We start from the raw sequence: 72,089 nt of genomic DNA on the forward strand, positions 1-72,089 counted from the left end.
ACTATACATGCTACAGTGTGGACCGTAGCACATTGTTTTTTATGGCCATATCACCACATTGTTTTCTACTGCTGGTTCATGGGCTACCGTGGTTCGCACTCTTGGTTCACTGGGCTGTCGTGGTTCGCACTCCTCCGACCTGAGTAGTACTCCCTCCGTTCCTAAATATAAGTCTTCGCAGATATTTCACTCTGGACCACATACGGATGTATATAGATGCATTTTATGTGTAGATTCACTCATTTTTCTCCGTATGTGGTCCATAGTGAAATCTCTTCAAAGACTTATATTTAGGAGTATTATAGTACTAGTATATACCGCATCATTCTTTGCTCCTTCTTACTACTCCGACATGTGGGAGAGCCAGCATCTGGGTCGACGTGTCATGCACCAGATTAGAGCGTGGAACGGAAAGGGGGCATCACCCCGGTCGGAGCGCCAGTAATTCATGACTATAGTGAGTGGTCATATCACAAGTCTTTCCAGCAGTAATGCGCCGACAAATCGTACAGCCCCACTCGCTCACCCTCCTCGCCTCTCTGTCAAACCGCCTACCCGAAAACTGCCGCGCGTACTGCCCGGGAAAAGCCTCGCCCTCAACTTTTAACTATGCGAAAATAGTTCGAGCTTGTTCGTTCTATATAAATATAGTACTTATTGTATGTTTATTCACCCGTGGGGTTGTTCAATGAATGGAGGGGCAGGGAGCACAAGTGAACAATACTGCAGTACTACTAGTAGTAAGTAGGAGTCGTACAGTAGTCACCTTAAATAGAGAGTTTCTTTTCTTTAATGCCACGTACACAAATTGAAATGCTTGTTGTGGAGAGAAAAAAGATAATCACTCCACTATATATGGACGCAGGGGCCTGAGCGCCTGCTTTACTAGGGTTGCTACCTTTTTTATTTGACTCCAACTTGATATGATGTTGTAGGCCGCCTGGTGTCCCTACCCTTCCTAATCCCAGAACCTTTAAAAGAAAAGCGGCATGGCAGTTACATGTGGTTCCTGGCTCGATCAGACGACGGCGAAAGATTGATGATCGTTCGCACGTACTGGACGTGTTGTTTCGTGGAACACAATCACAGTCAATGCAAGGTCTTTGAGCAGGATCCCAGCTTCTCTGGGCCTTCAGGAATTTTTGACTAGAGGCTGGTAAGTAGCCTTGGTACCCGCTCTCTCTTTGTCGGACTGAATTATCCGATTAACCAGGAGATAACCGATGACAAGGATCATGATGGCAGCGCGGTTTCGGTTATCAGGCAAAACTGTGTGTATACAGCGTACCATGCGTCTCTGCATGCACCATACCCTGATATGTGCCGCCACGCTCTGCAGCCCAAAGTAGGAGAGAGGGTCGCAAGTATCAGACTTCGACCTGCTGGCTGGAGTTTCCCCCGTCAGGCACCCATCTGGTTCAAGCCGTCAGCCAATCTCCACAGCTTAATAAATAGTAACGTCTAACTGAGCCAGTTAGTTAGATGCCTACACTTGGTGTAGTAGGATCTTTATTTAGTTTGATGCATACACTTGTTCTTTTTTGGTAGCCCTTTTGTAATGATGGCTGATGTTTGGTTTGAAAGAGAGAGCTGCGTCTTCACTCTTCTGGCTTGCTTACTGCTTCTGTTGCACCCCCAGCCCTTGTTGTTGCTGCTGCTATTTTCAATGTACAATCAGTATTATATTTCGTCTGTTAGTTGAATAAATGTGTTGTTATAACGACAAACACAATTTTTTGGAAGTCATTGCACGGTTCGATCCTTTAGTGCCCCGTACCGAAGGTAGCGCATACTATTTTTTGTACGGAACACATTTTCCACTTGTTGATAACATGCAGCCCACTAATGAAAGCCCAATAGAGAAGCTCATAATTAACTGGAAGGGAGGCTCTCACATGAATCCGGCCCAGGTACATGCTCATGGTCCCCTAAACATAAATAAGTAAATAAATAAAGCTAAATGCTCATGCACCAGTTCTTTGGGAAAATAGCTAGCCCAGTATTTCTTTTTGAAGAATACCCAAGCTAGGCCTATTTGTTTTCTCCGAATTACTAGGCTGCAAATCTTTCAAGACGAGGAGGGATGCATTCTGGCTTGGCTTAAGAGCATGGTCAATATCTGTTAAAAGTAATATCAAAAGGGGTTGAAAATTCCAAAAAATTTATAGCAAATGGGATATATGTTTTTTTTTTGTTTTTGTTCTTCACTGATATCTTATACGTATTTCATTGGATTTAACATGACATAGTACTAATTTATTTTTAAATTAGTTTTAGTATGGCTATTAATTTTTGGATTAAGAATATTCGTTCTCCAGCAAAAATTTGCAAATTTTTAAAATTTCCCACATATTTAGTTAATTTTTTGACCCTGGTACTGACCAGAAAATGGCCAGCAATTCTAAAAAGGGAAAACGGGCTGAAATAAATTCCATATGAATTAGAAAATGAGTAAAAATTATAAAGATAATACCAAATGGGTTGTACACGCCACAGATTACGAGGCTGACTTGTTTACGCAAGGCTTTGTCAGTGAACACACGATTCTAGCAGCAGTTACTGTTGGATGTCCATCCAACGGCCGACGTGCTTCTTCAATATCTGATCTTCCTGCTCCAGCCGCCTAAACTAGTGCCGGCGGGACTGCCTGCTCCCTCCTCTTGTGGACCGATGTGATGCCGCGTAGGCTTTTTCGGCCCACCCTACTCCCTCCGCTGGCCTGGCCGCACGCAATCAAATGCCTCCTTATTACGCGAAAAAAAATGATTCCTCCCACTGACATCTGGGGCGCACCGGTTGGGAGGCTGACCTGTGGGCCTACTAAGTTGACGCTTACGCAGGCTTTGTCAACTTAGTCAACAAACGATTCTAGCAGCAATAACCGTTGGATTTGAATCGAACGGTCCTGCTGCTTCTTCAATCGCTGCTCTTCTTACACCGGCCGCCCAAACCAGCGCAGGGGAGACCGCCTACTCCTGCCTCCAGTGGCCGGCTATGCTGACGTTGAGGCCTCATCGCCCCCTACTACTCCCACCGCTAGCCAGGCCCTGCGGCGACGGCAGCCTCACACCGCAGGCAAACCAGTGAGCCCTCGTACTCCTCTCCGCGTGGGCATCCACTGCCACGTCTTCCCCGGCTCCGCGTCGTCCCCTTCCTAGGCCTCGCCGTCGTCCACCGCCTTGGTGCTCTGGGCGCGGCGTGGTCAACGACATTCCATCGGAGGAGTACTGTACGTGGAGAGGCTGACAGCTGGGTCCACGGCCATAGCCCAAGTTTCTGGTGATTTGCCAAGTAAGTCGCTTTGTCAGGCCTGTTGGGCTACAAATCTTTCAAGATGAGGAGAGCTTTCATTCGGCTGGCCGAGAAAATGGCCCATCAGTAATGAGAAATGGATTGTACATTTTTAAAACACATCAAACCGGCAATTAGTTTAGAATATCCTTTTTTTCATTTCGAGATTTTAAATTATATTAATTTTTATGCGTGGAGAATTTGTTGGATTTTATATTGATATACATTTATTTTGAAAATCAGTTTGAATGTGAGTCGAAATTTCGGGATTAAACACGGTTCGGACCACACCGAAATATGCAAAATTTCGTGTAATTTTTTAACCGTGACCACAATATGGGCTGTAATGCTAACAAAAAGAATATGGGCTCCAAAAAACCTTAATAAATAGCAAATGGGCTGTAAATTATTAGAAATAATGGTAGATGGGTTGTATGCTGTTTTCCACAGATTTGAGGCTTTCCTAAAAAAAGGTTGACACACAAAAAGTGACTGTTGGATGGCCATCCAACGACCGTCTTGCTTCTTCAATCTCTGCTCTTCCTGCTCCAGCCGCTCAAACAAGCGCCGGCGGGACTGGCTGCTCCCTCCTCCCCGCGGCCGGCTCTGCTGCCGCGCAGGCCTCACCGCCCCACCGTACTCCCATCGCTGGCCTAGACATCCCTCTACTCACCCACACCTGTTGTTATTCTCTGGCGACGGCAGACGAACCAGTAAACCCTCGTATAGTCGTACTTCCCTCCACGTGGGAGACAACTGATGAGTCTTCCCTGCCTCCGTGTCGTTCCCTTCCTAGGCCTCGCCGTCGTCCACCGCCCTGGTGCTCTTGGCGCGGCCTGGTCAACATGGTCAATGACCGACATGCATCTGAAGTGGACTGTACGTGGAGAGGCCGACAGCTGGGTCCACGGCCGCACGCAAGGAAATGCCTCCTTATTAAGCGCAAAATAATGATTCCTCCACCTGACATCAGGGACCCACTTAAAGGGCCTCTGTATTTCACAAAAAAAACATTACCGCCGCTGACAGCTCGGACCCACCAGCTATATCTTCGCATGAAAGGAAGTGCCTCCTTATTACGCACAAAAAAAGACTACTCCCCCTGTTAGCTGGGACCCAGTATAGTGGCAGGCTGCCTTGTGGGCGTACTAAGTTGACGGGGACGGAGGGCTTTGTCAACTTAGTCAATATGCACGATTCTAGCTCTAGTGACCGTACGATGTCCATCCAACGGCCGTAGTGCTTCTTCAACCTTTGGTCTTCTTGCTCCAGCCGCCCAAACCAGCGCCGGTCGTGTCTCGTGCTCCTGCCTCCCGTGGCCGGCTGCGATGTGGCGGAGGCCTCACCGCCCGCTACTACTCCCACCGCTGGCCAGGCCATCCCTCTACTCACCCACACCCCCTGTTATTATGCGGCGACGGCAGCCGCACACCGCAGCGAACCAGTGAACCCTCGTACTCCTCTACGCGTCGGCATCCACTGCCGCGTCTTCCGCGACTCCGCGTCGTCCCCATCCTAGGCCTCACCGTCGTCCACCGCCCTGGTGCTCTCGCGGCGGCGTGGTCAACGTGGTCAAGGAACGGCTTCCATTGGATGTGGACTGTACGTGGAGAGGCTGACAGCTGGGTCCACGGCCGCAGCAAGGAAGTGTCTCCTTATTACGTGCAAAATAATTATTCCTCCACCTGACAGCGGGGACCCACCGGACGGGCCACCGTATTTCGTGACAAAAACGTTTCCCCTGACTGCTGGGACCCACCAGCTACATCTTTGCAAGTAAGGAATTGCATGACAGTCGGGACCCACCGGGTCGAAGCGTACGTAGCGTTGTCATTCTGGTCGCGAACATGTACGTACATATATACTGGTGGATGTAGAGGCATGCACGTGTCGTAGTAGAGGCGCACACGTAGCATGTACACGTACGTACAACGGCCAGGATGCAAGAAAGAAAATACGGCTACATATGTGTACATACAGGCGGGGTCTTGAACTCCTCCTCGTGCATACGTACGGCCAGGGCTCGTGTACATGGCTGGGTCGGAACAGAGAAACAACATCGTCGTCGTGTTCATGGGGAGGCAACGGAATGCGTCGTGTTCATGGGGAGGCAACGGAATGTGTCGTGTTCATCGGGAGGCAACGGAATGCGTCGTGTTCATTGGGAGGCAACGGAATGCGTGGGAGCCAACCGGCTGGGTCGGAACGGAATGCGTGGCCGTGTATATCGGGAGGGCTTGGACGGAACAGGCGATGGAAACAAGGCCTGGCGTACCGCAAAATGGAGAAAATGGACCTCCTACGTTCGGAGCGGGGTCCTGTTGATCAGGAGGGGTGTGGTGTACCGCAAAACGGAGGAAATTGACCTCCTACGGTCGAAACGGGGGTCCTGTTGATCGGGAGGGGTGTGGCGTACCGCAAAACAGACGAAACGGACCTCCTACGGTCGAAACGGTGGTCATGTTGATCGGGAGGGGTGTGGCGTACCGCAAAACGGACGAAACAGACCTCCTACGGTCGAAACGGGGGTCCTGTTCACCGGGAGGGGTGTGGCGTACCGCAAAACAGGACTCCACGGGATACTGTTCATCTCCACCGTCGACCTCCTCCAGCCTTCATGGGCTACCGTCGACCTCCTCCAGCCTCCACGGGCTCCTGTTCATCCAGCCTCCACCGCGCGCTACTCCATCGGCTACTGTTCAACCACCCCTCCACCGTCTACTGTTCATCCAGCCCCCCACTCCACGGGGTCCTGTTCAACCACCCCTCCACGGGCACCCCTCCACCGTCTACTATTCATCCAGCCCTGCACACCACGGGGTCCTCTTCATCTAGAGGCAACGTCACCGCTCACTGTTCATCCAACCCAACCCCCCCGCCTCCCCCGCGCAACGCTTACTGTTCATCCAATCGATCAGCTTCAGTTAGCAGCAGTAGCGAAGGAATCGCTCGATCGGGTTCAGTTAACAGCCATCGATCGATCGCTCGGGTTCAGTAACGCGTAGCCTGCAGTGCAATGGCTCGGGTTCAGTTAGAGCCCAACGCCTCGCTTGGGTTCAGTTAGAGCCAACGCCTCGCACACACGCGCGTACGTGTACGAGAGAAACGCGCATCGCTCGGCCCCCAACCTCCCACCGTAACCGGGAACTCTCCGAAATTTTCCTCCCCCTCGCTTCTACCATGGCTTTTTTCGCTATGGACGGCCCAAAGAATGTCATGCAGCTGCGTCTCCGGCCCGCCCAGGACGAAAAGCCAATTTTCTATCATTATTTTTGTCATAGAAGTAGGAGCCCACCACATCTATGATGATACCGGGTTTTGTCACAATTATCGTCATAGAAGTGTCATACGTATGACAGAAAAAAAATTCGTTCAGTCCAAAATGTCACAGATGTGTCTTTTTTGTAGTGTTTATATATCACTTGGCTTGGTATTTGTAACTCGAGATGCATTGCATTATATCATATTTCTGAGGCATTGTATGAGCCATCCATAAACATTGTTCAACTATACAATGGATGTTCAGTAGAATTTAATCTACATGTTACAGGTACACTGCATATCAGTGGTGGGCAGAATGCCTCACCCGCAAGATAATCTCCTCCCCGTGCCTTGTGACAAGGTTAACAGTGGTGGGTGCTACAATTCACCCGCTGTTGCATACTATACCAGTGGCGAGCGTCCTGCCTCCCACTAATACTGGTCTTGGTCCGCCACTGCTAGCCAACCTTGCAATAGTGCTTCATCATCCCACGAATAAGAAACACAATGAAACTCCCTAGTTGTAGCAAGTGACACACATGTATTGTGCCAGGTATCACCACAAGAGGAGATTGAGAATAACCATTTCAAGGGTACCCTTTAACTAGTAATTTTGGTCACATAGGGATTTACCAATTCTCTGTATCTGTCGTTTTCTGTGCAATTTTTTCTTATTTTTATTTTGAGTCGTATTGTACAATTTATTTGTCGTGAGCGTATGGGCTGGCTATAATTCTTTAATAAAACTATGGGCCGTCTGTAGACTTCGATTGGAGCTTAGGCATGGAGAGCGTGGGCTTCCTCTTTGATACCTGCAGCGATGCAAAAATGGGTCGGCTAAAATTGGCATTAGCATTTCATGTACGGTTTTCAGTGTTTTCTGTTTATTTCCCATCCTCCTAAACGTACAAGGGAACAGACCGAAAAAATCTTAAGGATGATCACTGTATAGCTATCAGGACTCTGGAGATCAAGAGCAACACGTTGGAGGTCAGGAGCACGAAACCCTAGCCACCGAGGAGCAAGCCCACGAGACAGTAAAGCATGACACAGTAAAGCACGAGCTGCGACCAGGCGACCAAACACCACGGATCGCTGCGGCTTCGGCAAGGACCGCGGCTGTTGAGCGCCTTGTATGGCCGGAAGGGCAGCCTCACCACCGATCGCCGCCATCACCTGTGGCGGCAGGCAAGCCAGTGGGGGGATTCTCTTTTAGATCGTCTAATGTGAAAAATTTCCTTTCGATCTTTCGGTCCAAGAACTAGTGTAGTTAACTATTGCTTGAGTTGATTGTACGTACAGTGAGCAAGGGAGGCACAACCACAGATCTGCAGGCGTGCACGACCACGACTCCTATGGATTCTGCTGTCCTCTAGTTCAGGGTAGACTACGAGCAAGTCAAGCAGCTTAGCATGGACGAGGTCGTCTCCTCTGACGTCGTCTCCGAAGGTCAACACGTGTGGAGGACCAACTGTTACCTGCGGGGACCAGAAAAGTACTCCGAGAAGGACAATGGAAATTACGTTTCCCTGTACTATAGGCACCTGAGCATACGCCATCTTGGATCCCTTCTTGATGGATAGAAAGGACGACCCATCAGAAGCCCAAAAGACGACGGAACTTCACAAGTTCAAAATCAAGGGCGACCCTTTTGTAGAAGACTAGGTTTAGGCCATGCAACATAATTGCATTGATCGGTGCACTGAGCACGTATATATGATGTACATGATAGGGGCCACAACCTCAACTATACAAGAAAATTAGGAGGTGGGCCCTAGACAGTGACACAGAGACTGAAACGAAACTTCTCAAAGGTGGAAGTAGGCAGTCCATTAGTCATCACATTGGCGAACTGTTGTGTAGTCGGAACATGGAGAACCCGGATGCGTCCACGGGCTACCTGTCTGCGCACAAAGTGAATGTCCAGCTCGATATGCTTTGCCCGGCAATGATGAACGGGATTGGCGGAAAGATACACCGCAGAGACGTTGTCATAGTAGACAAACCGTGCCCTGGGAGACGTTGTGATGCAACTCCTGGAGTAGCTATCATAGCCAGGTGCACTCGGCAATTGTGTTAGCCACTGCTGGGTACTCGGCCTCTACGCTGGAGCGCGAAACTGTGGGTTGTCGCTTGGACGATCACGAGACAAGGGAGGGACCGAGGTAGACGCAGTAGCCAGAAGTGGAACGACGTTTGTCAGGGCAGTCAGCCCAATCAGCATCAGAATAGGCCACCATATCCAGAGAGGTGGACGCCGTGAGAGTGAGTCCAAGAGACATCGTGCCACGGATGTATCGGAGATTCCATTTCACCAGTGTCCAATGGGAGTCACAAGGGGTGTGCATATGGAGACACACCTACTGAATAGCATATTACGGATCTGGTCGGGTGAGCGTCAGATACTGGAGAGCACCAACGATGGACCGGTAGAATGGATCATCCGACGCAGGCAAGACCTCGAGAGCCAAAACCTTGGCCTTCGTGTCAACATGAGTAGCGAAAGGATGATAGTTGAGCATGCCGGCACGCTCAAGTAGCTTATGTGCATACTTCTCCTAATGAAGAAAGAAGCCGTTGGGTTGCCGAACGATCTCAATGCCAAGGAAATAATGGAGAGCTCCCAAATCCTTGATGAAAAACTCGTCACGCAGCCGAAGAGTGATCTGCTGAATGAGGGCTACGGAGAAGGCCGTCAGGATGATGACGTCGATGTAGAGCAGCAAATAAGCAGTCGTGTCGCCGCGGTGATAGACCAACAAAGAAGCATCCGGGTGGGTGACGCAGAATCCCGTGTTTGAGGAAAACCGTCGATATGCTAGTACCAGGCACGAGGTGCTTGCTTGAGGCCCTAGAGAGACCGGGGCAGCAAGCATGTTGGGGAAAGCAGTAATTTCAAAAATATCCTACGCACACGCAATATCATGGTGATGCATAGCAACGAGAGGGGAGAGTATCGTCTACCTACCCTCGTAGACCGTAAGCGGAAGCGTTATGACAACGCGGTTGATGTAGTCGTACGTCTTCACAATCGATCGATCTAGTACCGAAGATATGGCACCTCCGCGATCTGCACACGTTCAACTCGGTGACGTCCCGCGAACTCACGATCCTGTGGAGCTTCGAGGGAGTGCTTCGTCAGCACGACGACGTGATGACAGTGATAATGTTGCTACCGGAATAGGGCTTCGCCTAAGCACCACTACGATATTACCGAGGAGGATTATGGTGGAGGGGGCACCGCACAACGCTAAAGATCAATGATCAACTTGTGTGTCTATGTGGTGCCCCCTGATACGTCTCCATCGTATCTACTTTTCCAAACACTTTTGCCCTTGTTTTGGACTCTACCTTGCATGATTTTAATGGAACTAACCCGGACTAACGCTGTTTTTAGCATAATTGCCATGGTGTTATTTACATGCAGAAACAAAAGTTCTCGGATGACCTAAAACTTCACGGATACTATTTTTGGAAATAATAAAAAATATTGTTAAAAGATCAAGACCAGGGGGCCCACACCCTAGCTACGAGGGTGGGGGCATGCCTGCCCCCCTGGGCGCGCCCCCTACCTCGTGGGCCCCCTGGGGCTCCTCCGACCTCAACTCCAACTCTATATATTCGTGTCCGGAGAGAAAAAAATCAAGGAGAAAGATTCATCGCGTTTTATTATACGGATCCGCCGCCAAGCCCTAAACACTCTCGGGAGGGATGATCTAGAGTCCGTTCGGGGCTCCAGAGAGGGGAATCCGTCGCCATCGTCATCATCTACCATCCTCCATCACCAATTTCATGATGCTCACCGTCGTGCGTGAGTAATTCCATCGTAGGCTTGCTGGACAGTGATGGGTTGCATGAGATTTATCATGTAATCGAGTTAGTTTGTTAGAGTTTGATCCCTAGTATCCACTATGTTCTGAGATTGATGTTGGTATGACTTTGCTATGCTTAATGCTTGTCACTAGGGCCCGAGTGCCATGATTTCATATCTGAACCCATTATGTTTTCATAAATATATTAGAGTTCTTGATCCTATCTTGCAAGTCTATAGTCACCTACTATGTGTTATGATTCGGCAACCCCGAAGTGACAATAATCGGGACCACTTCCGGTGATGACCGTAGTTTGAGGAGTTCATGTATTCACTATGTGTTAATGCTTTGGTCCGTTACTCTATTAAAAGGAGGCCTTAATATCCCTTAGTTTCCGCTAGGACCCCGCTGCCACGGGAGGGTAGGACAAAAGATGTCATGCAAGTTCTTTTCCATAAGCACGTATGACTATATTCGGAATACATGCCTACATTATATTGATGAATTGTAGCTAGTTCTGTGTCACCCTAGGTTATGACTGTTACATGATGAACCACATCTGGCATAATTCTCTATAACCGATCCATTGCCTAAGAACTTTCCATATATTGTTCTTCGCTTATTTACTTTTCCGTTGCTATTGTTACAATCACTACAAAATACCAAAAACATTACTTTTGCTACCGTTACCTTTTGCTACCGCTACCACTACTATCATATTAGTTTTCTACTAAATACCTTGCTGCAGATATTAAGTTTCCAGGTGTGGTTGAATTGACAACTCAGCTGCTAATACTTGAGAATATTCTTTGGCTCCCCTTGTGTCAAATTAATAAATTTGGGTTGAATACTCTACCCTCGAAAACTGTTGCGATCCCCTATACTTGTGGGTTATCAAGACAATTTTCTGGCGCCGTTGCCGGGGAGCATAGCTCTATTCTTTGAGTCACTTGGGATGTATATTTTCTTATCATTATGAAGAACTTTAAAGATCCAAGAACCAAGATTTATCCCTCAACTATGAGGGGAGGTAAGGAACTGCCATCTACCTCTGCCCTTGATTCACCTTCTGTTTTGAGTAAGCTTGCGACACCTAAACTTGCTTCTTCTATTAATTCTGATATGTTGCATATTATTGATGATGGCACTTCTACTATGCATGATACTTATGATGAAACTACTTCTATGCCTGATACTACTATACCACTCGGTGAATTTCTTGATGAACAACTCGCTAGGGCTAGAGAGAATGAAATTATTGAAACTGATAATACTGATGAAAGTGATTATGAAGACTCTCCTAATAAATATGAATTACCTGTTCTGTCTGAGGGCTATGTTATGGATGAAGAAACTAAACGAGACTTTCTTTCTTGCAATGATAGAAGTGATCTTAAGAAATTATTAGCTAAGCTTAAACAAAAAACTTTGAATGCTACAATGAAATATGATCCTGCTTATGCTACTTCGCCTATCTTTGTTACTGATAAGGATTATGAATTCTCTATTGATCCTGATATAATTACTTTGGTTGAATCTGATCCTTTTTATGGCTATGAATCTGAAACTGTTGTGGCACATCTTACTAAATTAAATGATATAGCCACCCTGTTCACTAATGATGGGAGAACTCGCTACTTTTATACCTTCAAATATTCATGTTCTCATTAAAGGGTGATGCTAAGATATGGTTTAATTCTCTTGATCATGATTGTGTGTGTAGTCCCCAGGATATGATCTATTACTTCTCTGCTAAATATTTCCCTGCTCATAAGAAACAAGCTGCCTTAAGGGATATATATAATTTTGTGCAAATTGAAGAAGAGAGTCTCCCACAAGCTTGGAGGAGGCTTCTCCAATTACTTAATGCTTTGCCTGATCATCCACTTAAGAAAAATGAAATACTTGATATCTTTTGTAATGGACTAACCGATGCTTCCAGAGATTACCTGGATAGTTGTGCTGGTTCTGTTTTTTCAGGGAGAGAACACTGGATGAAGCTGAAATTTTATTGAATAATATGTTGACAAATGAAAATAATTGGACACTTCCTGAGCCAGCTCCTGAGCCTATTCCTAAACCAACTCCAAAAAAAGGGGTGTTCTATTTCTCAGTCCTGAAGATATGCAAGAGGCAAAGAAATCCATGAAATAAAAGGGTATTAAAGCTGAAGATGTTAAGAATTTACCTCAAATTGAAGAAATACATGGTCTTAATTTACCGCCTGTTGAAGAAACACATGGTCTTTATAACCCGACAAAGGTAGTAAAGGTAAATTCTCTCTATAGATATGATAGAGCTGAAATCCCATTCACCAAGTTTGCTAGCCCATGCTTAGATGAGTTTGATAAATTTATGGTTAAGCAAGAAGACTTCAATTCTTATTTTGGTAGAGAATTATAACGCAGTGCTGATATGCTTGAACACTTGGGTGACTATATGGCTAATGTCAAAGGTGAACTTAAACTTATTAGTAAACATGCTTCTATGGTTACCACTCAAGTAGAACAAGAAAAAGAAAAATGATATAGATGCACCTAGTCCTTCTAAAAGGAAGAAAAAGAAAAATGATAGGACTTTGCATGCTTCTAGTGAACCTATTGCTGAAACACCTGAGAATCCAAATGATATTTCTATTTCTGATGGTGAAACACAATCTGGTAATGAACCTAAAACTAGTGATAATGTTAATGATAATGTTCACGATGATGCTCAACCTAGCAAAGATAATGATATAGAAAATGAACCTGCTGTTGATCTTGATAACCCACAATCAAAGAATCAACGTTATGATAAGAGAGACTTTGTTGCTAGGAAACATGGTAAAGAAAGAGAACCATGGGTTTAAAAAACCATGCCTTTTCCTCCCAAACCATCCAAGAAAAAGGATGATGAGGATTTTGAGCGCTTTGCTGAAATGATTAGACCTATATTTTTACGTATGCGATTAACTGATATGCTCAAAATGAATCCTTACGCTAAGTACATGAAAGAAATTGCTACTAATAAAAGAAAGATACCGAAAGCTGAAATTTCCACCATGCTTGCTAATTACACTTATAAGGGTGGAATACCTAAGAAGTTGCGAGATCCAGGAGTACCCACTATACCATGCTCCATTAAAAGAAATTATGTTAAAATTGCTTTATGTGATCTTGTAGCCGGGGTTAGTGCTATGCCTATCTCTTTATATCGTAGACTTGGCTTGAATAAGTTGACACCGACTGAAATATCTTTGCAAATGGCTGATAAATCAACTGCTATACCTGTCGGTAGTTGTGAGGATGTGCTATTGTAGTTGCAAACGTTACTATTTTAATGCACTTTGTTATTCTTGATAATCCCGAGGACAATAGTATGTCTATTATTCTTGATATTCCCGAGGACAATAGTATGTCTATTATTTTTGGAGGACCCTTTTTGAATACTGCATGAGCTGTTATTGATTGCACCAAAGGCAATGACACTTTTCATGTTAATGGTAATGAGCATACGGTACACTTTCCGAGGAAACAACCTCAAGTTCATAGTATGATGAACCACATCCGGCATAATTCTCTATCATCGATCCATTGCCTACGAGCTTTCCATATATTGTTCTTCGCTTATTTACTTTTCCGTTGCTATTGTTACAATCACTACAAAATGCCAAAAACATTACTTTTTCTACCATTACCTTTTGCTACTGTTACCACTACTATCATATTATTTTGCTACTAAATACCTTGCTGCAGATATTAAGTTTCCAGGTGTGGTTGAATTGACAACTCAGCTGCTAATACTTGAGAATATTCTTTGGCTCCCCTTGTGTCGAATCAATAAATTTGGGCTGAATACTCTACCCTCGAAAACTATTCGATCCCCTATACTTGTGGGTTATCATCCCCCTCCCCCGTATATAAAGGAGGGGGAGGGCCGGACCTATTATGGCGCGCCCCATGGGGAGTCCTACTCCCACCGGGAGTAGGATTCCCCCCTTTCCATGTAGTAGGAGTAGGAGAAGGAAGGAGGAAAGAGGGAGAAGAAAAGGGGGGCACCTCCCCCCTTCCTAGTCCAATTCGGACCAGAGAGGGAGGGGCGTGCGGCCTGCCCTGGAAGCCCCTCCTCTCTTTCCACTAAGGCCCATAAGGCCCATTAAACTTCCCGGAGGGTTATGGTAACCCCCGGTACTCCGGTATATGCCCGAACTTCACTCAGAACCCTTCCAATGTCCAAACATATTCGTCCAACATATCGATCTTTATGTCTCGACCATTTCGAAACTCCTCGTCATGTTCGTGATCAAATCCGGGACTCCGAACTAACTTCGGTACATCAAATCACAAAAACTCATAAAATCGATCGTCACCAAACGCTAAGCGTGCGGACTCTACGGGTTCGAGAACTATGTAGACATGACCGAGACATGTCTCCAGTAAATAACCAATAGCGGAACCTGGATGCTCATATTGGTTCCCACATATTCTACGGAGATCTTTATCAGTCAAACTGCATAACGATATACATTGTTCCCTTTGTCATCGGTATGTTACTTCCTCGAGATTCGATCGTCGGTATCTCAATACCTAGTTCAATATCATTACCGGCGAGTCTCTTAACTCGTTCTGTAATGCTACATCACGTAACTAACTCATTAGCCACATTGCTTGCAAGGCTTATAGTGATGTACATTATCGAGAGGGCCTAGAGATACCTCTCCGACAATCGGAGTGACAAATCCTAATCTTGATCCATGCCAACTCAACAAACACCATCAGAGACACCTGTAGAGCACCTTTATAATCAACCAATTATATTGTGATGTTTGGTAGCACCCAAAGTGTTCCTCCGGTATTCGGGAGTTGCATGATCTCATAGTCATAGGAACATGAATAGTTATGGAGAAAGCAATAGCAACAAACTAAACGATCATTGTGCTAATCTAAAGGATGGGTCAAGTCAATCACACATCATTCTCTAATGATGTGATCCCATTAATCAAATGACAACTCATGTCTATGGTTAGGAAACATAAACATCATTGATTCAGCGAGCTAGCCAAGTAGAGGCAAACTAGTGACACTCTGTTTGTCTATGTATTCACACATGTACTAAGTTTTCGGTTAATACAATTCTAGCATGAATAATAAACATTTATCATGATATAAGGAAATATAAATAACAACTTTATTATTGCCTCTGGGGCATATTTCCTTCAGTCTACCACTTGCACTAGAGTCAATAATCTAGATTACATTTTAATGATTCTAACACCCAAGAAGTCTTGGTGCTGATCATGTTTTGCTCGTGAGAGAGGCTTAGTCAACGGTCTGCAACATTCAGATCCATATGTATCTTGCAAATCTCTATGTCTCACTCCTTGACTTGATCGCGGATGGAATTGAAGTGTCTCTTGATGTGCTTGGTTCTCTTGTGAAATCTGGATTCCTTTGCCAAGGCAATTGCTCCAGTATTGTCACAAAAGATTTTCATTGGACCCGATGCACTAGGTATGACACCTAGATCGGATATGAACTCCTTCATCCAGACTCCTTAATTTGCTGCTTCCGATGCAGCTATGTATTCTGCTTCACACGTAGATCCCGCCACGACGCTCTGCTTGGAACTCCACCAACTGACAGCTCCACCATTTAATAAAAACACGTATCCGGTTTGTGACTTAGAGTCATCCGAATCAGTGTTAAAGCTTGCATCGACGTAACCATGTACAACGAGCTCTTTGTCACCTCCATATAGGAGAAACATATCCTTAGTCCTTTTCAGGTATTTTAGGATGTTCTTGACCGCTCTCTAGTGATCCACTCCTGGATTACTTTGGTACCTCCCTGCTAAACTTATATCAAGGCACACATCAAGTCTGGTACACAGCATTGCATACATGATAGAGCCTATGGCTCATGCATAGGGAACACCTTTCATTTTCTCTCTATCTTCTGTAGTGGTCGGGCATTGAGTCTGACTCAACTTCATACTTTGTAATACAGGCAAGAACCCTTTCTTTGCCCGATCCATTTTGAACTTCTTCAAAACTTTATCAAGGTATGTGCTTTGTGAAAGTCCAATTAAGCATCTTGATCTATCTCTATAGATCTTGATGCCCAATATATAAGAAGCTTCACCGACGTCTTTCATTGAAAAAAATCTTATTCAAGTATCCTTTTGTGCTATTAATAAATTAAGTATCATTCCCGATCAACAATATGTCATCTACATATAATATCAGAAATGCTACGGAGCTCCCACTCACTTTCTTGTAAACACGGGCTTCTCCAAAAGTCTGTACAAAACAATATGCTTTGATCACACTATCAAAGTGTATATTCCAACTCTAAGAGGCTTGCACCAGTCCATAAATGGATCGCTGGGGCTTGCACACTTTGTTAGCACCTTTTGGATCGACAAAACCTTCTGGTTGCATCATATACAACTCTTCTTTAAGGTATCCATTAAGGAATGCAGTTTTGACATCCATTTGCCAAATTTCATAATCATAAAATGCGGCAATTGCTAACATGATTCGGATGGACTTAAGCATCACTATGGGTGAGAAGGTCTCATCATAGTCAACTCCTTGAACTTGTCGAAAACCTTTTGCAACAAGTCGAGCTTTATAGATAGTAACATTACCGTCAGCGTCAGTCTTCTTATTGAAGATCCATTTATTCTCTATGGCCTGCCGATCATCGGGCAAGTCAACAAAAGTCCATACTTTGTTCTCATACATGGATCCCATCTCGGATTTCATGGCCTCAAGCCATTTTGCGGAATCTGGGCTCATCATTGCTTCCTCGTAGTTCGTAGGTTCGTCATGGTCAAGTAACATGACTTCTAGAACAAGATTACCATACCACTCTGGTGTGGATCTTACTCTGGTTGACCTATGAGGTTCGGTAGTAACTTGATCGGAAGTTTCATGATCATCATCATTAGCTTCCTCACTTACTGGTGTAGGAATCACTAGAATTGATTTCAGTGATGAACTACTTTCTAATAAGGGAGAAGGTACAATTACCTCGTCAAGTTCTACTTTCCTCCCACTCACTTCTTTCGATGGAAACTCCTTCTTTAGAAAGGATCCATTCTTAGCAACGAATATCTTGCCTTTGGATCCGTGATAGAAGGTGTACCCAACAATCACATTTGGGTATCCTATGAAGACACATTTCTCCGATTTGGATTCGAGCTTATCAGGTTGAAGGTTTTTCACATAAGCATCGCAGCCCCAAACTTTAAGAAACAACAACTTGGGTTTCTTGCCAAACCACATTTCATAAGGTGCCGTCTTGACGGATTTAGATGGTGCCCTATTTAACGTGATTGCAGCTATCTCTAAAGCGTAACCCCAAAACAATAGCGGTAAATCAGTGAGAGACATCATAGATCGCACCATATCAATTAACGTACGATTACGATGTTCAGACACACCATTCCCCTGTGCTGTTCCAGGTGGCGTGAGTTGCGAAACTATTCCGCATTGTTTCAAATGAAGTCCAAACTCATAACTCAAATATTCGCCTCCACGATCAGATCGTAGAAACTTGACTTTCTTGTTACGATGATTTTCAACTTCACTCTGTAATTCTTTGAACTTTTGAAATGTTTCAGACTTATGTTTCATTAAGTAGATATACCCATATCTGCTCAAATCATCTGTGAAGGTGAGAAAATAACGATATCCACCGCGAGCTTCAATGTTCATTGGACCACATACATCAGTATGTATGATTTCCAATAACTCTGCTGCTCGCTCCATTGTTCCGGAGAACGGAGTTTTAGTCATCTTGCCCATGAGGCATGGTTCGCAAGTACCAAGTGATTCCAGAAGTCCATCAGAATGGAGTTTCTTCATGCACTTTACACCAATATGACATAAATGGCAGTGCCACAAATAAGTTGCACTATCATTATCAACTCTGCATCTTTTCGCTTCAATACTACGAACATGTGTATCACTACTGTCATGATTTAGTAAAAATAGAGAACTCATCAGGGGTGCATGACCATAAAAGATATTACTCATATAAATAGAAAAAACATTATTCTCTGATTTAAATGAATAACCTTCTCGCATCAAACAACATCTAGATATAATGTTCGTGCTCAACGCTGGCACCAAATAACAATTATTTAGGTCTAATACTAATCCCGAAGGTAGATGTAGAGGTAGCGTGCCGACGGCGATCACATCGACTTTGGAACCATTTCCCACATGCATCGTCACCTCGTCCTTAGCCATTCTTCGCTTAATCCGTAGCCCCTGTTTCGAGTTGCAAATGTTAGCAACTGAACCAGTATCAAATACCCAGGCACTACTGCGAGCATTAGTAAGCTACACATCAATAACATGTATATCAAATATACCTTTCACTTTGCCATCCTTCTCCGCCAAATACTTGGGGCAGTTCCGCTTCTAGTGACCAGTTCCTTTGCAGTAGAAGCACTCAGTCTCGGGCTTAGGTTCAGACTTGGGTTTCTTCACTTGAGCAGCAACTGGTTTGTTGTTCTTCTTGAAGTTCCCCTTCTTCCCTTTACCCTTTTTCTTGAAACTAGTGGTCATGTTGACCATCAGCACTTGATGCTCCTTCTTGATTTCTACCTCCGCAGCCTTTAGCATTGCGAAGAGCTCAGGAATCGTCTTATCCATCCCTTGCATATTATAGTTCATCATGAAGCTCTTGTATCATGGTGGCAGTGATTGAAGAACTCTGTCAATGACACTATCATCAGGAAGATTAACTGCCAGTTGGGTCAAGTGCTTGTGGTACCCAGACATTCTGAGTATATGTTCACTGACAGAACTATTCTCCTCCATATTGCAGCTGTAGAACTTATTGGAGACTTCATATCTATCAATCCGGGCATTTGCTTGAAATATTAACTTCAACTCCTCGAACATCTCATATGCTCCATGACGTTCAAAACATTGTTGAAGTCCCGGTTCTAAGACATAAAGCATGGCACACTAAACTATCGAGTAGTCATCAGCTTTGCTCTGCTAGGTGTTCATAACATCTGGCGTTGCTCCTGCAGCTGGTTTGTCACCTAGCGGTGCTTCCAGGGCGTAATTCTTCTATGCAGCAATGAGGATAATCCTCAAGTTATGGACGCAGTCCATGTAGTTGCTACCATCATCATTCAACTTAGCTTCCTCTAGGAAAACATTAAAATTCAACGGAACAACAACACGTGCCGTCTATCTACAACAACATAGACATGCAAAATAATATCAGGTACTAAGATCATGATAAATTAAAGTTCAATTAATCAAATTACTTAAGAACTCCCACTTAGATAGACATCTCTCTAATCATCTAAGTGATCACGTGATCCATATCAACTAAACCATTTCCGATCATCACGTGAGATGGAGTAGTTTTCATTGGTGAACATCACTAAGTTGATCATATCTAATATATGATTCACGCTCGACCTTCCGGTCTCCACTGTTCCGATGCCATTTATGCATATGCTAGGCTCGTCAAGTTTAACCCGAGTATTCCGCATGTGCAAAACTGGCTTGCACCCATTGTATGTGAACATAGAGATTATCACACCGGATCATCACGTGGTGTCTCAGCACGACGAACTGTAGCAATGGTGCATACTCAGGGAGAACACTTGTACCTTGAAATTTAGTGAGAGATCATCCTATAATGCTACCGTCGAACTAAGCAAAATAAGATGCATAAAGGATAAACATCACATGCAATCAATATAAGTGATATTATATGACCATCATCATCTTGTGCCTTTGATCTCCACCTCCAAAGCACCATCATGATCACCATCGTCACCGGCTTGACACATTGATCTCCATAGAAGCATCGTTGTCGTCTCGCCAACTATTGCTTCTACGACTATCGCTACCGCTTAGTGATAAAGTAAAGCAATTACATGGCGATTGCATTTCATACAATAAAGCGACAACCATATGGCTCCTGCGAGTTGCCGATAACTGTGTTACAAAACATGATCATCTCATACAATAAAAGTTACCATCATGTCTCGACCATATCACATCACAATATGCCCTGCAGAAACAAGTTAGACGTCCTCTACTTTGTTGTTGCAAGTTGTACGTGGCTGCTACGGGCTGAGTAAGAACCGTTCTTACCTACGCATCAAAAACCAGAACACGGTATAGTGATTGATTTTTGATCTTCAGAAAGAACCCTGTTCACTAAATCCGATTCAACTAAAGTTGGAGAAACAGACACCCACTAGCCACCTGTGTGCGAAGCACGTCGGTAGGACCAGTCTCGCATAAGCGTACGTGTACACGGTCTAGGCTGCTTCATCCAACAATGCCGCTGAATCAAGAATCAACTAGTGACGGCAAGCAATATGTATATACCCACGCCCACAACTCCTTTTTGTTCTACTCGTGCATATAACATCTACACATAAACCTGGCTCGGATGCCAATGTTGGAGAAAGCAGTGATTTCAAAAAAAATCCTATGCACACGCAAGATCATGGTGATGCATGGCAACGAGAGGGGAGAGTATTGTCTACGTACCCTCGTAGACCGTAAGCGGAAGCGTTATGACAACGCGGTTGATGTAATCGTATGTCTTCATGATCGACCAATCTAGTACCAAAGATACGGCACCTCCGCGATCTGCACACGTTCAGCTCGGTGAAGTTCTGCGAACTCATGATCCAGTAGAGCTTCGAGGGAGAGCTTCGTCAGCAAGGCGGCATGATGACGGTGATGATGTTGCTACCGGAATAGGGCTTCGCCTAAGCACCGCTACGATACTACCAAGGTGGATTATGGTGGAGGGGGCACCGCACACGGCTAAAGATCAATGATCAACTTGTGTGTCTATGGGGTGCCCCCCTCCCCCATATATAAAGGAGTGGAGGAGGGGGAGGGCCGGCCCTCCTATGGCGCGCCCCATGGGGAGTCCTACTCCCGCCGGGTGTAGGATTCCCCCCTTTCCATGTAGTAGGAATAGGAGAAGGAAGGAGGAAAGAGGGAGAAGGAAAGGGGGGCGCCGCCCCCCCCTTCCTAGTCCAATTCGGACCAGAGGGGGAGGGGCACGCGGCCTACCCTGGCAACTCTCCTCTCTTTCCAATAAGGCCCATTAAACTCCCCGGGGGGTTCCGGTAACCCCCCGGTACTCCGGTATATGCCCGAACTTCACTCGAAACCCTTCCGATGTCCAAACATAGTCGTCTAGTATATCGATCTTTATGTCTCAACCATTTCGAAACTCCTCGTCATCCGTGATCAAATCTGGGACTCCAAACTACCTTCGGTACATCAAAACACAAAAACTCATAAAACCGATCATCTCCGAACGTTAAGCGTGCGGACCCTACGGGTTCGAGAACTATGTAGACATGACCGAGACATGTCTCCGGTAAAGAACCAATAGCGGAACCTGGATGCTCATATTGGTTCCCACATATTCTACGGAGATCTTTATCGGTCAAACTGCATAACGATATACGTTGTTCCCTTTGTCATCGGTATGTTACTTGCCCGAGATTCGATTGTCGGTATCTCAATACCTAGTTCAATCTCGTTACCGGCAAGTCTCTTTACTCATTATGTAATGCTACATCCCATAACTAACTCATTAGCCACATTGCTTGCAAGGCATATAGTGATGTACATTACCGAGAGGTCCCAGAGATACCTCTCTGACAATCGGAGTGACAAATCCTAATCTTGATCCATGCCAACTCAACAAAAACCATCAGAGACATCTGTAGAGCACCTTTATAATCACCCAGTTACGTTGTGACGTTTCGTAGCACACAAAGTGTTCCTCCGGTATTCGGGAGTTGCATGATCTCATAGTCATAGGAACATGTATAGTTATGGAGAAAGCAATAGCAACAAACTAAACAATCATCGTGCTAAGCTAACGGATGGGTCAAGTCAATCACATCATTCTCTAATGATGTGATCCCATTAATCAAATGACAACTCATGTCTATGGTTAGGAAACATAATTAACCATCATTTATTCAACGAGCTAGTCCAGTAGAGGCAAACTAGTGACACTCTGTTTGTCTATGTATTCACACATGTACTAAGTTTCCAGTTAATACAATTCTAGCATGAATAATAAACATTTATCATGATATAAGGAAATATAAATAACAACTTTGTTATTGCCTCTAGGGCATATTTCCTTCAAAGCACACATGGCCGGGATGAGAGGCGTCGACAAAACCAATGGGCTCCTCACCGTAATCCTGCTCCTCAAGGTGCCTGTCAAAACCGGCGGATCTCGGGTAGGGGGTCCCGAACTGTGCGTCTAGGCGGATGGTAACAGGAGACAAGGGACACGATGTTTTTACCCAGGTTTGGGCCCTCTCGATGGAGGTAAAACCCTACTCCTGCTTGATTAATATTGATGATATGGGTAGTACAAGAGTAGATCTACCACGAGATCAAGGAGGCTAAACCCTAGAAGCTAGCCTATGGTATGATTGTTCTTCGTCCTACGGACTAAAACCCTCCGGTTTATATAGACACCGGAGAGGGCTAGGGTTACACGGAGTCGGTTACAATGGTAGGAGATCTACATATCCGTATCGCCAAGCTTGCCTTCCATGCCAAGGAAAGTCCCTTCCGGACACGGGATGAAGTCTTCAATCTTGTATCTTCATAATCCAGGAATCCCGCCGAAGGTATAGTCCGGCTATCCGGACACCCCCTAATCCAGGACTCCCTCAGTAGCCCTTGAATCAGGCTTCAATGACGACGCGTCCGGCGCGCAGATTGTCTTCGGCATTGCAAGGCGGGTTCCTCCTCCAAGTACTTCATAGAACATTTTGAACACAAAGGTAGTGTCCGGCTCTGCAAAATAAGTTTCCGCATATTGCCATAGAGAGAATAATATTTACACAAATCTAATCTGCCGACGTATTCCATAGCGTGACATCACACCACGGCCAAGTCTTTATTCGAATCATTTTACTGTCCCACCTCAGCGCGTTTAGCGAGGCAGTTTCCTTGGCAAGTCTTGTCAAAGCAGAGATCGTGTCCCCTTATTCCAAGATTCTCATCAATAAGGGCGTGGGTAACCCAGTCATACATGTTGGTATGTTTTCTCGATCAAAGGCGAGTCCCAAACGGTCACGGGGAGGGCCCTTGGTATTCAACCTCTTATAAAGAGATCAAGGCCTTACTCCTTTCTTTCAATCTCAAACGAGTTCGCCCTTCGCCTCGAGTTCCAACACCAAAGGCTCCAGATTTCAGGCGCTTCGGACCTTCGACAATGTCCGGTTCTGACCTTCGAGGCCGATGGATGCCCTCCTCCGTCACGGAGGAGGACGTGCTGAAGTTGAGAGAGGCCAGGTTCTTGACCGGCGAAGTCTGGCATAGGCTGCCTGCTCAAGGGTAGGTCATTCCCACTCGCAAGCCTGGTGAGAGTGTGGTGTTCATGTCTCACTTCCTTCGGGGGCTAGGCTTCCCGATGGATCCCTTTGTGAGGGGGCTCATGTTTTATTATGGGCTGGAATTTCACGACTTAGCTCCGGAGTCCATCCTCCATATTTCCTCATTCATCGTCGTGTGTGAAGCCTTCCTCCGTATTACTCCTCACTTTGGACTATGGTTCAATACCTTCAAAGTAGAGCCGAAGATGATCGAGGGACGGCACGTGGAGTGCGGAGGTGCTTTTATAAGCAAGAATGTTGGTGCTCCATGGCCCGAGGGCTCTTTTCAAGAGGAGTCCAGCTTATGGCAACGAGAGTGGTTTTACATCACCGTTCCCAGGGGCACCAAGTGGGTGGCGCCACCTGCCTTTCGCTTGAGTCCCCCACCACAGCTAGTGTCATGGGTCAATAAAGGACTGAACTGGGGGCCATCCAAGGACGTGCCCTTGTTGCAGGGCCGCATTCAAGATCTCTTAGAAAGAGACATTAGCCTGGTCATAGTGACACAGGTTATGTTGATCCGCCGAGCCTTGCCCGGCAAACGTCGCCCCTACGCCTGTGGGAGTTCAATCCAGAGGGACCACGAGCTCTCCAGCATTTCATGGGCGCAATGCCCGTGGAGATGTACAAATTGTTTTTCGGATCACAAGCAGTGTGTCCGGACTTGACCGAGGACGCAGGCCTGAGCTGCAATCGCCCGGATACTCAAGTAAGTAGCCTTGTGCCCGGACTCGCTATCCGTATATTTATCATAAAATTGCCCCTAAAAGAGATGTCCTTTAAATAGGAGTGGATAGCAAAAGCAAAGCTAATCAGGTGTCCGGCCCCCCTTCCCGAGACCATGCCGGATCCCGTGCTAGTCAGGATGTTGGAGGTTGTGCCTTCGGAGGAAAGCGAGGGAGGGGACAAGGAAGCTACAGCCTCCTCAAAGAAGGTTGTACGGAAGGGAGGAACCGAAAATTCCTTTCCTCAGGGAAGAAGAGGACCACCTCTAATGACCCGGATACCATGGCCTCAAAGCGGGGGAAGAAATCTTCGTCAGAGGATCCTGCGCCGGGGGATACTTCGGCCGAATTATGCCCTCAAGGGGATCATTCCTCCACCGAGCCGTAAGTAGAGAGGAGTTTTTCTTTTTAAGAAATGAGAGAAATCCTTGCGTTATATCTGAGAAGAGTAATCGAATATTTACCTTGTAGCTCGGACCTTAGCCCTTCTCAGCAGAGCTCGTCTTCGGGGGATCTTCTTCCGGAGATGATGGAGAGCGGAACGCCTCCCCCTGCCGTACCGCCTTGCGAGGCGGGCGTCCCTGAGGTATCGTCGTGGAGGGTTTCTCCGAATCCGGCAGGGCCGGAAGGTAGTCATATGGCCCCCCAAAGCACTCCACGCCCGGCCTTCGAAAAGGGCCATCGGACGAGTCCGGCACCGTCTCGTGGGCGGTCGGAGGAGCTGAAGGATCTGCTAGGGCGAGCATCTATCTCAGAGGAGCACCGTGCATTGATGGGTACGGTGATTGAGAGGATTTCATCCGCGGAGAGCGGATTGCACGAGGCCGTCGGGAGTTTACTGACAGGTTTTGAGGTACGCGAAATAATGTACCCTTTTTGGACAGTTGCGCATAAATAAGATGCGCCCTGTGTAGATACTAGCCCCTGGGACTCTGTGCGTTGTCAAAAGTGACGGCGTGTAGAGGATCATAATACCAGGTCTAATATGCCGCCTTCATACGTAGGTGGCGAAGTGTCGGGTGGCCAGCCGGACTGATGAATTTGCCGAGCTAAAGCGGCAACTTGACGTGGCAGATGCCGATATCGCGCTTATCAACAAGCGGCTTGACGAGGCACAAGGTGTGTAATTACTCCGGCGGCACCTTGTAAGAGGAGCTTTATGCTAGTATCTTACAATGTGTGCGCTTGATGCAGATGGTGCTACTGCCATGGAGAATCTTTGGGCGGAACTTGCCCGAGCCAAGGAGCAAGCCAGGAAAAGTGATGCGGCTGCCGGAAAGGCAATTGAAGAGCTGAAAGCCGAACAGGCTGCTCACTGCCGAAGCAAGAAGGAAATGGCCGAGGTGGCTGTGAAGCTGAAGAGCGCTGCTGACCGTTGCAAGCTTCTTGAAAAAGAAGATCGGGCGGAACAAACGGACCTGGAGAAGGCCGTTGGCGATACCAAGGATGCTCGCTCTGCGATGAGAGCTATGAAGGAGGAGCTGCGTCAGGCCGGAGAGATCGCGGCTGGAAAGCCCTTTATGCTGCAGAGGAAGTTCTGTGATCCTAAACATGCTCCGTTAGACCGGATGTGGAGTACGGCGGACACCTATCTGGATTTGGCAGCAAGTGCCGCAGATGCGGTCGAACACTTCCGAGATCAAAAAGATCGCGAAGTGGAAAAGCTCTTTTGGTCGCAGTTCCACAATCCGGAGCGTCCATTGTCATTAGCCGATCGTTTGGCCGAATGGGCCGAGCTAAATAGGTTGTCCGGACTCGCCATGAAGTATGTCATGAGTCATCTGTGGCCAGAGAGGCCAGAGCCGAAAAGTTATTTCTACTTAGTGCAGCAGTTCCTTGGTGTGGCGCCGCATATCAATGCGATGAAGAGGTCAGCGTGCATAGAGGGTGCGCGGATGGCTCTTGCCCATGTCAAGACATACTGGGTGGAAATGGAGGCCACTGCTGTTGCATCCCCAGACTCGGATGGAAGCCGAGTACCTGCCGAGCACTATTTTCAGGAAGTTCTGCAAGGCGCTCGTTTAATAGAGACGCAGTGCTCGAAGGATACTATATTCGAATAGCATATATTATTGTAAAACAATATTTTTGATAAATTGTAGAAGCTTTTTATACTTGTGCCTGCAAGTATTATAATACCTCCTGTGCAGCCGTTTAACATATATGTATATATAATCTGAAAGATGGCAGTCGTCTGCTTCAGCCCCCACGCACATAATGCGGGGGTGTTCGCAAAAGGCGCATTTTCACACTTGATCCAACGTCTTGGTCCTACAAAGGAGGTGATAGCGCAGAAAACTAGGCAATCGGACTATGATGCTTTATCACTTTCACTTAGCCATAGGAGTTTGACAGTGAGGCTACTTATATAGCCCCTGGTGGCGCCTGCGCTCGCCCGAACTCGGGGCGCGTATGTGCCTGGCCAGGAGGCGGCCCTTCGTTAATGCGGAGGAATCCTAAAGATTCCGGTAAGTCATCGAGTGGTTGACCAGTCTCACGCTATATCATGACAGTTAGTTTTTGGCTTTCTCTACTAAGGTGCTCGCCTGGCCGAACCGGGGCACAATCGCAGTAGTTCTCCTGGTGCCGCCTTAGCCGATAGAGCAGAACGTAAGGTAGCAAAACACAGGAGCCGGGGCAAACCCAACATTTGACCAAAGACATGATTCGGAGCTGATGCATATAAGGCCAAACTCGCGACGCCGAACACTCCCTAAGGTATTCGGTCTTTATGAGGGCGGGCGGGATAACGCCCTTAGTAATAAGCCCCTAGTGTCCAAGTATGCGCAAAACTCTGACGTGGCCACATGCCAAAACGCGAGCCTCCTCCTTGGTTATACCAAGAAACCAGGAGATGTGTATCAACAAGAGACAGTAAAAAAGGTTTACGCAGGGTCTTAATCTGAAAAGAATCCTTGGAACGGGTCCCTACTGCATGTATGCGCCTGTGTCTCCGTTGTGCCGTATCCTCGACGGGCGTAGCACGGTGTTTATCTGTAAAAGAGAGGAACTTAGTTGAAGAAATATCATGCTGAACATGAGTTATACTAAATAAACAAAGTATAAATTGAAATGGGTAAAATTGAGCTTTATTGTCTCTTGTTTTATATGCGCGGAGCCCTAGTACAGGGGTATACGTCTATTAAGCCTTTATCAATTGTATGTTTATGCCGGACTCGGCTAGCCGTGTCCGTGGTCTTGATGACCTGTTTAAGTGCCTTGGCTGGTGAAGCCACTTTATTGTGGGGTTGTCAAGGCAGCCGCACTGTCTTCCGCGCGGGAGGAACACTCAATGTTTTCCCTTTAATGAGATGATGGCTCATGGACCGGGCATCTTAAGCGTAAGAGAAGAATAATGCGGTATTGCGTTAAAGTGGGCGAAAGCTTCGCGTCCCAGTAGTTCTTGATAGCTACTTGAGAATGGAGCGATGTGGAAAGTTAGCTGCTCGCGATGGAAGTTATCGGGGGAGCCGAACATAACTTCTAGCCGGAGAGAACCCATGCAACGGGCATCCGGGCCTGGCGTTACCCCTTGAAAGGAGGTTTTGATATGGCGAATTTTTGTTGGGTCTATCCCCATGTTGCGGATTGTGTCCTGGTATAACAGGTTTAGACCACTGCCGTCGTCCCTCAGGACATTTGTAAAGTGGAGTCCGCCGATTATTGGATCTAATACCAAGGCAGTCCAGCCTGCGTTCCGGATACTTCTAGAGTAATCTTGGTGGTCGAAGGTGATCGGTTTTAACAACCATTGGCGAGACTCCTTTGGGATAGGCCGTATGGCGCGTATCTCTGTTGGCGCCATTCTGTTCGTCACGTGAAGTAAGTTTACTGTTTTGACTTCTTGTGGGAAATCCTTTTGTTTCCTGGTGCTCTGCTTGTGGGGTTCGTCGTCGTCCTCACATGGTGTGTGGAGCCCCTTGTGTTCGGCATTCAGTTTTTCGGATTGCTTGAAAACCCAACAATCTCTGTGGGTATGGTTCGCAGGCTTCCCGGGAGTACTGTGTATTTGACATATCTTGTGCAAGATTTTGTTTAAGTTGGATAGCTCGTCCATGCTATCCTTGAGGGGCGGCTTTCTCTGATTCTGCCGCGAGCTTTTGAATCCGGCGTTGACCGCCGTGCTCTTTGGGCTGTTTCCCTTATTCCTGCGCTGGCCCTTGCTGCGTTGGAGTTTTCCGTTTCCATCCCTAACTTCGGATGTACTTGGGTCACTGGTGCTACATCTTGCCAACCAGCTGTCCTCTCCTGCGCAAAAGCGGGCATGAGGCTTGTTAATGCGGCCATTGTTCTTGGCTTTTCTTGGCCGAGGTGTCTAGCCAGCCATTCGTCTCGAACGTTATGCTTAAAAGCTGCTAGGGCTTCGGCATCCGGACAGTCGACTATCTGATTCTTCTTAGTAAGAAATCTGTTCCAGAATTTCCGGGCTGACTCTCTGGGCTGTTGAGTTATGTGATTGAGATCGTCTGCATCCGGAGGGCAGACATAGGTCCCTTGAAAATTTGCCCGGAAAGCATCCTCAAGCTCTTCCCAACTTCCAATGGTGTTTTCGGGAAGGCTTTTGAGCCAATGTCGGGCTGGCCCTTTAAGCTTGAGGGGTAAGTATTTTATGGCGTGGAGGTCATCTCCTCTGGCCATGTGTATGTGGAGGATATAATCCTCGATCCACACCCCAGGGTCTGTTGTTTCGTCGTACGCCTCTATGTTTACGGGCTTGAATCCCGGTGGAAATTCATGGTACAGCACCTCATCGGTGAAACATAGGGGGTGTGCGGGACCCCTGTATTTGGGTGTGCCGTGATGTTCGGATATTTGTTGTGTTGCATTGCTTACAAGAGCTTGCTTTCTTGGCCCGTAGATAGATCTGGCTGGGCCATCTTTTTGATGCAGATCCTTTGGTGGATCGCGTGCCGGCTTGTGTGCGGCGCCGCTTGCCGCTCCATGCTGGCCATGCGGTCGTCTATCCGACCGGGTGGCTTTCCTATTTTTTGACTGCGGGGGCTCCAAGGCCTCCTCGTCAAATTCAGGCAGTAGCTTTCGCTTTGGATAGCTTTTTGTGCGGCGACTGCCGCCATATTTGTCTGCGGTGTTGCGTACTTTGCTCCATCTGATTCTAAGTGCATCTTCCGCAGTTTTGAGCTTCCGCTTCTGCTTTTTCAGGCTATGCACAGTGGCGACGAGCCTTTTGTGGAGGTTTTTCTGCTCCATGAGCCTATCCGGCGTAAGGTCGTCCGGACTGTTGTTTTCGCCGGCGACGGGGTGTTCGGTTTGTTTATCCAAGTTGCCATGTTCGGACGGTTGCTCGAAGGCATGTTCGTCGTCCGCCGGCTCGTCCTGCTCTATGGCTGGGTCTGTATGGCTACTGTCTCTGTCGAGGCGGGGCTTGGGGCGACGCTTATGTCGCTGCTTTGATTGCTTTTCGAGTGAACGATTCCTCATTGCATCCTTGTGTTCCTCGTCGTCGCTTCCTTTGGGTGTGTCCACCATGTATACATCATGAGATAAGGTGGCTGTCCAATGCCTTATAGGCATTGGTTCATGTTCATCTCCTACGTCGTCGTCCATACCGTCGATGTCTTCGGAGTCGAAGTCGAGCACGCCGTTTAAATTATCGACAGTGGCTACGAAGTGGGTGGTGGGTGGGCATCGAATTTCTTCGTCGTCAACATCCCAATCCTGTCGGTCATAGTCCGGCCAGGACTCTCCTGACAAAGAGAGAGACCTGAGTGAATTCATAATGTCGCCGAAGGGCGAGTGCTGAAAGATGTCTGCGGTGGTGAACTCCATGATCGGCGCCCAATCGGATTCGATTGGTAGGGGCGCGGAGGGCTCGGAGTCCGGGGAAGAGTCCGGCATCTTGGAGTCACGGGCTTCGCGGAGGACAAGGCTGGTGTTCGACTTGATCGCCATAGAGATTGCAGCCCCCAAGGCGGTGTCTAACCACCCATCCTCGATTGGTGTGGTCGGCTCCGAGCCAAGGGTCGGAGCGGACACAGGTGCGGCCTCCAGGGCACTGTTCGGCGGCAGAGCTAGATCATGCCCATCGTGACAGTGCGGCGCGCTCGGCTGCGGCTCGAATCCGTCGAAGATCAAGTCTCCGCGGAGGTCGGCCGTGTAGTTTAAACTTCCAAATCTGACCTGACTGCCAGGGGCGTAGCTTTCGATCTACTCCAGATGGCCAAGCGAATTGGCCCGCAGTGCAAAGCCGCCAAATACGAAGATCTGTCTGGGGAGAAAAGTCTCACCCTGGATGGCACCGTCGTTGATGATCGGAGGAGCCATCGGGCCTAAAAGTGACGACACATAGGAACTCTCAATGAAAGCACCAATGTTGGTGTCAAAACCGGCGGATCTCGGGTAGGGGGTCCCGAACTGTGCGTCTAGGCGGATGGTAACAGGAGACAAGGGACACAATGTTTTTACCCAGGTTCGGGCCCTCTCAATGGAGGTAAAACCCTACTCCTGCTTGATTAATATTGATGATATGGGTAGTACAAGAGTAGATCTACCACGAGATCAAGGAGGCTAAACCCTAGAAGCTAGCCTATGGTATGATTGTTCTTCGTCCTACGGACTAAAACCCTCCTGTTTATATAGACACCGGAGAGGGCTAGGGTTACACAGAGTCGGTTACAATGGTAGGAGATCTACATATCTGTATCGCCAAGCTTGCCTTCCACGCCAAGGAAAGTCCCTTCCGGACACGGGACGAAGTCTTCAATCTTGTATCTTCATAGTCCAGGAATCTGGCCGAAGGTATAGTCTGGCTATCCGGACACCCCCTAATCCAGGACTCCCTCAGTGTCCATGAAGAAAGGCGTTGGAGACATCCATCTGATGAACTGGAAGCAACGGGAGACCGCCAACTGAAGGACGATGCGGACTGTGTCCGGTTTGACAACCGGTGCAAACGTCTCAGTGAAGTCAACTCCCTCACGCTGCCGAAACCAACGAACCACCCAACAAGCCTTATAGCACTCAAGCATGCCATTCGAGCGGGTGTTATGATGAAAAACCCACTTTTCGCTTATGACGTTGGCGCGAGGAGGCCAGGGAACCAGTGTCCAGGTACGGTTCCACTGAAGAGCATTGAACTCTTCCTGCATCGCAGCAAGCCAGTGAGGATCACATAGGGCTACTCTGGCGGACGTAAGAATCGACGACGGCTCGGTGGTGGAGGCAGCAACGAGATACTCGTCGTTGGAGTACTACAGGCTCGGGCGGTGGACGCTGGCCCTGGCCGAGTGAGAGGGCGAGACAGAAACTCCGGGACCACAGTGGGCATGGGTGGTGAAGAGCTAGTTGCGTCTGAGGCCGAAGCTGAGGTGGAGCCCGAGGGGGCGGCTCCTCCCAAGGCGGACTCCGGGCCCGAGGCGGTCAATGAAGGGAGTGTCGGCTAGGCGGCTGGCGATGTGCCGGCGACGGGGACGCGGCCAAGGCAGCCGGGGAAGGAGCTGGCGGCAGCGATGGCGACGACGAGCCGGTCGGCGAAGACGCCGGTGACGAGGCGGCTGGTGAGGGTGGCGTGGAGGCGCGAGGATCGTCGAAGCCCGAAGGCAGTCCAAGAACCGAGCGGGGCGATCCACCAGACGGGGTCGTCGGAGGGCTGCCGATGGACGGTGGCGACGAGGCGACGAGAGGTACCTGCTGCTGAAAGGGAAACACCTTCTCATCAAAGTAAATGTGTCGGGAGGGGAATACACGATGTGAGGCAGGCAGGGTCGTAGCAGCGGTAGCGTTTAGTGGTAGGTGGGGAGCCGAGGAAGATGCAAGCAATGGAGCAAGGTTCAAGCTTATGAGGCATAGTGGCGGCTATGCTAGGATAGCAGAGACAACCAAAGATGCGAAGCTCATCATAAGAGGGTGGTGCATCAAAGAGAAGATGATGGGGTGCAAAGTTCCTGCGAGTACGATAGGGGCAGATGTTAATGAGGAGTGATGCGGTGGCGAGAGCGTCAGGCCAAAAGCGCGGAGGCACATTGGCGTCAATGAGAAGCATACGAACGCAGTCATTAAGTGTGCGAAGAATGCGCTCAGCATGACTGTTTTGTTGCGAAGTGTACGGATATGTGAGAGAAAAGTCGTCCCATGTGTGGTGAGGAGAGTGCAAACAACTAAGTTATCAAACTCCTTCCCATTATCTGTTTGGAACGCAAGGATGCGATGACGAAACTGCATGAAAACATACAAGTAGAATGCAGTGAGAGTGGAGATAACATTAGACTTACGCCGCAACGGGAAGGTCCACACATAGTGTGAAAAATCATCAACAATGACAAATAATAAAGATAGCCCGTATTACTCGCAACTGGAGAGTTCCATACATCACTATGAATTAACCCAAGCGGGTATGATGCAACATGAGAAGAAGCCCTAAACGGAAAACGAGCATGTTTGCCGAGGCGACAAGCATGAAAAGGGTGATCGTTGATCTTATTACACGTGAATGAGAAACTCCGAAGTATATGACGAAGGGTGGCGGGGTTGGGATGACCCAAGCAAGAATGGCAAAGATCCACACTAGTGGCGAGGGCAACTAGGGCGACGTAGGTGGTGGGGGCAGTGGAGTGGACCGGGTAGAGCTCCTCGGGGCTGTCACACCGGTGGAGTACCATCCGGGTACAAGCGTACTTAACAAAATAAACCACACTTGTCAAACTCAACGGTAATAGGATTTTCACATGTAAAATAACGAACAAAGACAAGATTTTTAATAAGATCAGGAGAAACTAATATGTTATATAATGACAATGTTGTATATGTAGATGGAAAAGATGCATTACCTATGTGAGTAATGGGAAGTGAGGAACCATCACCGACGGTGATGCTAGCGGAAGTGTGGACGGGATAGGAGGTGTGGAGGTTACCGAGATGAGCAGTGATACGTCTCCAACATATCTATAATTTTTTATTGTTCCATACTATTATATTATCTGTTTTGGATGCTTTATATGCATTAATATGCTATTTTATATTATTTTTGGGACTAACTTATTAACCCAGAGCGAAGTGCCAGTTTATGTTTTTTCCTTCTTTTTGAGTTCTACAGAAAAATAATATCAAACGGAGTCCAAACGGAATAAAACTTTCGTGATGATTTTTCTTGGACAATAAGACACACATAGGACTTGGAGACAAAGTCAGAGGAGTCCCGAGGAGGCCATAAGCCTTAGGGGCACACCCCGGGGGGCGCCATGAGGGTTTGTGGCCCCCTCAGAGCTCCTCTAATCCTAATTCTTGGCCTATAAATTCCCAAATATTCCCAAACGACCAGAGGCATCCACAAAAATACTTTTCCACCACCGTAACCTTCTGTACCCATGAGATCCCGTCTAGAGACCTTTTCCGGCACCCTATCGGAGGGGGATCCGATCACGAAGGGATTCTACATCACCTCTATTGCCCTTCTGATGAAGCGTGAGTAGTTTACCACAGAACTACGGGTCCATAGCAAGTAGTTAGATGGCTTCTTCTCTCTCTTTGATCCTCAATACCAAGTTCTCCTCGATGTTCTTGGAGATCTATCCGATGTAACATTCTTTTGCGGTGTGTTTGTCGAGATCCGATGAATTGTGGATTTATGATCAGTTTATCTATGAATATTATTTAAATATTCTCTGAATTCTTTTATGCATTATTTGATATCTTTGTATTTCGCTTCGAATTATTGGTTTGGTTTGGCCAACTAGATTTGTTCTTCTTCCAATGGGAGAGGTGCTTAGTTTTTGGTTCAATCTTGCGGTGATCTCACCCAATAACAAAGTAGGGCTAGCGAGACACGTTTTGTATTGTTGTCATCAAGGGTAAAAATATGGGGTTTTCATCATATCATCTTGTTTAAGGCGTTACTCCGTTCTTATGAACTTAATACTCTAGATGCATGCTGGATAGCGGCCGATGTGTAGAGAAATAGTAGTAGATGCAGGCAGGAGTAGGTCTACTTGACACGAACGTGATGCCTATATTCATAATCATTACCTTGGGTATCGTCATAACTTTGGGATTTTCTATCAATTGCTCGACAGTAATTTGTTCACCCACCGTATTATTTTCCTTCAAGAGAGAAGCCTCTAGTGAAACCTATGACCCCTGGGTCTATTTTCCAACATATGTCTTCAGATCTGTAAACCAAAAAAATCCAAAAATACCTCGGTGCAATTTATTTATTTTTACTTTTTTTTACATTTTAGTAATCTTTTATATCTATCTCTATCAGATCTCACCTTTGCAAGTGACTGCGAAGGGATTGACAACCCCTTTATCGCGTTGGGTGCAAGTGTTTGATTGTTTGTGCAGGTGCATAGATTGGAGCCTTGTGTGTATCTCCTACTAGATTGATACCTTGGTTCTCAAAACAGAGGGAAATACTTATCTCTACTTTGATGCATCACCTTTTTCTCTTATAGGGAAAAACCAATGGAAGCTCAAGAAGTAGCATGTAGAATTTCTGGCGCCGTTGCTGGGGAGATCTACATCAAGCCTACCAAGTACCCATCATAAACTCTCATCTCTTGCATTACTTTATTTGCCATTTGCCTCTCATTTTCCTCTCCCCCACTTCTAAAATGTTTTCAGAAAAGAGCAAAAAGATTTGCCTTTTTATTTGCCCTTCTTCCATTCATATTTTCGTTTGCTCTCATGCTAGACCACGTTGTTTCCATCATGTCTGAACATGGGGAGGTTTTCATTGAAAGAGATAGTAATAATCTTGAGGGAAATTTTGATGACTTTGCTAATAACGATCCTCATGAAGAACCTACTATCATGCATACAAAAATACTCCGCATAGATAGCTGTAATATTATTGGAAAAGATGTGATTCAAGATTTTTTACGTGTGCTGGTACGCTACCTACGTTTGGAGGATCTATTATTAATCAAATTAATAGTCTTGTGGGTGCAATAACTTTGCTCATAATTGAACTCGAAAGACAATTTGTTCATATGCACCCTTGCATACAAAGGATTTTTTAGAGTTCTCTAATATTCAACATTCTTCCATTAAACAAACCGCCACTATATTTTTAGCCCATGAGTTTAGATTCATCATGAAAGAGGCTAGCGAAATTTTTTCTCATTACAAAATAAATGGTGGTTGTCCCCCTATAGAGGAGATCCTTTTTAATCAAGCAGAAATAATGAGATTGCAGTCTCCCGATTATGTTGCCTATAATGAAAATTTGAGAAAAAGGGTCCCTACCGAGGTTTTGGTTGATAAGATTTATGAACTTAATGATAATTTTGCTATACAAAACAAAGGATTAGGGTTCATATTAAGATATAGGCTTATGACGTTCCACCAAAGGAAAGCTTATAATGATGAGTTGATTATAATCTATGGGCCGAAGGAGGAACCTATTCCTCCCACACTTGATCTTATGGATCCTTATCCTATTAAATATAGCCCTTTTGAATATTTTTTCTCGCCACAAAGGAAACTTGCCGCTGAAAGAAGGGAGCATGAGATGAGCATGGATGATCTCCCTTACTATTATGACAATACCTACATCTATGTTTTATGCCTAGCTAGGGGTGTTAAACAATAGCGCTTGTTGGGAGGCAACCCAATTTTACTTTTTATTTTTTGGTTTTTGGTTCTGTTTTGCAATAAATACACATTATTACCTCTGTAGTAGTTTTGTTTTGGTGTTTTAATTAGTGTTTCAGCCAAGTAAGACCTTTGGGATGGCTTACGGTGATAGTTGATTTGATCTTGCTGGAAACAAACTTTTGCAGCCAGCAAAATAATTTCTAAAAATACAAAAGTGTGCTTTTGATCTGAATTTTTCACACAACATTGATATACAAATTTCCTAGGTTTTCCTATTTTTTCATAATTTGTGGAGTTACATAAGTATTTGAAGTTTTCAGATTGCTACGGACTGTTCTGTTTTTGATAGATTCTGTTTTCTATGTGTTGTTTGCTTATTTTAATGAATCTATGGCTAGTATCGGGGGGTATGAACCATGGAGAAGTTGGAATACAGTAGATATTTCACCAATATAAATAAAGAATGAGTTCACAACAGTACCAAAACATGATAATTTATTTTCTTATACTAACGGATCTCATGAGTTTTCTGTTGAGTTTTGTGTTGTGAAATTTTCAAGTTTTGGGTAAAGATTTGATGGACTATGGAATAAGGACTTGCAAGAGCCTAAGCTTGGGGATGCCCAAGGCACCCCAAGGTAATATTCAAGGACAACCAAGCATCTAATCTTGGGCATGCCCCGGATGGCATCCCCTCTTTCGTCTTCGTCTATTAGTAAATTTACTTGAGGCTATATTTTTGTGTGTTTTGCTTGGTGCGTCTTGTATGATATGAGTCTTTTCTTTTTAGTTTGCCACATTCATCCTTGCTGTACACACCTTTTGAGAGGGACACACGTGAATCATGAATTTATTATAATACTCTATGTGCTTCACTTATATCTTTTGAGCTAAGCTATTTGCTCTAGTGCTTCACTTATATCTTTTTAGAGCACGGCGGTGGCTTTATTTTATAAAAGTTGTTGAACTCTCATGATTCACTTATATTATATTGAGGGTATCTCTAAACAGCATGGTAATTTGCTTAGATTATGAATTTAGTCCTAATATGATGGGCATTCAAGAGGGATATAATAAAAACCCTTTCATATAAAGAGCATTGAATACTATGAGAAGTTTGATTCCTTATGATTTTTTTTCAGATATAAAGATGGTGATATTAGAGTCATGCTAGTGAGTAATTATGGATTGGTAGAAATACTGGTGTTAAAGTTTGTGATTCCCAAACAATGCACATATGGTGAACCATTATGTGATGAAGTCGGAGCATAATTTATTTATTGATTGTCTTCCTTATTGGTGGCGGTTGGGACAGGTGATGATCTTTTCCTACCAATCTACCCCCCTAGGAGCATGCGTGTAGTACTTTGTTGCGATAGCTAATAAATTTTTGCAATAAGTATGTGAGTTCTTTATGACTAATGTTGATTCCATGGATTATACGCACTCTCACCCTTCCACCATTGCTAGCCTCTCTAGTACTGCACAAATTTTCGCTGGTGCATTAAACCCATCATATACACTTCCTCAAAACAGCCACCATACCTACCTATTATGGCATTTCCATAGCCATTCTGAGATATATTGCCATGCAATTTCCACCGTTCCGTTTATTATGACACACATTATCATTGTCATTTTACTTTGCATGATCGTAAGATAGCTAGCATGATGTTTTCATGGCTTGTCCGTTTTTTGATGTCATTTGCTATGATAGATCATTACACATCACGGTACACCGCCGGAGGCATACATATAGAGTCATATTTTGTTCTAAGTATCGAGTTGTAATCTTGAGTTGTAAGTAAATAAAAAGTGTGATGATCATCATTATTAGAGCATTGTCCCATGTGAGGAAATGGAAGCTATGATTCCCTCACAAGTTGGGATGAGTCTTCGGACATTACAAAAATAAAAGAGGCCAAAGAATCCCACAAAAAAAATAAGAGAAAGGAAAGAAGGGGCAATGCTACTATCCTTTTTCCACACTTGTGCTTCAATGTAGCACCATGATCTTCATGATAGAGAGTCTTCTATGATCTCACCCAGTGACAAAGTAGGCGTAGCGAGACACGTGTTGTATTGTGTTTTCATCATATTGCTTGAGTTTATCCCTCTACATAATGTCATCTTGCTTAACGCATTACTCCGTTCTTATGAACTTAATACTCTAGATGCATGCTGGATAGCAGTCAAGTGTGGAGTAATAGTAGTAGATGCAGGGAGGAGTCGGTCTACTTGACACAGACGTGATGCCTATAATTCATAATGATTGCCTTACATATCGTCAAAACTTTGCGCTTTTCTATCAATTGCTCGACAGTAATTTGTTCACCCACCGTATTATTTTCCTTCAAGAGAAAAGTCTCTAGTGAAACCTATGGCCCCCAGGTCTATTTTCCATCATATATATTCAGATCTATAAACCAAAAATCCCAAAAACACCTCGCTGTAATTTATTTATTTTTAATTTTTTTTATGTTTTAGTAATCTTTTATATCTATCGCTATTAGATCTCACCTTTGCAAATGACTGTGAAGGGGTTGACAACCCATTTATCGTGTTGGGTGCAAGTGTTTGATTGTTTGTGCAGGTGCATAGATTGGAGTCTTGTGTGTATCTCCTACTGGATTGATACCTTGGTTCTCAAAACTGAGGGAAAGACTTATCTCTACTTTGCTGCATCACTCTTTCCTCTTCGAGGGAAAAACTAACGCAAGCTCAAGAAGTAGCAAGCAGCCATATTCGCGATAGCTCCAGTGTCCATATACCAGTCGCCGCCGCCGGTGTAGTTGGAAGGAGAGGGAGCGGAGTGCAGGGTCGCCAAGAGCACCGGGTCCCAAGGCGCAAGTGGGAGCGCCGGGACCGATGGCTGGGTCGGGGCCGTCAGGGGCAGTAGCAGTAGCCCTCCTGGTTGAGGCGGCTGGCTATAGGAGAGAGGCTCGTAGGGCACCGCATAGAATGACTGATGCGAGGGAGGCCTCATGCCAAGGATGCCTGGTGCAGGAGTGCGGGGAACCGGCATGCAATAAGCATGCACAACACCGGTCCACGGGTTTTGACTGGCGTACCACGAGGCCTACTGGAACTGCTTATTGGGCTCCTCCCTGAGCCCCGTTGCCCTGCTGCTGCTTGCAGCCTCCGCGGCGGCCCTCGCGGTGACCCCCGTTTGAGGCCGGCGGGGGCGGCAGGGCCGGCGCGGGACGCGGTGGTGGCAGCGCCGAACCCCCGTGAGTGCCGGCGGTTAGAGCGGTGTGGGTCGCCTGGGTTCGGGTCATCTTCATCACCTGTCCTCCAGCTTGAGGTACGCCACCACCTGGGCAAAGGTAGGCTTCGCGATGAGGGTAAGGTTGGAGGCGGCGTTCCCAAAGTCCTCGTTGAGACTGGCGGTGAGGGTGCTGATGAGAAGCTCGTCGCCGACCGTCTAGCCGAGATCATGGAGCTCGTCGGCTAGCTTCTTGAGGTGCATGCAAAAGTCGTCAATGGACGAGTCAAGCTGGTGGCACCCATAAAACTCGATGTGTAGGAGGACCTTGTGATGAAGCTTGTTGTAAGTGAAGAGGCCATTGAGCTTGGTCCAGACGGCATAAGTGTCGTCGTCATCGTCCACCACCGTGTGGAAGAGGTCCTTGGAGATGGTGAGGTAGATCCAGCGGATGATGGTGGCGTTGAGGATCATCCACTCCTCGTCGTTCACCATGAGGCTAGAGTCCATGGTGCCGTTAACATGACCATGGAGCAGGTACTCGCGGAACACCAAGGACACATACCCCTTACAAGCGGAGTAGGAGGCGGTGGATTGATCAAGGACCACCGTGACATGCTCGTGGATGTTCAGATCACGAACGAGAGTCACATCCAGACCGGCGAAGGGATTGGTGGCGGTAGAGGATCCCGTGGAGCTCATGGTGGTGGCGGGGAACACGGGACAGTGGCTAGGGTTGCGGCGCGGCTAGGGGCGGCGCGGCTAGGGTTGAGTGGTGTAAGAGGAGGGTGCGGCTAGGGTGGGGTGGCGGAAGCAGGAAGGGTGGCGGCGGCAACTTGCGGCGGCGGATGGGGAAAGGCCAGCGACGGTGGCAGAGGTTAGCGGTGGCGATCGGCGATGGCGGCGGCGGGTGGCGGCGGCAACTTGCGGCGGTGGATGGAGAAAGGCCAGCGGCGGTGGAAGAGGTTGGCTGCGGTGATTGGCGGTGGCGGCAGCAGGTGGCGGCGGCGGCGAATAGGATAGGGTTAGGATCGACTTGCGATTGATACCATGTAGAAAAGTAGGTTTAGGCCGTGCAATACAATTGCATTGATTGGTGCACTGGACACATATATATAATATACAGCATGAGGGCTACAACCTCAACTATACAAGAAAATTAGGAGGTGGATCCTAGACACAATATACATACACAATATATTCAACACCTTTAAAGCGCGGCCACTGAGGATATAATCGGTTTGTGGCCAGAACGCCCCTCGAGGAAAACTATATTGTGAAAGGGCACATCAAGTTCGTATACACCATCATCGTCATGCGTGATACACCTGTCACCGTACCGCCTTCCGACATCGGAAACCATATCGGCTGCTTGCTGGATCAGACATATGGGACGGACGTGTCGTTTACCGTCGACGGCAAGACATTCCTAGCGAACCGAGCCATCCTTGCAGCCCGCTCACCGGTCTTCAGGGCAGAGCTTTTTGGGTCCATGGCCGAAGCTACAGTGTCATCCATCACAGTGCACGATATCATGCCTTCAACATTCAATTGTATGCTTCGGTTCATATACACGGATGAGTTTCCTACTAGAGAAGATCACCCCTCCACTGAGGTATTATTTGATTCACTTGCCGCTCCAGATCACTATGCGCTAGACCGTCTAAAGCTTATGTGTGTCCAAAAGTTATGAGATAATGTGTCAATGGATACAGTTATTGATATTCAAGCTTGCGCTGAGATGTACAATTGCCCCGTGTTGAAGGACAAGTGTATTGACTATATTGGTAAAAAGAAAGAATCTAAGAAGCAGCCAGAGTCTTCGTTGGGCTAGGGCACATACTTCATGCATTATGGTTCGTGAGTTTGGACTAGAGAGTGCTCGAATATAATATACTGGAGTATTTTTACACAGGTGCATATTCATCTAGGATTCTATTTGTGCTTTGACAAGAATTATGGTTTTCTTGTGTTTAACATGTACCTTCTCATTTATAGAATAATCATTGTTTTTCTTAGAAAAGGTGTATTGACGGGGATTTACTCTGTTTTGTTGTTGCCAAATTTCTGTACTAGATATGATTTCTAGTTTGTTGGAGGATTTCCTACTAAGTGAGCCATATTGCATTTAAAAAGTGTTATTAATAACCTGTGACTCTCATAGATGAGAATGTGCAATTGATTTTGTAAAATAGTAGCCTACACCATCAACATGACGATTTTTTCTTCTCAAATGCTCAAGGAGTTGCACCCCGTCTTGTCGGTGAACTATGGTTCGCCAACAAGTGCACAACTGCACTGACATATTGATAAAGAAACTAATTCTAAACAGCCTAGTACTTCGTCGGGCTAAAGCACAGAGTTCATAGATTATTGTTGGTGAGAATAGAGAGTGCTGGATTTCTATTTGGCCTCCTTTGGTTTGGAGGAATTTCATAGGAATTTTAAAGGATAGGATTTTTATAGGATTTTTTCCTTTAGAGCCCTTTGGTTCATAGAAATAGATTCATATTCCTATGTAGGATTGGTTTCTATCTTCCACATTTCATAGGAAAATAAAAATGAGCCTAGACTCAATAGAAAAACTCCTTTGATTTCAACCAAATGACATCTCGTTTCCTATTCCTACTTATAGGATTTGAGATACATGCCATCTCATTTCCTGCAAAGTTCCTATTCCTATGATAATCCTATCCTATGAATCAAAAGAGGCCTTATGGTTTCAGGAAAACTATGGCCTTCTGGTGTTTGATAAGTACTTACACATTGTGGAGAAAATCATTCTGTATCAAGAGAATTTGTGAAGAAAGCCTGAAAAGCCTGAAAATCCAATAGAAAACGAAGACTAAATGATGGAAAAGTACAAAGCTATGCATCGTATACGTATTTCTATTTTTAACTTGTACGTCAGGTTGACGACAAATTTGTGTTTGGGCAGATTGGCTATCTGTACGTACATGAACTAATGAACAGATTATAGTTGTTAATTGCATCATGCCGAAGGGGTGTGTTTTAATCTCTACCACTGATTTACTTGAGAGGGTGTACTTATTCACAAGACTTAAAGTGTTTAGCTGTAGTCTCCCTCAAGATAAACAACAAAGTGCGCACGCGCACAGGGTCATATGTCACTCACGAAAGTGCCCTCCGCGGTTGACTTGTCGAACAAATACAGTAGTTCAACTGTGCACGGCGCAACGGTTAACTAAATGGTAATCCTAATTTATTGGTGCTAGGAGAAAGTAGCATATGCAACATGCTGTAGATATATGTAGGGTCTCTGCGGCTCGTGAATTACGCGGCCGCTGACATCCTCCTGTTGTAGCGGACCATGACCTTCCCCTTGGGCCCCGGCATGACCACGTTCCAGTTCGTCTCAGGGAATGGCGACACCATCTCCATCTCGAAGTTCCTCAGCAGGTGGCTCCATATCACCTTGATCTGCATGTACGCGAACGCCTCGCCCACGCAGGCATGCCGCCCACCACCGAACGCCGTGTACGAGAACGCTTCGCCGGCCCCGTTCTCCCCTCTGCCGGGGCCGAACCGGTCCGGCTCGTACCTCTCCGGGTCCTTGTACACATGCGGGAGACGGTTGTGGATCACTAGCGGGCTTGCGACCGTACGCCCCTCCGGGATTTGGTACTCGTCGCCCTCCCTGGTTCGCACGGTGAAGCTCCGCCGCGCGTGGCGCAGCAGCATCATCGCCGGCGGGTGGAGCCGCAGAACCTCCTTGACACAGCGGTGGAGGATGTCCATCTCCTGCAGGACCTCGTAGTCCACGCGGTCCCCGTGCCGCTCCACAATCTGCTCCTGCTCCTGGACGGCTGCGCGCAGGTGATTGCCATTGGCGTGCGCGAGGAGGCGTGCTCCAGTCCACGTGCCCGTGCTGGAGCTTGTGTGCTGCCCCGCGAACAGCGCCGAGACCAGCATCCCGACGACCTCCGTCTCGGTGGTGGCGCGGCCGTCTTTGTACCTGGAATCGATCAGGCACTGCAGCATGTCGTTTGGGCCACCATCGGGGTAGCTTGTTTTGCGGGAGCTGACGATGCCGGAGAATATCTCGCCGAGCCTAGCGCACGCCGTGTCGCGTCTGCGGTGCGCCAGGATCGGCAGGTGCGGGAATAGGATGGTGACGAGACGCATGCCGTCATTGAGTTCATGGAGGTGCGTTGCGACCTCACCCAGCATCTTGGCCCGGACCTCCTCCCCGAACAAGCACCGGCTGGCGACGAGCGTGATGAGGTGCTCCAGCTCCTTCTTCAAGTCAACCGTGCCGGTTGGTCCCCATCTCGCAAAGTATTCCTTATGCAATAATAACATACACAAGTAGTACATAGTAGACATCACATCAGACTTTCTAAACGATCGAGACAACTATATGTACTTAAAGATGATGCCATCTTAATTATTTCCTACCTCAACTTCTTGCACCATGAGGCGAGCGTAGGTCCTAAGCTTGGCCGGCTTCATCGCATCGCCGAAGAAGCGGAATTGCTCGCGACGAGTGGCGAAATCTACGTCGAAGGCGACGCCGGGGCCGAAGGTCGGAATGGTGAACTGTGAAACCTCGTCCTGGCTGATCTCCGAGTCGAGCCCTTGGAAGAAATGGCTCGACACATCTGGCCCAACTAGGAAGGTCACCTTGCGATTCAACAGTCTCACTGTGAACACGCTCCCCATCTCAGCGTGGGCATCGCGGATCACTTGAAGCGGGCCCTTGATGAGAAGTGATGGGAGCATCCCAAGAAGGGGAGCCCCTGCAGCCTCGGGCGGCAGAGGTGGTGAACGTTTGGTTGTTGGGGAGAACGTCGCTCGTCGTTGTAGCCACGCCATTCTGGTGAACACAATTGTGACCAAAATAGGAAAAGATGCTAGCCAAATGATTCTTGTCAATTCCATGTTTGCACTCCAGATGCGATTGCCGGGGTACGTAATACTGTAAAACATGGTAAAACAAGTTAGTAACTAAGTTGTAACTTATGAGTACGCGAGACACCCATCAGCACCCATCAATAGTTAATGTGTCTGTGTGGTAGTTTTCTTTTTTGGAGCACATGTGATTACATACATCTTGTAAGTAATCACATGTGCTCCAAAAATTAAAACTACCACAAAAATAGGCCAAATATTCAGCTACCCAAATTTTTACACAAACTTTTCCTTGCCCATAAATTCGCCAACATTGGCAAGCAAAGTGAACTAGTTGCCAGAGATGTATTGGAAAGGCAAAATATTGGCAGCCATTCTAGCCAACAACAAGTTTTCATTTTGACCCAGAAAATGCTAAGGTATGTTTTGGCCCACCATCCGGACATATATCCTTTAAAATATTTAGACTCCACTATATCCTTGACAATTATATATGTAGGTATGTCTCAGGAATACTAATTTTCATAATATTGCAGTTTGTCGGGTCTTGCAAGTAGGCGTCCATGGTTATGTTTTCTAGACAATGTGTTGTCCAAAACGTAAACTTGTGGTATATTTGAGATGGGTCTGAGATCCTAAATATTCAAATAATAGATGATACTACTCTCGTACCGTGAAATTGAAAACTAAATTTTAAATATTTCATTGAATATAACTTGATCTGTTAAGATTCAAAATATGCAAGATTTAAACCCCCACTTAAATGCATTGATGCATGCTGCATGGCAACAACAATTTTGACGACGTAGCTCACTGTGAGAGCAAAAAAAATGACTATCCCACCTCTATTAATGCTTGTTAGTTAGGTTTATCTATATAAGATATATAGTTATAGATTGCTAGAATTTTGTTAAAGAATTTTTTTGAGATAGAAGAAAGCTATATATAGATGGTTAAGTATGACCCCATTTTTCTGCAAAAAAGTTACGCCTTCCGTGCAGGTTGGAACTTGCCTGGCAAGAAATTTCGCTCTTTAGGGGCAAGTCTGGTACTATTATAAACAGTTTACATACTCCCTCCGTCCTGAACTACTTGTCGTAGAAATGGACAGAAATGGATGCATCTAAAACTGAAATTACGTCTAGATAAATTCATTTCTATGACAAGTAATTTAGGATAGAGGTAGTATGTTGTTATACTGCTAGCTATACTTCCATGGAATATATAAAGGACGGACTCCAATCAATTTCTCTTATTACAAAAAAGGACCTGCATCATATTGACCCAGAATATATGTAGCTCTCCACAACGAATGCATGACTTATTCAAGCATGTATATGTGAGATGGCAGCAAGGATTTCACAAGAGCTTACACCTAACAGCTGCTTCTGGCCTTCAGGGACTCTGTAGTGGATCGCAAACTGAAGCACAGGTGCATCAATGATCTATGCGTGTTTAGCCTAGCGTACTCTGCTCACCCAGGTCTTAGCTTCTCGGCGATCAAAATAATGCAGTGGGAGATGGAGAGACTAGGGAGCACGCTGCACGGGTATTTGTAGTGGAGGAAGTTAATTATGCCAGCAAACGATCACATGTAGGCATTGTTAATGAGACCATCTAGAATGGCTTATAGTCATCCACATGGTTAGTTAATACAGATTTGCTAATTCTCATCTATACGAGAATTAACGAATTCTTCTCTAGCTCTACATCATTTAATTAATTAAAAATATCCTCACAAATCTCCAAAAAATGGTGTAGGAATAATATATGACTTAAATAATTTCCATCTAGATGGAAGGAACTAACAAATGTTCCTCGCGTCGCTCACAGGGCGACGCCAGGGTCCAACCCTAGCACCGCTAGAAGCACCCCGACCCCGGCGTCTCCCCTACCGCCGCCGTGGAGGCGGGCCCAACACCAAAGGTGCCTGAGCGGGTGGTTCGCGTCGGTCACCCCCTTGTGTGGCTTGTTCGGTGCCTGCGGGAACATCACACACGATGGCTAGAGCAACGTCCCCTGGATGTGTGGCGAAGGCAGTCCTCCTCCATAGCATGTCCTAGCAATGGTTTGTTGGCGGTGGGTCGTGGGTATGATCCCAGCCTAGATTCGTCGTCGGTGTCGCTCTTGGTCGGCAGGCGGAGCGTAGAAGTGCCAGTGAGGGGCTGTTAGAGTCTCACTGCAGACGTTCAAGTTGCGTGCTCTTTCATGGTGCAGCAATGCAGGAATCCAATTCGTAGCTAGTTCAGAGTGGTGCATGTGCTGGTTGTGGTCATTCCAGGCGATGGCGACATCTTAGGCATCATTTCCTTTTTGAAGGCATCGTATTGTAGTCTTCGTCACCTCTCTTGGGCTACTCCACGGAAACCCTAGGTCTGAGTATCCCAGATCGGACAATGGCAGCGCCTTCGTTGCCGTTCTCTCTCCATGGGGCATCTTCTTGGTGGAGGTTTTGGCTAGAGGGGCCAGGAGGTGGAGCGGTGTTGCATCTACCGCATCGATCATGGCAGGTTACGGTGGCGTGGCGTGGCAAAGTCTCGGTGACGGATGCGTGATGATGGACACGTGTAGGGTGATGGCGCTATTTTGCGATGTTGACGGCAGGCTCAACAAGGGTTATGTGTGGTTCATTATCCTGAAGATAGGTTCAGAGATGGCAGCATCGGTGGTTTCTGGTGTATGCACATGCGGTACGTGTTGAGGGTCTACTGGACCGGTTTTGTGCTCTCGTCTCACTCCTGGTCTGCTTGGTGAGGCCTCTGGATCATAGATGGTGGGGCTTCGGTGAGAGGTCAGGCACTAGTAGAAAACAGGGCTTTGGTCCAGGCCGGGTCAGCCCATTAGTCCCGGTTCAGTCAAGAACCGGGACTAATGTGAGCATTTATCCCGGTTCGTGCGGCTAAGGCATTAGTCCCGGTTCACCTGGGCCCTTTAGTCCCGGTTCGTGCCACGAACCGGGACTAACGGGTGCGATGTCCATTAGTCCCGGTTGGTGGCACCAACCGGGACTAAAGGTTAGACCTTTAGTACCGGTTGCTGCCTTCAACCGGTACTAATGGGTTTTGAGGCATTAGTACCGGTTCATGGCACGAACAGGTACTAAAGGTCCCATTTTCAAACTTCCCCCCCCCCCCACCCCCGTGGACCGCCTTTTCAGTTTTAGAAAAAACAAAAGAAAATGATGGAAATGTCAAAAACATAAAATAAAATAAGTTTCCCATGTGATATGTGGTCTACTTGTTGGGAAAATTTACAAATATGAATTTCGACTTTATTTGCAAAATCTCTCTGGAATTTGTAAAATGGGCATAACTTTTGCATACGAACTCGGATTAAAAAGTTTTTTATATGAAAAATCATCTACTCGAAAAGTTACATTTTCAAAATCCTCAAAAACCTAACAGAAAAAAAGTTACGGGGCTTTTAAGATCTAGAGTGGAAAAAATCGAAAAAATTACTAGTCAAATCTGGTCAAACAGTGGTCAAACTGTCGTCAAAGAATGGTCAAACTAATTATTCTATAATATTAGTGTTACTAAATAATTATTTCAGTTATTTTGAATTTTGGTCAAATATGGTCAAACTATGGTCAAACTGTGGTCAAACAAAGGTCAAACTAATTATTCAAGAAATATTAGTGTTACTAAATAATTATTGTTTTTTAAAACAATAGTTTCAAACTCAAATAGTGAAATGTGTCACTTCATGCTCAAGCAAAATTCATGAAGGTTAATAGGATTGACATCTTACTATTGTCAGGAAAACGACAAGTGCAGACTTGGAAACGGGAGAGAATAGAACCCGGAAGTTAAGTGTGCTCAGGCTGGGGGAGTGGGAGGATGGGTGACCGTTCGAGAAGTTAGATGAGTTGGAATGATGAGGGGTGATTAGAGGATAAATTGAGCAGTGATGAGGGATGGTGATTACACACTAGAGGTTAAAATAATTCAGAAATTTGAAAATCAAAAAAAATTCAAAAAAATTCAAAAAAAAAATTCAAAAAAAATCATAAAATTTCCTTTAGTCCCGGTTGGTGTTACCAACTGGGACTAATGGTGAAACTCCACGTGGCCGCGCCCTTTAGTCCCGGTTATGGGTTGAACCGGGACTAAAGGGGAGAGGCATTAGTACCGACCCTTTAGTCCCGGTTCGAAAACCGAGACTAAAGGGCCTTACCAACCGGGACAAAAGCCCCTTTTTCTACTAGTGAGGGCACTTGGCCCCGATGGTGGACACCCCCATCATTGAACTTGCATGGCAACAATAGTTGCCGCAACACAAGATGGCTTTGGGTTGATCGATGTAATCTTTTTGCCAGGCTTTGTTGCATAATTTAATAGAAAATGACTGTGTGCATCATTTTTTTATGCAGACGCCCGGGGTTTCAACACCGATTTCTAGAAGAAAAAATCACATCTAGATCTGACCTAGTCACACCATAATTCATTTCGTCCTTATATCATGGGAAACTGAAGAGGTTAACCACACGTAAACGCCCTTACGTGATTAATTAGTTATTAGTATCACATGGTGTATTGTAGTGGTTTGATAAGAAAGTTTAGGGTTATCCGGTCTACATCACCTAGTGAAGGGGTAAGAATAGCCATTGTTAGAGATATGACAGAGAATAAGCCGCAGAAGAACAAATCAATCGCTGGGAATATGAGATTTTAACGTGAAAAACCCCTTCAAAATGAAGGGGAAAAAATCACGAGCGCCTGCCAGCAAAACTTCAACCACCGTCCCCCTCACAGGCGTCTCTGACACGGGACGAGCCAATATGGACTAACTTCAGACTCCACCCTGCTATGTTACATCCCAAATCTCTCGACGACTGGCTTGTGCTCTGCTCCACTCTCTCAGAAGTTAGCTGATATAAGTTTTGATCACAACTTAACAAGCATCTCATAAAATGGAGAAATTTTGACTTATATTATAGATCATCTATTAGCTAAGTGAAGACAAGGCTACTTTTTCATTTCTCTCTCTTCAAACTCTACAGATAGCGTAAGTGGTATTGTCAAAATTAAGAGAGCACTACCCTACGTGTCCACAAGGTTAATTGATTCGTGTCCACATGCTTAATCGATTTCCCTAATCTCATGTATACGTATGTATTACTCCTTTCGTTTCTAAATATAAATCTTTTTGGAGATTTCAATTAGGACTACATACAAATATACATAGACGTACTTTAGAACGTGTATTCACTCATTTTACTCTGTATACAGTCTATTGAATTTTCTAAAAAATACTTAATGAAGGGAGTACTCAGCAACCGAAGAAATGGACCACATTTAAACAGTACCATGTAATCAAATCTGGTCAAACAGGAACAGTGAAACAGTCGGCATGAAACGACTCTGATTGGGAAGCACTATATAATAGTATTGTTACAAGTGTACTCCTGAGAAACACGAAGTCCGGACAAATTGTCATCAACCACCAACCCTTACTTATGCCGATAGTGAAACCGACACAAAAAGATCATGATTACACATCTTGGAGGCTGAGAAACTTCCACGCTTTCTCCGAACGGAACACACGATCGGGAACACATCTTCGTTCTGCTGTTTCTTCTCAGCATTTACTGCATCACCTCGTACAGTTGCGAGCTGCCCAATAATACAACCGAACAAGGTGCAAGTACCACACGGAATCACTGCCGACCTGAGAAATAGGAACTATCGATGGCATCTCCAAAACGCACCCTCCAACCTTCACTATGTCTGGATTATAGTATTTGGATCACCTTTTCTATTCAATGGGATCTGTATATGTCCCTTTAGCAGTTTGGGCATACGTACTCTGATATCCTATAGACAAATGTGGGGCTTTGTTGGAGTCCGGACATAAAAAGCTTCACGTGATCTTTCTCTTTTTTCTCTCTTCATATGCATACATTAAAAAAACACTTCCGTGACGAATACGTGTTTGCACATTAGGTCACGTATTCCGTCACGAATATACATTGGTGACGATTTTATCACAGAATTAAAATAATCATATGTATGCTATCGTAGAAGTGTTCCGTGACAATACTCAAATTATCATCACAGAAGTGTTTACTTCGAAGACGATAAATGACGCGTCATAAAACTGATTCGGTCATGAGTAACCGACACGTGGCACCCACCGTAATGGGTCGTCGTTAAGCCATCTGCTCCCAGTTTTGGATCCGATACCTGTTAACAACCCCGATCAATGGCGATTTTTCACATGTCAATTTCTTATTCACCAACGGAACAATGTGTCATTTCTAAGTTGCGACACGTGTTTGTCGAGGCAACGAATCTGACAGTGAGTCCTAGGGGTACGAATAGGGGCAGAATCTAGCTGCGGCACAGGTGTGGCACTCATATTTTATGATTTAAAGCCCCTCGTGAAAAGGTAAAAGTCCTACATCTCGAGCCCTGAGGTTATGTTTTCTCTGGGGTGTCTCATTACAAAAGGGTTGCAAACCCTTATCACATCGTCGGGGAACGGCTTATATAGAGCATGTCTTTTCCCATTAAGGCTACCTTACAAGGGAGGTAAGGAGGAGGATTATTACAGGCGTTACTGGTAACTACCATTGTAACTACACTTGAAGCATGGTGTCAAGCCCCTCGAACATTGCAACTCCTGCATCCCATCTTCGCTTTCTATGTACGAATGCTAGTGAGCGAAGTTGGCTGGTGGTAAGACGTCCAAGTGAGCTATTGCCATCCTAGTGGATGGACCATATCCGAGTGGATATCTAGAAGCGGGCATTCAAATGCACCTATGGTTTAGGAACCTTACAATGGTAGTGTGGGGACCCTAGGTGGGCCCAGGGTGTCCGATCGTTGACCCTAGTCTTAGTAGGTGACTCCATCATTAGCCCCCGAATCGGGTGAGGTTTCGTAGGACCAATCAGTCGAACCCTTGACTAGGACTAAGTGCTGCGGAAGCACTCGGAATCCGTCGTCAAGTGTTAACCCATCGTGGCCTAAGCGAAACCACAAACGATTCTGGACTAGAGTGTTCAGACTGATCAGGGTTACGTTGACGGCTGAGTAAAGCTTGGTGGCACTCGTATGTCTGCGGTGATCGGCAGTGGCGGCGGCGGCGGATAGGATAGGGTTAGGATCGACTTGCGATTGATACCATGTAGAAGAGTAGGTTTAGGCCGTGCAATACAATTGCATTGATCGGTGCACTGGACACGTATATATAATGTACATCATGAGGGCCACAACCTCAACTATACAAGAAAATTAGGAGGTGGGCTCTAGACACAATATACATGCACAGTATATTCAACACCTTTAAAGCGCGGCGACTGAGGATATAATCGGTTTGTGGCCAGAACGCCCCTCGAGGAAAACTACATTGTGAAAGGGCACATCAAGTTCGTATACACCATCATCGTCATGCGTGATACACCTGTCACCGTGCCGCCTTCCGACATCGGAAACCATATCGGCTGCTTGCTGGATCAGACATATGGGACGGACGTGTCGTTTACCGTCGACGGCAAGACATTCCTAGCGAACCGAGCCATCCTTGCAGCCCGCTCACCGGTCTTCAGGGCAGAGCTTTTTTGGGTCCATGGCCGAAGCTACAGTGTCATGCATCCATCACAGTGCACGATATCATGCCTTCAACATTCAATTGTATGCTTCGGTTCATATACACGGATGAGTTTCCTACTACAGAAGATAACCCCTCCACTGAGGTATTATTTGATTCACTTGCCGCTGCAGATCGCTACGCGCTAGACCGTCTAAAGCTTATGTGTGTCCAAAAGTTATGAGATAATGTGTCAATGGATACAGTTATTGATATTCAAGCTTGCGCTGAGATGTACAATTGCCCCGTGTTGAAGGACAAGTGCATTGACTATATTGGTAAAAAGAAAGAATCTAAGAAGCAGCCAGAGTCTTCGTTGGGCTAGGGCACATACTTCATGCATTATGGTTCGTGAGTTTGGACTAGAGAGTGCTCGAATATAATATACTGGAGTATTTTTACACAGGTGCATATTCATCTAGGATTCTATTTGTGCTTTGACAAGAATTATGGTTTTCTTGTGTTTAACATGTACCTTCTCATTTATAGAATAATCATTGTTTTTCTTAGAAAAGGTGTATTGACGGGGATTTACTCTGTTTTGTTGTTGCCAAATTTCTGTACTAGATATGATTTCTAGTTTGTTGGAGGATTTCCTACTAAGTGAACCATATTGCATTTAAAAAGTGTTATTAATAACCTGTGACTCTCATAGATGAGAATGTGCAATTGATTTTGTAAAATAGTAGCCTACACCATCAACATGACGATTTTTTCTTCTCAAATGCTCAAGGAGTTGCACCCCGTCTTGTCGGTGAACTATGGTTCGCCAACAAGTGCACAACTGCACTGACATATTGATAAAGAAACTAATTCTAAACAGCCTAGTACTTCGTCGGGCTAAAGCACAGAGTTCATAGATTATTGTTGGTGAGAATAGAGAGTGCTGGATTTCTATTTGGCCACCTTTGGTTTGGAGGAATTTCATAGGAATTTTAAAGGATAGGAATCTTATAGGATTTTTTCCTTTAGAGTCCTTTGGTTCGTAGAAATAGATTCATATTCCTACGTAGGATTGGTTTCTAGCTTTCATATTTCATAGGAAAATAAAAATGAGCCTAGACTCAATGGAAAAACTCCTCTGATTTCAATCAAATGACATCTCGTTTCCTATTCCTACTCATAGGATTTGAGATACATGCCATCTCATTTCATACAAACTTCCTATTCCTATGATAATCCTATCCTATGAACCAAAAGAGCCCTTATGATTTCAGGAAAACTATGGCCTTCTGGTGTTTGATAAGTACTTACACATTATGGAGAAAATCATTCTGTATCAAGAGAATTTGTGAAGAAAGCCTAAAAAGCCTGATCGTTGACCCTTGCAATGGTAGTGTGGGGACCCTAGGTGGGCCCAGGGTGTCCGATCGTTGACCCTAGTCTTAGTAGGTGACTCCATCATTAGCCCCCGAATCGGGTGAGGTTTCGTAGGAACAATCAGTCAAACCCTTGACTAGGACTAAGTGCTGCGGAAGCACTCGGAATCCGTCGTCAAGTGTTAACCCATCGTGGCCTGAGCGAAACCACAAACGATTCTGGACTAGAGTGTTCAGACTGATCAGGGTTACGTTGACGGCTGAGTAAAGCTTGGTGGCACTCGTATGTCTCTCAAAAGAGATAGACTACTGATCTGAGTGTGGACGTGTCATGAAACTCGAGTGTCGATGCCTCGCGTGGGCTGGCTTTCCGGAGAAATGCAACTTATTCTCCCGAGGGAATGCCAGCACATGCCATCTTCGAGTCCAAGTTTGTGAGACTCACACCTTGGAGCCTAGAAGAAGGACCAAGTTAAACTGTAGAGGAGCATTGAGCTCATCCCATTCTTTGATTGTGCATCCAAGTGAACGACGACCATTGCAGGGTGCTCGGTAGACCGAGTGGTTCTCAAGAAAGAAATCCGCAGTGATCAATCGGACCAATCCGCGGAAGAATTCCTGCGATTCAAAAACTTGCTTGTACATGGAAGCATTTACGCCGTGGTTAGTGTGGAAGGTGGGCCGTGTCGCCTCGATTTCCGCCCCAAAAATCCGCCACGTGCACCAGTTCCTCTATGTCACGAGTGTCGCATACGTCGTTGGATCTAAACATCAACGGCTGACGATTCGTGGGGCGGATTTACTTGTGTTATAAAACTCAGGCGGGCATCACCCACTCACCCACTTGGACGAATTCGTCACCCACACTTCCAATATGCGCACCAAAGCGCCCTAAGCCAATGGGGAAGAATACGATGACGAAGCACGAGCGGGCGAAGAAGTCGTAGAAGGGTTCATTGTCTAGTGTCGGCCCTCCGCTGGGCCGAAACCAGGGGGATTGGATCCTGTCGCAGGTCTCCAAGAAGCTGGTGCTGGAGCTCGTCGCCGACGGGCCGATTCCTGAGGAGGGATGGAGGGTACCGGAGGCGGACGAGATGGAGCCTGCGTCGCACTAGGATGAGTGTGTCCTCCTTGTCACCCACATGGAGCGAGGTTTGTCCATCCCACCCCACCCTTTCTTCCGCGGTTCTCTAAATTTCTTCGGGGCATAGTTACAACATCTCCCACCGAATGCGGTAATTTACCTGTCGGCTTTCATTTCTCTCTGCGAGAACTTCATTGGCGGACACCCCCACTTGGGTTTGTCTAAACATATCTTTACTTGCCAGTCCATGACCATGAAGAAGGCCACCCAAAGCGGCCAAAACCAATGTCATCTAGTAATGCGGGGAGTTAGGCATGCAACTTAGGGGTAAGAATTCCTTCCAATCCATGAGCTTCCCTGACTCCGTCAAAGGCTGGTAGAACACCAGGTTTTACAGTAAAGACGTGTCGAGTGTTGGGTCACCGACTGGTCTCCCACCGTATTCGGGTGAGAGAGTAGTTGCTCGGCCATCCCTCAAGATGGCAAAGCAGAAGAAGGTACAGGTTGGGATTCTGGTTGATGCCCAGGTGTGCATCGTAAGAGTTGGAGCCGACGCGATGGACCTACTGGAGGTCTTCCTCAGTCGGCGAATCCAATGTTGGAGTATGAGGGTTCGAGTGGCCCCACCCGAGTGCACCTTGAGGATTTGACTCAGAAGGCAGTGGAGGATAAGATCAAGGCCATCACCTCTGCGCGCGACAACCCGCAAAGGGCGAGGAGAATGGCTCCTTATGATCAAGACCATTCACCTACTAAGGTAAACCCCATGTTTGATCCACCAGGTCGTTTTCGTGATAATTTTATGTGTCTAGATTTGACCCCGCAATTTTTTTTTCAGCAGAGCTTCCAAGACATGATATCCTAGGTGCTGAATGTTTATCGCGCCCCTAGAGACATGGCTAGTGACACTGAGCAGCACCTTGATGAAGACAACTATGCATAGGATAGTGAAGAAGAAGAAGAAGAAGAAGAAGAAGAAGAAGAAGAAGAAGAAGAAGAAGAAGAAGAAGAAGAAGAAGAAGAAGAAGACAATGAAGAAGGTGAAGAGGCGGAATCTTCTCCGTTCGTGACCATCCAAAACTACATGATCAAACTTGGCCACATTCTAGGTTTAGTAAAGTAGATTTTCACAATTATGATGTCTGTGGTGGGTGGCACACAGTGCCCGCCACGGCAAAATTTTGGAATTTTTGAACTCCTTTTGTGTGAGTTGCCGAAATACATGTGTGGCGGGCCTACTGAGGCGCGTGCCACTGCTTATTCTTAGAGCAATGGTGGGCACTTTGTGCCGCCCATCACTAGAAGTCTTCACCAAGCGGGGGGCTTGGAAAGAGTTTACCTGTGACGGGGATTGAAAAAGTCCTGCCATTGCTAGTACTATAGCAATGGCGGTTTCCTTTTAGTATTCGCGAGCGCTACTTCTCCAAAGTAGCAATGGCGGGTGTCTGGTCTTGCCCGCCACACTTTTGAGTTCACCTAAGGCCTTTTCCTGTAGTTTCACCCCATAACTCATTCCATTCTTATCTCATTTACGCTCAGCAACCGAAGAGGTTAATCACACGTAAACACTTACATGATTAATAAGCTGCCAGTATTTGATAAGATAGTTTTGTGTTATGCGATCCACATCAACAATAGGCATTGTTAGAGGTAAGACAAGCAATAAATCAAAGAAGAATGGATCAATCACAAGGGACGCACAATTTTAATGTGGAAAATCCAAATCCCTCTAGAGGGGCGTAGGGGTAGGTAGGGGGGGGGGGGGGGGGGGGTTGAAGGACACTCCGCTATGGCCCAAGCCTCCCAGTAACAGGCCTCCGCTCCGCTCCGTCAGAGGTTACCTTTTATACTTTATATGAATTTGAATCACAACTTAACAGGCATCTCTTAAATGGAGAAAATTTGACTTGTATTATACATCATCTATTAGCTAGCTAAAAACAAGGCTCCTTTTTCCATTTCTCTCTCTTCAAACTCAACGGTTATCGTACATGGTATAAAATTAAGGGCGCACTACCCAACGTGTCCACAAGATTAATTGGTTCGTGTCCACATGCTTAATTGATTTTTCTTATTCTCATGTATACGTACGTACTCACCAGCATAAGAAATCGACCACATTTAAACAGTACCAGGTAATCAATACTGGTCAAACCGGGGGCAGTGAAACTGTCAGCATGAAAAGGACTCTGATTGAGAAGCAGTGTACTACTCCCGACAAACCCCTGAAACGTTAGTTATGCCGATAGTGACCGACTGAAAAAAAAAAAATCATGACTGCACATCTTCGCGGCAGGAAAACTTCCGCGCTTCCTTCAAACTGAACACACGATTGGGAATGCTCTTTATAATCTAAGTATGGTGGTGTCTGGTTATCTAGTCCTAGGACTTTTTCTAGTCCCAACTAAAAAGTCCCTAGTCCCTAAAAAGTCTCTTCCTGTTTGTTTCCAGAGACTAAAAAGTACCTAGTCTCTTCCTAAAGGTTATTAAATGACCATGTTGCACCTAGTATATAGAAAAATAACAATCAAACAATACCACGGGATGGCGAGCCAATGGGTGCATGAAGGGGCATTGTTGAAAAAGTCTCAAAAAGTCCCAAAAAGACTCTCCTCGAGAGTCTTCTTCATTTAGTCCCAAATGCCTAATTTAGTCCCAAAAAAGTCCCTCCCGTTTGGTAAAAAAGTGTCTAAGAGGGACTTTTTCTAGTCCCTACACAAAAAAGTCCCTAGAAACAAACACTCCCTATACCTCGTTTTGCATGTTTCTTCTGGACATTTACTGTAGTGTCACCTCGGGCAAGGTGCTACTATCCGCACGGAATCACGGCCTACTTGAGAATTATGAACCATCGGGGTACTGATAGTAGGGATGAAAACAAAACCAAAATGACATAACTGCATGCTACTATATTTTTTTCATATTTCTTTTGTAGATGCTGAAACAAATATAGAAATCCCGAAAATGAATATGAAAACAGATACTACCAAATAGACATGGAGTGAATACAGAGCAGACACCGAAATAGAAGTGGGTGTTGATCGAAACTTAGAAACCCCGTGAATCATAGAGAAATGCACACAAAAACAAACAAATTTAATGAATTGTTAACATTTTTTCAAAAAGGGGGTGATCCCCGGCCTCTGCATCAAAACGATGCATACGGCCATACTTATTAATAAGCAAATAGGTTCAACAAAAGTCGTCATGCCTCAAACAAAAGAACGATAAATGCTCACAAAGAGCAGAAAAGTAAAGGTAAAGCCACAACCGCCTGGCATAAGAAAGATAGGGAAACTAATTGCCTATCCTATTACATGACCGCCATCCAAACCGGTTGAAAATAACCCGTGTTACCATCTCCCATCGGATAGATCCAATAAACATACGCTCCCTCGCCACCGTCGTAGTGAGTAGCGACCACATACGGATCAACACGGTAGCTCGGAAAATAACCTGCAAAAAATGAATGTTTGTTGTTCTGTTAAAGACCAAATCATTTCTGCAGGTCCAGACTGCCCATAATAAAGCACATACTACTACATGAATGTGTCTCGTTGTTTCGGAATCTAGCCCGTCAAGCCACGTCCCAAACAACGTTATGATAGTATTCGGAGGAGTAATATTAAAGGCTACGTGAACCGTCTGCCATAAGATATTTGGCAAAGGGCAGTCAAGAAAGAGGTGTTTGATGGATTCATCCCGATCACAAAAACTACATCTTGTGGATCATGTCCAGTTGCATTTTGCGAAGTTGTCGTTAGTTAAAATGACTTGTTTATGTACAGACCACATAAACACTTTAACTTTCAAAGATACTTTGACTTCCAAACATATTTCGAACTAGGGATAGAGCTAGAATTGATAACATCCAGATACATGGATTTAACCATAGACTCTCCATTCCTAGTTAGCTTCAAGCACAACTGATCGGGCCATTCAGAAAGCTGAACATCCATCAGTCTTCTAACAAGATAGAGCCAGGCTTCCCAGCGTTTTCCGGCTAGCGTCCTCCTGAAAAGAATATTGAGAGGAGCGGACTGAAGTACTGTTGGAACGTAAGTGTCTCTTGGCTGAACACTGCTATAAAGTGAAGGATATTGAAGCGCGAGGGGTGTTTCCCCTAGCCATGTATCCTCCCAGAATCTCGTAGTGGTATCTTTCCAACAATAAACTCCGTCCAATTGAAAAAGGCTGATTTAACTCTCATCAGTACTTTGCAAAAAGGCGAGTCCGCCGGCCTCACTGTCACCTGGGACAAAGTTTTGTTGTAAAGGTACTTATTACGCAGAATCTGCGCCCATGTGGCCTCGTCTCAACAGATAACTTATACGGCGACTTGCTAAGAAGATATTTGTTCTTCACCTTAAGATTTTCAATACCTAGACCTCCTTGGTCTTTCGGTCTACAAATAATATCCCATTTAGTAAGTCTGTATTTTTGCTTTAGTTCATCACTCTACCAGAAGAAGCGTGATTGATAGAAGTCAAGCCTTTTCCGAACTCCAACTGGTACCTCAAAAAAGGACAAGAAAAACATGGGCATACTCGTGAGAACCGAATTAATGAGAATCAATCGGCCTCCGTATGACATTAGCTTGCCCTTCCAGCATCTTAGTTTCTTCTCAAATCGATCCTCAATGCACTTCCATTCTCTCTTTGCCAGCTTACGATGGTGAATTGGTATACCCAAATACATGAAAGGTAAAGCCCCCAATTCGCACCCGAACAATTGTTTGTATGCATCTTGTTCCTCATTGGCTCTTCCAAAACAGAACAATTCGCTTTTATGGAAGTTAATCTTTAACCCGGTCAATTGTTCGAATAAGCATAGTACCAACTTCATGTTTCGCGCTTTTGCCAAGTCATGCTCAATGAATATGATAGTATCATCGGCGTACTTTAGGATAGACACACCTCCATCAACTAGATGAGGAACCGGGCCACCTACCTGACCATCATTATCTTCCTATTAGAATCGTCAACATGTCAACCACTATGTTGAACAGAATATGTGACATCGGATCTCCTTGTCTCAGGCCTTTATGTGTTTTGAAATAGTAGCCTATGTCATCATTCACTTTAATTCCAACACTCTCTTTTTGCGTGAAGGATTCTACCTAGTGTCTCCACGCCTGATCGAAACCTTTCATATGCAAGGCCTGTTGAAGAAACGGCCATTTGACATTATCGTACACTTTTTCAAAATCCACATTGAAAACAACACCGCCTAGTTTTTTCGTGTGAATTTCAAGATGTGTTTCATGAAGGACCACAACCCCTTCTACGATGTTTTTGTCCGACATGAAAGCAGTTTGGGGCGGCTGCACCACAAAGTGCGCAATCTGCGTAAGTCTGTTAGTCCCAACCTTGGTGAAAATGTTCAAACTTTCATTAAGAAGACAGATCGGCCTCAACTGCTTAATTCTCACGGCTTCTGTTTTCTTAGGAAGCAAGGTTATCGTTCCAAAATTCAAATGAAATAATTGAAGCTGCCTAGAGAATAAATCACGGAACATCAGTATCAAATCCCTTTTAATAATATGCCAGCACTTTTTATAAAACTCCATCGGAAAACCATCCGACCCTGGAGCTTTATTATTCTTCATTTGTGAAATAGCATCAAACACCTCTTTCTTCGAAAATGGGACGGTCAAAATATCATTCTCATCCGCGGCAATTTGAGGAACATCCTCAACCCTCGACTTATCCAAGAATACGAAATTATCCTCCGGAGGCCCAAATAGCTGCTTCTAGTAATTGGTTATGTACAATTTTAGTTTTACCTGTCCTAAAATCGTCCCCTCGTCGTGCTCAAGATGAAAAATTCTTTTCTTTCGGTGCTTGCCATTGGCGATCATGTGAAAGAATTGCGTGTTATCGTCCCCTTGGAAAATTTTGCGAACCTTGGCAAGCAATGCCCACTTCAATTCCTCCTCTCGCAGGAGTTCTTTCAATCTCATTTCCGTGTTCACTTTAGTTTCCAGTTCCCTGGTCTCAAGAATTGTGGACTCGGCTTTTAATTCTAGGGACTAAATAAGTGGAAGGAGCCTTTCCTTTTCAACCTTAAAAATCCCACTCAGATACTTAGCCCACCCACACAAGAAACTTCTTAAATGCCTTATCTTATTCTGCCATCTTTCAACCGACGTTCTCCCTCCTGCATCTTTAGCCCATTCCCTGGCTATCAGATCCAAAAAACCTTCTCTTTCAAACCACACCAATTCGAAAGAAAAGGTGTTTTTATTCCCCACATGTGTTGCCTCACCAAAGTCAACCAGCAGAGGGGTCTGGTCGGAGATCTCGCGTGATAATGCTTGGATTGTTACTAGGGGAAATTTCTGCTCCCATTCGATGCTCGCGAGGACACGATCTAGCTTCTCGAACGTCGGGTTTGACAATGTATTAGCCCAAGTGAATTTTCTACCCAAAAGCTATATCTCTCTTAGATCCAAGATTTTGATGATGGTATTAAACATAAACGACCATCTGCCATCAAAGTTATCATTGTTCTTTTCCTCTCGCCTTCTAATAATGTTAAAGTCGCCCCCAACCAAAATTGGAAGCAGCTCACTACCGCAGATACAGACAAGATCAGCCAAAACCTCTGGTTTGTGTTCACGCTGCTTGGCGCCATATACCGCCACCAATGCCCAATTAAGCCCATCGGCCTTCGATCTAACCCGAAACTTAACAGCGAAATCTCACATAACCACACTTCGGACCTCCAACGACATACATTTAACCCCAAGTAAGGTCCCACCAGATCTTCCTCTCGGACCCGTAGGGTCAGCACGCTTAGCGTTCGATGACGATTTGTATTATGAGTTCTGCGATTTGATGTACCGAAGGTTGTTCGGAGTCCCGGATGAGATCACGGACGTGACGAGGGGTCTCGAAATGGTCGAGACACAAAAATCGATATATTGGAAGGCTATATTCGGATATCGGAAAGGTTCCTAGTATTTTGGGTATTTTTTGGAGTACCGGAGAGTTACGGGAATTCGGCGAGGGAAGTTGGGCCTTAATGGGCCATACGGGAAAGGAGAGAAGGGCCTCAAGGGGTGGCCGTGTGCCCCCCCTCCTCATGGCAAGTCCGAATTGGACCAGGGAGGGGCGGCGCCCCCTCTCTTTCCTTCTCGCTCTCCTACTCCTTCCCTCTCTCCCCTCTTGGAAAAGGAAGGGGACTCCAACTAGGATTGGGAATCCTAGTTGGACTCCCCTATAAGCCGCCCCTCCTAGGCCAGCCTCCTCTTCCGCCCTCCTTTATATACGTGGGCAGGGGGCACCCCAAAGGTACTCCAAGATTTGTCTTAGCCGTGTACGGTGCCCCCCTCCACAGTTTTCCACCTCGGTCATATTATCGTAATGCTTAGGCGAAGCCCTGCATCGGTAACTTCATCATCACCGTCACCAGGCTGTCGTGCTGACAAAACTCTCCCTCGGCCTCAACTGGATCTAGAGTTCGAGGGACATCACGAAGCTGAACGTGTGCAAATCGCGGAGGTGCCGTGCGTTCGGTACTTGAATCGGTTAGATCGTGAAGACGTTCGACTACATCAACCGCGTTACTAAATGCTTCCGCTTTCGGTCTACGAGGGTAAGTGGACACACTCTCCCCGCTCATTGCTATGCTTCTCCTAGATAGATCTTGCGTGATCCTAGGAATTTTTTTTAAATACTACATTCCCCAACACAAGGATGGATGTTCAGATCATGAACGAGAGTCACGTCCGGACCGGCGAAGGGATTGGTGGCGGTGGAGGATCCCGTGGAGCTCATGGTAGTGGCGGGGAACACGGGACAGCGGCTAGGGTTGCGGCGCGGCTAGGTGGTGGCGCGGCTAGGGTGGGGTGGGGTGAGAGGGGGTGCGGGTAGGGTGGGGTGGCGGAAGCGGGAAGGGTAGCGGCGGTTCATCATTCAAACGTATGCTTCGGTTCATCTACATGGATGAGTTTCCTACTACATAAGATAACCCCTCCATCGAGGTATTATTTGATTTAATTGCCACTGCAGATCGCTACGCGCTAGACCTTCTAAAGCATATGTGTGTCGAAATGTTATGGGATAATGTATCAATGGATACAGTTATTGATATTCAAGCTTGCGCTAAGATGTACAATTGCCCGGAGTTGAAGAACAAGTGCATTGACTATATTGAGAAAAAAAAAAGAATCTAAGAAGCAGCCAGAGTCTTCGTTGGGCTAGGGCACATACTTCATGCATTATGGTTCGTGAGTTTGGACTAGAGAGTGCTCGAATATAATGTACTGGAGTATTTTTACACAGGTGCGTATTCATCTGGGATTCTATTTGTGCTTTGACAAGAATTATGGTTTTCTTGTGTTTAGCAAGTACCTTCACATTTATAGAATAATCATTGTTTTTCTTAGAAAAGGTGTATTGATGGGGATTTACTCTGTTTTGTAGTTGCTAAATTTCTGTACTAATATGGTTTCTAGTTTGTTGGAGGATTTCCTACTAAGTGAGCTATATTGCATTCAAAAAGTGTTATTAATAACCCGTGACTCTCATAGATGAGAATGTGCAATCGATTTTGTAAAATAGTGGGAGTAGCCTACACCATCAATATGACGTTTTTTTCCCTCTCAATTGCTCACGGAGTTGCACCTCGTCTTGTCGGTGAACTATTGTTCGCCAACAAGTGCACAACTGCACTGACATATTGATAAAGAAACTAATTCTAAAAAAGCCTAGTACTTCGTCGGGCTAAGGCACAGAGTTCATAGATTATTGTTGGTGAGAATAGAGAGTGCTGCAACATAAGATGCTGGAGTATTTTTCGTGGGTGCATATGCACCTGGGTTTCTATTTATGGTTTCAGGAAAACTATCGTTTTCTTGTGTTTGATAAGTACTTCCACATTGTGGAGAAAATCATTTTGTGTCAAGAGAAATTGTGAAGAAAGCCTGAAAAGTTCCAGAGTCCAATAGAAAAGGAAGACTAATAGACGGAAAAAGTACAAAGCTATGCATCGTATACATATTTCTATTTTCAACTTGTACGTCTGGTTGACGACAAATTTGAGTATGGGCAGGTTGGCTATCTGTACGTACATGAACTAGTTAACAGATTATTGTTGTTAATTGCATCATGCCAAAGGGGTATGTTTTAATCTCTACCACTGATTTACTTAAGAGGGTGTACTTATTCACAAGACTTGAAGTGTTTAGCTATATAGGCTCCGGCCCTGGGAGCGGCGGTGGTGGCCATCTCCTTCGCCGGAGGTGGACGGCCTGACACTGGATGGGTAGATCTTGAGATCCGTCATCTAGCTCCGGCTGCAAGTCGGGAAGACATAGTTGCCGGTGAAAACCAAGTCGATGGCAGAACATGGTGGCGTTCTGTGTCGCTACCTTGATGCATGAAGGCATCGTCATGTAACTATTGTTGACCCACTCGTGCTGCACCAAAGGAAACCGTAGGATCTGGTCTTCCAGATCGGACAATGGCGGTACTGCAGTGTCGTATTTTTTTTGGAGCATCGTTTGTGGAGTAGCGTTGAAAGACTGAGGCAGAAGGTGGAGCAGCTTCGTGTTGCATGGAGCTTTTGGTGGAGATGTCAAGTCATGCCTGGTTGACAGGTGCTACGCGGTGTCATGCCTGGTCGACAGGTGCTACGCATGACAAATCTTCTAGAATCTTCGCGTCTGGATGGACGGGCGAGGGACGATGGCGTGGTGGCGTCGATGGATGGACGGATTGAGAAGGATGATGTGGATCTCTGTCATGAAGATGGGTCAGTGGTCCGATGAAGATGGCGACATCTAGAACGTATACACGTGGTGTACGCTTTAGGTCAGCTGCACCAGCTGTTGGTTCCGATATATACGTTATGTGAATGGATCGGCGACGATACCAGATTTAGATATGGGGAGTGAGAGCACTCCATATTACCGAGTTTTGTAGATGTGAGTGATGGCTTCAGATGACTTAATGTATATTCTTGTTAGACTTTTGTTGAATAATAAATAAAGACGGCCGTATGCATCGCTTGATGCAGAGGCCGGGAGTTTTAAACTCTTTCTAAAAAAAATAGTCTCCCTCAAGATAAACAACAAAGTGTGCACTCACACAGGGCCATATGTCACTCACGAAAGTGCCCTCCGCGGTTGACTTGTCAAACAAATACAGTAGTTCAACTGTGCACGCCACACAGGTTAACTTAAAGGTAAACGTTTATGGCCGGTGCGCCAGCCGAAGATTGGGCCGGTCACACGCGGCACATACGATGCAACACATTTGAACGCTTCCTACTTCTTGCACGTTGTATTACGTTGTGCCCTATGGGACCTGCGCACCGCTCACCTTTCCCTTATCCATCCACGCACTCATCCATCATCTCCCTCCTCTGATTCTTTTCCCCACACCCTCTTTCTCCGCCATGGCTGCCACCATCGAGACATCGATGAGGCTCGCCTCCTCCCCTTCTGCTATGTGGTGGCCGTGGCCGATGCCCACCCCGGCCCCCCTTTTCTGCCCTTGTGGCCCTGCGCTCCCCCTCATCTTTCGTTTCTTTTTGTGTCCTATGGTGCTGCGAGCCTGCAACCCGCCATGGCCGTAGCTCCACTTTTCTCCGGTGATGGCTGCGCGCACTAGTAGAAAAAGGGTCAAACGTGAAGCACATTAGTGCCGGTTTGAATTTGAGCCGGCACTAATGTGTACATTAGTGCCGGTTCCAACGGCTAGCCGGGCCGCTCTCATTAGTATCGGTTCGTGGCGAACCTTTAGCATCGGTTCGTGCCACGAACTGGTACTAAAGTGAGTGGTGGCAGGATGTTGTCAGTCCGGAGCCCCTCCAGCACCTTTAGTACTGGGTCGTATCACGAACCGGTAGTAAAAGTCGTCCTACATAGACCCTTCGTCCACCCGAGCTCGCTATATTCTTCCCCTTTCCCCTCTCCTCTCTGTTCTTTTCCCTCTTCCTCTCAAGCTCATCACACATTTTGCCCAAGATTTGAAGGCCCCCATCCATTCAAATGATCACAATGGTTAGCAACTTTTTCCTTTCATCTCTCATTGCTAGATTAGCTCGTGCAATGCTTTATATAGTGATTGATTTTTGAGTTTAGTAATTTGGGAGGAATTATATATATGTGCTAGTATTTGATTTATATGCAATTTGATGTCAAAAATAACACTTAGTTTGCATATATAGGTGTGGTTTACTTAGTACCTTCTAAATCTCCGTCGTAACCACCGTCGATCGCTCGCAACGTCCCGTCGCCGGCACCAACTTGTGGTGAGCCTCTTGATCATGAAGTTTTATATAAAAAATTGATGTTTGTGTGATTTGGATATATAGTTACTCGTATAATTATCTTACCCATACGTTGTTTGTTATACATAGTGCCATGGTTTTGATATCCGTCCCCGTCGGCCCTCGTCCGGGTTATGATTCGGATGTGGTATATTCTCTTTTAAAACTATTCATTGCATTTTGTGTTTATGACAAATTATGCCCATCAAGTTGACATAGATATTTGTATGTAGGAGGTAGTTGAACCGGAAATTCCAACCGACCCTATTGTCGAGAGGTTAAATTTAGTTGAAAGAGAAAACGAGGATTTGAAGGAAAAATTGAAAAGAATTGAGGGGGAGAAGATGGAATTGGAGTTGCATGTTGCCGATGTCGTCGATGATCACAAGATTAAGATGGAGAAAATGCGCTTGAAGATTAGAAAGATTAGAAAATATGCCATTCATAGTGAGGCTTGGTATCATTATGCTCTTGGATCAATTGTTACCTTAGTTGCGATCTTGATCGCATTTGTTGTTGCATTAAAATTCTTTAGCTAGAGAGTTATTTGTTTGTTGCATTTAAGTGTTGTATGATCTTTATGTATGAACTTTATGTATTGTATTAATTTGATGTTTTCGGTGCTATGTATTGAAGATGAGCCGGCAATGGATATACGATGACCGAGGCTCTCCCGAATTCATTAATGGCGTGCATACTTTTCTGCTTGCGGCTGAGGCAAACAAGCGAGCGGATGGTTTTATGCATTGTCCATGTGCTGGCTGTAAGAATGGTCACAATTACTCTACGTCAAGAACCATTCACGTCCACCTGTTTGAGTCCGATTTCATGCCCAACTATAATGTTTGGACCAAGCATGGAGAAAGAGGGGTTATGATGGAAGACAGTGAAGAAGAAGAGGACGACGACAGCTATCCTGGCCATGGGTTCCCTGAATACGATGATACAACAATGAGGGAAGAAGCTGAGCCGGTAATGCGGGAAGAAGCTGAGCCGGCAATGCGGGAAGAAGCTGAAGAAGAGGCATCAGATGAGCCCGTTAATGATCTAGGTCGGGCCATTGCCGATGCAAAGAGAAACTGCGCAAGTGATTTGGAGAAGAAGAAGTTGCAGCGCATGTTAGAGGATCACAAAAAATTGTTGTACCTGAATTGCGTAGGTGACAAGAAAAAGCTGGGCACCACACTGGAATTGCTGCAATGAAAGGCAGAGAATGGTGTATCTGACAAGGGATTTGGAAAGTTGCTGGTAATGATAAAGGATATGCTTCCAAAGGACAAGGAATTGCCCGAGAGTACATACGAAGCAAAGAAGGCTGTCTGCCCTCTAGGGTTAGAGGTGCAGAAGATACATGCATGCCCTAATGATTGCATCCTCTACCGCGGTGAGTACGCGGATTTGAACGCTTGCCCGGTATGCGGTGCATTGCGCTATAAGATCAGCCGCGATGACCCTGGTGATGTCGAGGGCGAGCGCCCCAGGAAGAAGATTCCTACCAAGGTGATGTGGTATGCTCCTATAATACCATGGTTGAAACGTTTGTTCCAAAACAAAGAGCATGCCAAGGCGATGCGATGCCACAGAGAAGACCGTAAGAAATACGGAAAGTTGAGAGTACCCGCTGACGGGTCGCAGTGGAGAAAAATCGAAAGAAAGTACGGGAAGGAGTTTGCAGATGACGCAAGGAACATATGGTTTGGTCTAAGCGCAGATGGCATTAATCCTTTTGGGGAGCAGAGCAGCAACCATAGCACCTGGCCTGTGACTCTATGTTTGTATAGCCTTCCTCCTTGGTTGTGCATGAAGCGGAAGTTCATTATGATGCCAGTGCTCATCCAAGGCCCTAAGAAACCCGGCAACGACATTGATGTGTACCTAAGGCCATTAGTTGAAGAACTCTTACAACTGTGGAATGGAACAGGTGTACATGCGTGGGATGAGCACATGGGGGAAGAATTTGACCTAAAGGCGTTGCTGTTCATGACCATCAATGATTGGCCTGCTCTCAGTAACCTTTCAGGACAGACAAACAAGGGATACCGCGCATGCACGCACTGTTTGGACGATACCGACAGTATATATTTGGCTAATTGTAAGAAGAATGTGTACCTGGGACATCGTCGATTTCTTCCGAGCAGGCATCCCGTAAGAAAGAAAGGCAAGCATTTCAAAGGAGAGGCGGATCACCGGACGTAGCCTCGCCACCGTACTGGTGATGATGTACATGATATGGTCAAGGATTTGAAGGTGGTCTTTGGAAAGGGTCTTGGTGGACAACCTGTTTCGAATGACGCTGACGGACGCGCACCCATGTGGAAGAAGAAATCTATATTTTGGGACCTGCCCTATTGGAAAGACCTAGAGGTTCGCTCCGCAATCGGCGTGATGCACGTGACGAAGAATCTTTGTGTGACCCTGCTTGGCTTCTTGGGCGTGTATGGGAAGACAAAAGATACACCTGAGGCACGGGAGGACCAGCAGCGTATGCACGGAAAAGACGGCATACATCAGGGTCATGCAAGCTACGCTCTTACCAAAGAAGAGAAGGAAATCTTCTTTGAATGCCTGCTCAGTATTAAGGTACCGTCTGGCTTCTCGTCGAATATAAAGGGAATAATAAACATGGCAGAGAAAAAGTTCCAGAACCTAAAGTCTCATGACTGCCACGTGATTATGAGGCAACTGCTTCCGGTTGCATTGAGGGGGCATATACCGGAAAACGTTCGATTAGCCATTGTGAAGCTATGTGCATTTCTCAATGCAATCTCTCAAAAGGTAATCGATCCAGAAATCATACCAAGGTTAGAGAATGATTTGGTGCAATGTCTTGTCAGTTTCGAGTTGGTGTTCCCACCATCCTTCTTCAACATCATGACACACGTCCTAGTTCACCTATGCGAAGAGATTAACGTTTTGGGTCCTGTATTTCTACACAATATGTTCCCCTTTGAGAGGTTCATGGGAGTTTTAAAGAAATATGTTCATAACCGTGCTAGGCCAGAAGGAAGCATCTCCAAGGGCCATGAAAATGAGGAGGTCATTGAGTTTTGTATTGACTTTATTTCTAACCTTGAGCCGATTGGTGTTCCTGAATTGCGGCATAAGGGCAGACTGGATGGAAAAGGCACGCTAGGAGGGGAACAAATAATATGTATGGACGGACATTCTCTCACTGAAGCACACTGCATAGTTCTACAGAATTCCGCCTTAGTGGCTCCGTATATGGATGAACACAAGAATTTGCTACGCTCCAAACACCCAGAGTGGCCTGATGACTGGATTACACGTGAACAAATCAGGAGTTTCGCCAGCTGGCTGCAGACACGTACCATGCATGACACCTCTATTGAAGATGACCTGTACTTGCTGTCCCAGTTACCATCTTCGAATATAATGACTTTCAAAGGGTACGAGATAAATGGTAATACATTTTACATGATCGCCCAAGATAAGAAGAGCACCAACCAAAACAGTGGTGTCCGCTTTGATTATATACAGGAGAGATAAGAAGAGCACCAACCAAACCAAGACGGGAAAGGAAACATATTATGGTTATATACAGGACATATGGGAACTTGACTATCGACGTGGTTTGAAGGTCCCTTTGTTTCGGTGCAAATGGGTCAATATGACACGAGGCGGGGTAACGGAAGACCTGCAGTACGGAATGACAACAGTGGATCTCAACAATCTTGCGTATGCAGATGAGCCATTCGTCCTAGTCAATGATGTGGCACAGGTTTTCTGTGTGAAGGACATGTCTACCAAGCCAAGAAAAAGAAAAGATAAGGAAGCGAATGCATCGTACGATGAGCCAAAGCGGCACATAGTTCTCTCTGGGAAGAGAAACATCATGGGAGTGGATGACAAGACAGACATGTCAGAAGATTATGAAAAGTTTGATGAAATTGCTCCATTCACAGTGAATATTGACCCGAGCATCCCATTAAATGATGAAGATTTTCCTTGGTTACGGCGCAAAGGGACACACGCGAAGAAAGGGTTTCACACCCAAAGATCTGGGATGTGATCGGCTTCACTATCATCACTTTCTTCTGTGTTTCACACTCGGGAGGGAATCTATGTAATAGTTAGGGTAGTTATGTGTTTTGGCATTTGAAACGCGAAGAAATTTTATGTGCAAACAAATTCTTTCATGCCTTTACTGATTTTTAAAGTTAAGTTATTCACAAACTAGTGATTCACACTAATTTCAAATAATTCAAAATTTAAACTATTCAATTTGAAAACTACGGGCACTAACAGAAAGTTTGTAATTTTTTGTACCTAAAGCAAAAATATTCACAAAGAAACTCTAAATACACTGATTTTTAAAGTTAGGTTATTCACAAACTAGTGATTCACACTAATTTCAAATAATTCAAAATTTAAACTATTCAAATTTGAAAACTACGGGCACTAACAGAAGTTTGTAATTTTTTGTACCTAAAGCAAAAATATTCACAAAGAAACTCTAAATACACAAAAAAAACAACTCAAAAATAAATAAAGAAAAAAAATAAAAAAAGCCCGCCTACTAGGCCAGAGCGGCCTGCATATGACAAGAAGCCCAACCTGTTGTTGGGCCAGGATGCAGGCCCGCAAAGGCCCAGTAGGCCCACAGGGCAGCACAGAACATGTAGGCCCAGTAGGCCTGCTTTGGAGAGGAGCTCGAGAGAGCTACCGCACGGAGGGTTATAAACCAGCGCGGACGCCCTTCGGCTAGAGAGGTGGGACTAAACTTGCCGCACCGCACCTGCGCCAGCGCACCCCCTTTAGTACCGGGTGGTGGCACCAACCGGTACTAAAGGAGAGCCTTTAGTACCGGTTGGAGCCACCACCCGATACTAAAGGGGGTGCGCTTCCCGCCGCTTGGCCTGGCCAAAACAGGCCTTTAGTACCGGTTGGTGGCTCCAACTGGTACTAAAGGTCCATCATATATAACTAAACACTTCAAAAATTTCAGTTTCTCATCTGCTTCTTGTCCTCTGCCCCGTCGCCCGTCGCCCGCCGCCCCCGTCTCCATATCCCTCGTCGCCGCCCCCGTCGCCGCCCCGTCCCCGTCGTCGCCGCCCCGTCGTCCCAGTCCCCGTCGTCCCCGTCGTCACCGCCGCGTCGTCCCTGTCCCCGTCATCGCCGCCCCGTCCCCGTCGTCGCCGCCCCGGCCCGTACGTCCCCGTCCCCGTCGTCGCCGCCCCATCCCTGTCCCCGTCGTCGCCATCCCCGTCATCGCCGCGCCCGTCGTCGTCCCTGTCGCCGCCCCCTGTCGCCTCTCGCCTCGCCGGTGAGCACACACACATACATTTTTTTAGTGTTTTAGTTATAGAAATAGTTATAAAAATGTTAGAAATTTTTCTTTTTTTAGTTATAGAAATAGTTAGTTATATAGCATTGTTAGAAATGTCATAGAAATGATAGAATTGTTAGAAATTTTTCTGTTTTTAGGTTATAGAAATAGTTATAAAAAAGTTAGAATTGTTAGAAATTTTTCTATTTTTTAGTTATAGAAATAGTTAGAAAAAAGTTAGAAATTTTTCTTTTTTTAGTTATAGAAATATTAGAAATGTTATACAAATGTTAGTTATATATATAGAAATGTTATAATTTTTTTTTCTGTTTTTTAGTTATTGAAATATTAGAAATGTTATAGAAATGTTAGTTATATAGCATTGTTAGAAATGTTATAGGAATGTTAGTTATATAGAAATGTTAGAAATTTTAGTTATCAAAATCCAATCATTAAAAAAATGTTACTTTTTGCGGGCATATAGCTAGTATTTGTTCTCGACAATGCCCGGCCCGCATCCTCGCCGTCGACCCGTCCGCGACGACGTCCGGCTGACCCATGTCCGGAACTGGGCTCCGCCGGGCTGGCACTGGGAGGTGCTGCCTGGAGGGGCGCGCCGCTTGATGAGGAACCTGGCCCCGTCTCCCATCGTCGACCCTGATCTCGTTTGGTGGCGTTCGCGTGGGCCAGTTTCGGTGCGGAGGGAGCCGGCCACGCCGGAGGTGGTACGTCGCCGTGTCAGGGAGGAGGGCGAGCACGTCCATCGCTACATGATTGCGTTAGAGGGCGGCAGGTTCTCCAATACCTGGCAGTTTCTTCAGGGATCTCACTTCAGCTATGATCCTGTGAGGGTTCCTTCTCTTTGGGTGTCCACCGCCCGCGCCGCAGGAACCGCGAGTGTTCTAGATTCTTCGGTAGTATTCGATCTTTATTAGCTACCTAGCCAGTGATGTATTCGATATATAATATTCGAGACAATGTATTCGAGATTATATATTATTCGAGTCGATGTATTCGAGATTATATCTATTATTCGAGACGATGTATTCGAGATTATATCTATTATTTGAGATGATGTATTCGAGATTATATCTATTATTCGAGACGATGTATTCGAGATTATATCTATTATTCGAGACGACGTATTCGAGATTATATTCGATGATGCTTATTATGTACTATGATTGATTCATTTTTTCCTTATTAATTGATTGCATCCATGCATTGTAATTTGAATATATTTCTTTTGGATTAGTTAAACAAAACCTATGGCGGACAATATCGGTAGAGAGGGAGAAGAGGCCCTGTTCAATATCATACGCAATCCTCGCGGGCCAGATGATGATCAGAATGAAGAAGATTATGACGGCTCCGAATATCTAAACAACACCGGGGAGGGTGATATGATA

General features: G+C 45.8%; 1 protein-coding gene and 2 pseudogenes across 1 annotated transcript; 2 read left to right on the top strand and 1 right to left on the bottom strand.

The window, feature by feature from the left end:
* The first annotated feature begins 7,907 nt into the window (after window positions 1–7,907).
* LOC125543442 (BTB/POZ and MATH domain-containing protein 2-like) lies at window positions 7,908–41,079 on the top strand (annotated as a pseudogene).
* A 1,460-nt stretch (window positions 41,080–42,539) lies between these two features.
* Window positions 42,540–44,195, bottom strand: LOC125532590 (obtusifoliol 14-alpha demethylase-like). The gene is made up of 2 exons (XM_048696594.2): window positions 43,665–44,195; window positions 42,540–43,550 (listed from the first exon to the last, which is right to left on the bottom strand). Exons 1-2 carry the CDS (start codon window positions 44,193–44,195, stop codon window positions 42,540–42,542), a joined length of 1,542 nt encoding a protein of 513 aa, XP_048552551.2.
* Window positions 44,196–51,409: 7,214 nt separating this feature from the next.
* On the top strand, window positions 51,410–52,035 carry LOC125532591 (BTB/POZ and MATH domain-containing protein 2 pseudogene; annotated as a pseudogene).
* The last annotated feature ends 20,054 nt before the right edge of the window (window positions 52,036–72,089 follow it).

This window comes from Triticum urartu, chromosome 1A, assembly GCF_056163025.1.
Source record: "Triticum urartu cultivar PI428250 chromosome 1A, HENAU_Tu73, whole genome shotgun sequence".
Lineage (NCBI taxonomy): Eukaryota > Viridiplantae > Streptophyta > Magnoliopsida > Poales > Poaceae > Triticum > Triticum urartu.

Bases quoted from the DNA above. Each gene is read 5' to 3' on its own strand.
- LOC125532590 (XM_048696594.2), bottom strand. From the start codon at position 44,195: ATGTTTTACAGTATTACGTACCCCGGCAATCGCATCTGGAGTGCAAAC. The intron at 43,551-43,664 runs GTAGGAAATAAT...TTATTGCATAAG, and splicing joins TCATGGTGCAAGAAGTTGAG to GAATACTTTGCGAGATGGGG.